Below are 72,089 nucleotides of genomic sequence, written 5' to 3'. Positions count from 1 at the left end.
TCCAGGCCTCTGCGGTCCTCCAGGGCTCCTCTGCGGTCCTCCAGGTTTCCTCTGCGGTCCTCCAGGCCTCTGTGGTCGTCCAGGCCTCCTCTGCGGTCGTCCAGGCCTCCTCTGCGGTCCTCCAGGCCTCCTCTGCGGTCCTCCAGGTCTCTTCTGCGGTCCTCCAGGTCTCTTCTGCGGTCCTCCAGGCCTCCTCTGCGGTCGTCCAAGTCGCTGACTTCGTCCAGTCCGCTGCTGCGGTCCCCCAGGCCTCCTCTACGGTCGTCCAGGTCTCCTCTGCGGTCGTCCAGGTCTCCTCTGCGGTCGTCCAGGCCTCCTCTGCGGTCGTCCAGGCCTCCTCTGCGGTCGTCCAGGCCTCCTCTGTGGTCGTCCATGCCGCTGACTTCGTCCAGTCCGCTGCGGTCCTCCAGGCCTCCTCTGCGGTCCTCCAGGCCTCCTCTGCGGTCCTCCAGGCCTCGGTCGTCCAGGCCGCTGACTTGAACCGCTTGGTGGTGTGTTGCAATTATGGTGCGGCAAACTCCAACTTGCCATTCTTCCCTCGTTTGTTCAATGACTTTCTTCATGGCTTCTACCATCTGTTCCTTTATGCCTTCTTTAAGGCCAGCCACATCGGTCTGCAGCTGATTGACCTGTCCACCAACTTCTGACTCCATATTGGTCACCTTACTGAGTAGCTCCTTTAGTAAAACAGGACAGGTACACTGGCAGTCCTGCACTTTGGTGTTCACATCTGTGAAATGCAACCTTCTTCGTGGTGAATGTGTCATGTCTTCTTGTCCAGGGGTGGCTACATGGTCCAAAAAAGAAGCTTCCTGATGCAGCGTGTTTGTCACGTCCTCTAGCACCGGTATTTCCAGATTCATTGGCTGAACACTGTGATCTGCAGGAGATGGAACAATTACATCATTTGCCACACCACATATCAGCTCCAACTTATTATTCTTTGCCTTGGCATTTTTTCGTGGTTTCACCACATTTTCTTTCTGAGCCGCCTTGGCAGTTTTCTTCTTCTTTTGTGGGACTACTGCAGCAAGTTTCGGTGCCACTGATGCGTGGGTTTTGGCACTCCCGTAAAATCTGGTAGTCTGCATTCTTTGTCTTTTGTCTAAAAATATAAAAACCACAATAAGAAAACATGTAAAGCACAGCATGCTAAAAATAGCAAACAACTGTACATTTTCAAATAAAGTGCACAACAGTAAAGTGCAAATACTGTACAGTATTATACTTTTTTCCCTGTGCCTCCCAACATGAACCTCTGCAGGAGGGACAGAATGCTCTGTTACGGACTTCAGTTTAAATATACAGTATGATTACCATCACCTGTGCGAACAACTATACTGTACAGTAGTTACTGTATTTGATAAGATAGGTGTTTCACCACAAGTGATAGCAATCATTCAGTACTACTGCACATAGTACACCGGGATAAGCGAGGTCTATGTACATTACGTTATACCGAGCTGGATCGCTTAGCAACCTGACAACATGGCCGCCGACCGTGAACTCCCAGCACGTGGCAGCGCTCGGATATGTAGTGAGATACAGTATGGCATACATTTCACACTCCAGGGGGCAATGCTGAAGGAGCGTCACAATCCCCTAGCTCAATTACATTGGGATAAGCGAGGTCTATGCACATTACGGTATACCGAGCTGGATCGCTTAGCAACCTGACAACATGGCCGCCGACCGTGAACTCCCAGCACGTGGCAGCGCTCGGATATGTAGTGAGATACAGTATGACATACATTTCACAGTTCAGGGGGCAATGCTGAAGGAGCGTCACAATCCCCCTAGCTTAATTACACCGGGATAAGCGAGGTCTATGCACATTACGGTATACCGAGCTGGATCGCTTAGCAACCTGACAACATGGCCGCCGACCGTGAACTCCCAGCACGTGGCAGCGCTCGGATATGTAGTGAGATACAGTATGGCATACATTTCACACTCCAGGGGGCAATGCTGAAGGAGCGTCACAATCCCCTAGCTCAATTACACTGGGATAAGCGAGGTCTATGCACATTACGGTATACCGAGCTGGATCGCTTAGCTACCTGACAACATGGCCGCCGACCGTGAACTCCCAGCACGTGGCAGCGCTCGGATATGTAGTGAGATACAGTATGGCATACATTTCACACTCCAGGGGGCAATGCTGAAGGAGCGTCACAATCCCCTAGCTCAATTACACCGGGATAAGCGAGGTCTATGCACATTACGGTATACCGAGCTGGATCGCTTAGCAACCTGACAAAATGGCCGCCGACCATGAACAGCTTATGCCATTTCTCATTCCATACCCAACTGCTGCCTGCCACGAGGTGGGGGTTCAGGAGGTGGGGGTTCATGGGTAGTGGTCGTTTTGACAGTGTGCTATGCGATTGAGTCCGGTGTACCGTAATACTGTATGCAATCCTACAGTAGCTTATCCCTATCTCCCCTGTGTATTTTTGGCTAGGGGATTGTGACGCTCCTTCAGCATTGCCCCATAACCTGCACAAGGGTTCAGGGGCGGCGGCCATTTTGCCAGTGTGCTACAGTATGTGATCGAGTCCGGTGTACCATAATATGCATACTGTGTATTTTAGCTAGGGGATTGTGACGCTCCTTCAGCATTGCCCCATAGTCTGTACAATCTGGACTATTACTTGCTCCGTAGCCTAGGGCCTCTGTGGGGCAAGGAGTCATAGGTGGTAGCCATTTCTATTCAGTCTGCCCAGCTACAGAATTGTATGTGTACTGTACGGAGCATAGAACCTTAACCTGCATAGAACCTGCACATTATGGTACACCGGACTCGATCGCATAGAACCGCTCATGCAGCTACTGTATGCCCTGGTTTACAGTATGTGAATAAAAAAAATAATAAAGTGTCTGAAAAAAACTAACATGCATTCGTACTTAAGGAATCGAACCCTGGACTCTGAGTATAGGAAGCGAAACACTTCACCACTTCGCCGCAGACAAATGTATAAATCCGTAGGTTTTGATTATGCTGTAATGGCTACGGGATTAGGACGATAACATACTGTACAAAATTCCTAATCTTGAGAGGCAATAGTGAACTTGTAACACACATCCATTTGCGACAGTGTACACTACTGGTTTTACAGTACTGTATGTTTTGTCTGCGGGACTTGGACGCTCACATACAGTATTCATAAAGTATTGTAGATGGATCATATACTGTATGCTGTACTATTTGCGTCGGTGTCGTATATACAGTATTGTATTAAATAATGCAGCGTAATGAGTACAGTATTTACTGTATGCAGCGTAATGAGACGCCTTAGTAAAGTAGTCCTTATTATGTATTTCAGTATTGTATTTTACGGGAGACCACACGCATGCGCAGTGGTGATTGTAAAAAGCGACATCTGGTGGCTGATCGCAGGTATTACACGTAAAGGTAACGCCAAACGTCAAATGTCTGTCTCCGTGCGATTAGATAGCCTCTCTGTGACTAGGCGCGCCTCGCTACGCCCCAGTACGCTGCGTATGGTCGAACGGGACAAACGCCGCAGCCACTCAAGATAAAGGTGGCTACATCTGTATACTGTGCGCCGGGATCCTGACAGCCGGCAAACTGAAGACCACCCTATTCCATTAGCTGTTGTGTACTGTATTCTATTTGTTTGTTTAGATGAGCAATATGGTGAGAGACTTCTGCACACCCTAATTTTAAACATAATAAGAGGTGCTACCATGCTGAGACTTCTAGTACCATACATGAAAAATAAAAATGCAGATACCCACTCTAAGCACTTAGAATACTGATAGTCAAAATAGTTTTGATAAACTCTTATGATTAACATAGATTATAAGAGAAGTTCTTAGCAGGGGTGCCGACAGTTCTGCTTGGCCATGGTAAAAGGAGAGGCATGGCCAGTGGCGAGGCGTGGCCAGACCCTTATTTAGAAAATGAAAAACTATATAGTTTGGGGGGAGCCAGTGTCTAATCCAGAGGGAGGCAGGGTGCAGGTTTGATTACACCTCCATACAGTGAGAAAGAGGACAAACTACCACCGCAGCTGCCTTTCTCCCCTAGCTCAGCACACAGCACAGAGCACCATGTGCTTGGGTAGGGAGAGAGGCTGCTGCAGTGACAGTTAGTTCTCTCTCTCCCTGCACGACTCTCTGCAGCATGGAAGGGGGTGTAGTGGGCCCTAGGCCCTTGTCTGGCACCTCCAACAGGCCCAGGCAGAGAGTACACATTTCCCCGCCCCTTTTGGCTCCACTGGTTCATAGCACATGTTTGATTAAAAATGCGGGTACAACTGCATTTTTTGGGACATGGTGACTCTTTTTCTAGCGTCTGTGTACATTCTCGGTATTGTCTGCCTAGAAAAGTGGAACCTAGATGGTATTTGGTACCGGGGACATACTACCTCAAGCAATTCTCTAAGTCCCTGTGAACTAACGGCGGATACCGGATGCACGTCTAACACCAACATAGTTGTCAAGGCCTGAGTTATCTGCTTTGCAACAGGATGACTGCTGTGATATTTCATCTTCCTCACAAAGGACTGTTGGACAGTAAATTGCTTACTGGAAGTAGTACAAGTGGTCTTCCGACTTCCCCTCTGGGATGACGATCGACTCCCAGCAGCAACAACAGCAGCGCCAGCAGCAGTAGGCGTTACACTCATGGATCCATCGGAGGAATCCCAGTTAGGAGAGGACTCATCAGACTTGCCAGTGACATGGCCTGCAGGACTATTGGTGTTCCTGTCTAAGGAGGAAATTGACATTGAGGGAGTTGGTGGTGTGGTTTGCAGGAGCTTGGGTACAAGAGGAAGAAGAGATTTAGTGGTCAGTGGACTGCTTCCGCTGTCACCCAAAGTTTTTGAACTTGTAAATGACTTCTGATAAATGCACTCCAGATGACGTATAAGGGAGGATGTTCCTAGGTGGATAACGTCCTTACCCCTACTTATTACAGCTTGACAATGGCAACACACGGCTTGACACCAGTTGTCCGCATTTCTGTTGAAATATTCCACACCGAAGAGGTGATTTTTTTTGTATTTTGACCAGGCATGTCAGTGGCCTTATTCATCCCACAGGTGTCTACCCGGGTGCCTGACTTAAACAAACCACCTCACCATCAGAATCCTCCTTGTCAATTTCCCCCTCAGCACCAGCAACATCCATATCCTCATCCTGGTGTACTTCAACAGTGACATCTTCAATTTGACTATCAGGAACTGGACTGTGGGTGCTCCATCCAGCACTTGCAGGGGGCATGCAAATAATGGAAGGAGCCACCTATTCCCGTCCAGTGTTGGGAAGGTCAGGCATCGCAACCGACACAATTGGACTCTCCTTGGGGATTTGTGATTTAGAAGAATACACAGTTCTTTTCTGTGCTTTCACCAACTTAACTATTTCCATTTTTCTAGCGGGAGGATGAGTGCTTCCATCCTCATGTGAAGCTGAACCACTAGCCATGAACATAGGCCAGGGCCTCAGCCGTTTCTTGCCACTCCGTGTTGTAAATGGCATATTAGCAAGTTTACGCTTCTCCTCAGATGCTTTTAATTTAGATTTTTGGGTAATTTTACTGAACTTTTGTTTTTTGGATTTTACATGCTCTCTACTATGACATTGGGCATCGGCCTTGGCAGATGATGTTGATGGCATTGAATCATCTCTGCCATGACTAGTGGCAGCAGCTTCAGCACTAGGTGAAAGTGGATCTTGATCTTTCCCTATTTTACCCTCCAAATTTTTGTTCTTCATTTTTTTAATGTGTGGAATCATATGCCAGTAATATATTTGGAATTAGACGGCAGTAATGTCTGGAATTAGATACCACTAGATAGATACCAGATACCACTGTGACTGGAATGATCATGACCTATGCACAGTGACAGGACACTACCACAGCACCCTACAGCAGCAAGATGCAGCACAAGACACTGGACTTTTAGTAATGTACTGTAGTATACTGGTCACCACAATGAAGCACAAGACATTGAGTAGTGATACTGAGCACTGATGAAGATACTAGAACTGACACTGGGCAGCGAGAACAGCACTGGACTATTGTACTATGGTATACTGGTCACCACAATGCAGCAGCAAGACAATGAGTAGTGATACTGAGCACTGATGAGTATACTAGAACTGACAGTGGGCAGCGAGAACAGCACTGGACTATTGTACTGAAGTATACTGGTCACCAGAATGCAGCAGCAAGACAATGAGCACTGATCCTGAGCACTGATGAGGATACTAGAACTGACACTGGGCAGCGAGAACAGCACTGGACTATTGTACTGTAGTATACTGGTCACCACAATGCAGCACTGATACTGAGCACAGATATTGAGCTGATATTGAGCTGATATTGAGCTTTCCACTCAGAGAACGTAGCCACGTCCTCTCCACTCAATCTACAATGCAAGAATGAAAATAGCGGCGACGCGCAGCTCTTTATATGGAATCCGAATCTCCCGCGAATACGACAGCGGGATGATGACGTTTTCCCCCGTTCAGGTTTTCCGAGTAAGGCGGGAAGAACCGAGGCTGCCTCGGACCCGTGTAAACCACGTGAAGTTCGGGGGCATCTCTAATATACAGGTACTGTAAACAACATAAATATACTTGTCGTTTAAATATATGGTGTGTACTACATACAATGGGGCAGATGTATTAACCTGGAGGAGGCATAAGGAAGTGATAAACCAGTGATATGTGCAAGGTGTTAAAGGCACCAGCCAATCAGTTCCAATATGTAAATTAACAGTTAGGATCTGATTGGCTGGTGCCTTTAGCACCTTACACATATCACTGGTTTATCACTTCCTTATGCCTTCTCCAGGTTAATACATCTGCCCCAATATCCTAAAACAATGACAAGAGTCCTGAAATAAATGAAAAGTTAAGTTAAACATTCTAAATCCATTCAAATACACCTGGAAGTAAAATAATCATAAATAAAAGTACACAATTGACAATTGATAAAGATGTGTAAACATATTTGTGCAGTTTTGGTTCCCATGGCACCTCCATTATTGAAATCTCTGCACTGATTAAAGGTTACCGCAGGGCATCATTTACTGGACAAAGTAGTATTACTGCCATTCCTCACATCATTTGGTATATCAACCTAAACATGAATAACAGATAAGACTGCAAAAAAAAAAGGCTGCTGTAAAAGACGCAGACATGACTGTGTTTGTGTCTTACACTAATGGACCGGACGATTTTCTAAAATCTTAGATGCCCACTTGCAGTGTCTTGAGATGGTGCACTTCCATCTAAGAGCACCTCTAGACACACCATCAGACACACCATAAACACTTGCCCTATGGCAGGTGCAGTTTCTGAATATGGTCTACCGGTGATAGGTTCAGCATCTTTGGATGCAGCTGTTTTCAGCAACATGCCTGTGACATAATTTACACTGAAACATATTCTAACAGGATTTCTAAACAGCACAGATAATTGAAATGCAGGGATAAGCTGGGCAGATCTTCCAAATAGTACAGAAAACTTGCACAGTGAAGAAATGCTGATATTTATCAGGTTTTGAGAAAATAACAGATTAGTAAACATGTGGAGTCATGCTAGCCTTCTTCTAGATATCTTCTAGGAAAATGAGCTCTGGTAAGCAGGGCCGGTTCTAAGACTTGTGGCGCCCCGGGCAAAATATGGGGGCGTGGCTTCAATTGGGGGCGTGATCACGACGCTGCAAGAAAATAAATAAATAAATAAAAAGAATACTTACCATCCCCGTTCCTGATCCAGACCCCCTCCGCCGGCGGCACCGCTCTTCTCCCCTCTCTCTTCTCTTCGATCTATGGGAGAGACGTTATTACGTCTCTCCCATAGAACAGCATAGACACTAGAGGTCAATTATGACCCCTAGTGTCTGTGCCACTATGCTGTGCGGTGCGCGATGACGTCATCGCGCATCGCACAGCAAAGGTCCTCTACACGAAGGGAAACTAGACTGTAGCGTCTAGTTTCCCTTCATGGAGAGGACCTTTGCTGTGCGGTGCGCGATGACGTCATCGCGCACCGCACAACTAAGGTCCTCTCAATGAAGGGAAACTAGACGCTACGCGTCTGGTTCCCTTCAAAGCGGGGTGGGCACAGCAGGGCACTGCGGGGGGCACAGTGGCGGATCTTGCCCTGGTGCGGCGCCCTCCGGATGGCGCCGGCGCCCTCCGGAAGGCGGCGCCCCGGGCAAAAGTACCGCTTGCCCGTGGCAAGAACCACCACTGGGTAAGCAGCCCAGACCAGGTATAGAAGTAACCGAAAGGACTAACAGAACTGAATACAACGTTCAAAATAGTGTCAAAGGGAAATTCCTAAAAACATGTTTCTGGGAAGTATCTGCAGTGTTGGAAAGCGTTACCAGTCCAGAGATGGCTGCTTATTAGGACTGCACCAGCACCCAGGAGGCATGTCACTGGGAGTGCACTTCACTTTTATAAGATGAGTTCAAGGAGTTCGCATTAGTCATACTAACCTTTTTGCTGAATGAAAAACATATACAGATGTGTCCACTTGCATCTAGCCTCCCTCCACATTAAACAGCCCTTATAGTCAAGTCATGCCGTGGCATGCTCGGTAGCGCATAGCACAGTGATCTCCAACCCATAGCTCGCGAGCTACCGGTAGCTCGCCGTAGTATTTTCGGTAGCTCACAGAGCGCACGGGCTTGGGCAGTTACTGGCACTCCTCCTCCTTTCATTTTTAATATGGTGCCGGCCGTCAGCCAATCAGAGCTCATGGATTGGCAGTGGCGGCACCTGATTGGCTGCCGGACAGCGAGTTTTGATTGGCTCACTTGCTGGCACCATATTTTAAATGCCTGCCACCGCCAGAGACTCTGTCACCCTCACCGCAACCACTCTCCAGACTTGACAGGAGAGGGGCGAGCTGCACTCTCCTCCCCTTCCGTCCCTCATACAGTAGTGGCAGCACTGGCGGTAGTAAAAGAAGCCAGCAAGGGTTAGCACTGTGTGGGGCACTGTATCGGACACTGCAGGGGGTGGGGGGGACATTTTATCTGGCGATGTGGGGGGCATTTTAAATGGCACTGTGGGGGGAATTGTATATGGCACTTCTGGGGGGCATTATTTGTGTATCTGGCACTGCTGGGAGGCATTATTTGTGTATCTGGCACTGTGGGGGGGGGCATTTTTTGAATATCTGGCACTGCTGAGGGGCATTATTTGTGTATCTGGCACTATGCGGGGGGCATTACTTGTAGTTGTGAGGCCACACCCACTTTTGTGAGGCCACACACACTTTCACAGGAACACACACGCATTGGGGGTAGCTCCTCCAGAGGTTTTTTTTTTTCCGAAAGTAGCTCACACCCCAATTAAGGTTGGAGACCACTGGCATAGCGCCTTTACATGCAACTTTTTCCATTAAAATGCATCTTATTCACAAAATGATGCCAATGGGATACACAAGCAGCTTATGCTGATTAAAATGACATGTGGCTTGCATATATTCTTTGTAGGACCGTGGCTGTATCTGCATACGAAATGCTACATTATAATATTTTCCTAGAAAAGTACTATTTTATATGCAGATACAGCCACAGACGCACACAGAATATAGTCATGCAGCAAATCAATTTAATCAGCAGTCTGCTTGTGCGTTCTATTTGCAGCTCACCCGCGCCAGGCATCTCCAGTTGCATCACGTATTGAGACAAGATTTATGAGGACACATCTGTATGTACGACAAACTATTTTTCCTGACCAGGATGGGACATTTAAATATCACTAAGGGAATGAAAGGAAAGTGTTATTCACTTTAACTAACAATTTCTAGTCCTTATAATACATAAAACTGACTGTCAATAGAGCAAAGAAGTTAACCAATTCATGTATCATGTTAGCATCAATTATTTTATAATTACTGGCCAGTGTTTTATATCACTAATTTACTTGTGTGTAGCCAGGTTATCTTATTATATATGGGTTGAATTCGGGTGACCGGTCACCATACCGAAGTTGCTTTTAGATGGCCGGTTTGGGAGGGGCGAGTATAACGAAGCACCTTGTGGGCTCGCTGCACTCACCACACAGCTGGCTTGGTGGCTCTCTGTGCTCACCACAGGTTCTATTCTCACTCTATGGGTGTCGTGGACACCCAGGAGTGAAATAGTACCTATTGGTCAGCATGGCGATCGGTGGGCTATTCAGCATTCGGGATCCCGGCATCGGTAATGTGACCGCATCCCTTATATATAAAGTATTGAATACTGTATAAACATATATTGAAAACATGTGAGGTAAAAGTTTATTTGTTTTGTATCCACTTAAAGTATTCCTGTGTAAATATGGTGTAACAAACTGAGGAAGTGTGTATTTGTACATACAGGTGTGATTTGTATAAGGAATATGATAATATATGTTTATGCTCAGCTAGCTATGGGGGCTTAAAGAAGCTTCTAGAGCAGGGGTAGCCAACCGTGGTCCTCGAGAGCTACCAACAGTTCACGTTTTCCAGGTCTCCTCACAGAAGTAATTAGCTCCAACTGTGGATCTTTTAAAATGTGTCAGTTAGTAATGACTACACCTGTGCACCTGCTAGGTGAGCTGGAAAATGTGAACTGCTGGTAGCTCTCAAGGACCAGGGTTGGCAGCCACTGTTCTAAAGCATCCATGCACACAGCTGATAGGGACCCTCACGTGACAGGTGACAGTTGGAGTAGGGACATGGTCAGCTCTTTAGTGAGGTGGTAAAGGAAAGAACTGGCTGTAAACATAGGCTGCAGCCAGTGTCTGACTGGGGCATGAAGGGCCCACTGGGAAAATGCAGTGGTAGAGGCCCATGCCTAAGGGTATGGCCAGGCAATAGTGGAGGTGTGGCCAACCACCACAGAGGCTTTGCTGGGCCAATCCGAGCCTGGCTGCAGCTGGAGGTGAAAGAGTTTTACAGAGTTTCACCTTTGGCAATGTGACCTGGCAAATGGCAGCGGCATTGGTGGATATTGCTTATCAGCAAGCTATGTTAGCTCCACACCTGCTGAATGTCTGTCTGTGTTTCACCCATTTTGGCAGCAGAGAGCCAGGGGCAGAAGCCAGGAAAGTGGCAACACCATACAGTGTCCCAGTGTAAGGGGCGGCGGGGGGGGGGGGGATTCAGCACGTAGGAGCAGGGAAAGAGCATGTGAAGCTGAAGTAGCTGCCAGACAATACAATACTAGAGAGGGGGCCATGCAATCAGCAGCATCTGTTTGGTGAGAGCAGACCAGGCAGCCTATAGAAGAGTCAACATCTGCTAAGATCAATATATACACAACATCCTATATAAAGTACGCAGAACAATGCATATTTTAGCCCAGTACCTATGCCTACCTTAGCACACAGAAGAAAGCATCAGACTTTTCAAATGCATAACTGGTGGATGGCACTAGAAGGCGGGTAACAGTACATTTCTGGACAAATAAATGTATATATGCATCATGTAGTGTGACTAGTATGATATTTATTATAAAGTGAGGAGTCCGGGGAGAGATTAATGTAAGTGAAATAATTATACTGTGACAGCCACTGGAAGTGATTTTAGTCATATAGACTCAGGGATACAGTACCAGAGATGATGGAGAAGTATCTACTGTAGCAGCTCAAGTTGACACAAAAGTAGCTGAACAGTGGAAAAAATATGATACAATCTTGCATGTCCAAATTACATCTTATTGACTATCACCACTAATTCAAAGCTACGACTTCAACTGTAAGGTGAAATATTATAACTTTATTTACCTAGTAGACCACCTAGTTGATATATAAAAGTGTGTAAGTGATATTTGTCTGACACCTAAGGAGTACTATTCATGCATATATATTTATTGGAGCAGCCTGTAAAGTTAAGGATTTTTATTTATATATATATATATATATATATATATACATACAGTGGGGCAAAAAAGTATTTGCACAGCCACCAATTGTGCAAGTTGACCCACTTAAAAAGATGAGAGAGGTCTGTAATTTCCATCATAGGTACACTTCAACTGTGAGAGACAGAATCTAAAAAAAAACCTTAGGAAATCATATTGTATGATTTTAAACAATTTATTTGTATATTCTTGCGGAAAATAAATATTTGGACAATCAAAAAGTTTAACTCAATACTTTGTAATATAACCTCGGTTGGCAATTACAGAGGTCAAACGTTTCCTGTAGTTCTTGACCAGTTTTGCACACACTGTAGCAGGTATTTTGGCCCACTCTTCCATGAAGATCTCTCTAGATCTGTCATGTTTTGGGCTGTCGCCGGGCAACATGGACTTTCAACTCCCTCCACAGATTTTCTATTGGGTTGAGGTCTGGAGACTGGCTAGGCCACTCCAGGACTTTGAAATGCTTCTTACGGAGCCACTCCTTGGTTGCCCGGGCTGTGTGTTTGGGGTCACTGTCATGCTGGAAGACCCAGCCACGTTTCATCTTTAATGCTCTTACTGAGGGAAGGAGGTTTTTGCCCAAAATCTCACGATACATGGCCCCATTCATCCTCTCCTTAATACGGATCAGTCGTCCTGTCCCCTTTGCAGAAAAGCAGCCCAAAAGCATGATGTTTCCACCCCCATGCTTCACAGTGGGTATGGTGTTCTTGGGATGCCATTCATCATTCTTCTCCCTCCAAACACGGCGAGTGGAGTTTATACCAAAAAGTTTGATTTTGCTCTCATCTGACCACATTACATTCTCCCAATCCTCCTCTGGATCATCCAGATGGTCACTGACAAACTTTAGACGGGCCTGGGCATGTGCAGGCTTAAGCAGAGGGACCTTTCGGGTGCTGCAGGATTTCAATCCAGTACGACGTAGTGTGTTACTAATGGTAACTTTGTGACTGTGGTCCCAGCTCTCTTGAGGTCATTGACCAGGTCCCCCCGTGTAATTCTGGGCTGATTCCTCACCGTTCTCAAGATCATTGATACCCCACGAGGTGAGATCTTGAAATGAGCCGTTGAGGGAGATTGTCAGTGATCTTGTATTTCTTCCATTTTTTAATAATTGCACCAACAGTTGATCTCTTCTCACCAAGCTGCTTGTCTATTGTCGAGTAGCTCATCCCAGTCTTGTGCAGCTCTACAATTTTGTCCCTGGTGTCCTTAGACAGCTCTTTGGTCTTGGCCATGGTGGAGAGGTAGCAGTCAAACTGTTTGAGGGTGTGGACAGGTGTCTTTTATACAGATAACCAGTTCAATACAGGTAACGAGTAGAGGATTGAAGAGCTTCTTAAAGAAGAAGTAACAGGTCTGTGAGAGCCAGAAATCTTGCTGCTTGGTAGGTGTCCAAATATTTATTTTCCATCAGAATATACAAGTAAATTGTTTAAAAATCATACAATGTGATTTCCTGGGTTTTTTTTTCAGATTATGTCTCTCACAGTTGAAGTGTACCTATGGTGGAAATTACAGACCTCTCTGATCTTTTTAAGTGGGTCAACTTGCACAATCGGTGGCTGTCCAAATCCTTTTTTGCTCCACTATATATATCTATATCTATATTTCCAAATAGACAGCACTCTCAGTAAATATAACACAAATGGTGCCTTCCGTTAGGGTCCTGTGCAGGGAACTCCAACTATAGCATACATACCGCGGCACTCCAATAAATCACGCTGACACCGGTGTCAGCGTGATTTATTGGAGTGCCGCCGTATGTATACTATATACATATATATATATATATATATATATATATATATATTACTGTATATATATATATATATATATATATATATAGTCTGGCAACAGTAAAGCTTCCGCTTTCATCTTTTGGAAAAGAACTGCAGGACTGAGATAGTTACTACTCTAACTTCAAGTCATATATTATTTAGTTATTGTCTATATATGATATCGAAGGGCTCCAATTGCACACAGCAAGACTAGGAGCACATGGGTCTATAGATTAAAAGACAAATTTTGAACAAGTTTTTTGTATGGCACGCATTTATCTTGTAATGTATAAATGTTTTCTCAGCTACTCCAATGTCCATGAAAGAGTATTAGACAAACTGCTTACGTTGCTGGTTACCTTGATATATCCTTGTACAGTATGTAAACTTGTTTATCTTAGAATTGCATAAAAGGTACATCAAAATTACTTACCTGGTACTTTACTGATGTTATTGAGAAGAGCTGGAGGACCTGAAAGAGAGGAAGGTAAACAGGTATAAAGTGTATTTTTAATATAAATTTATTTCTATATTTATTAAGGTGGGATTAGCACAGTACATCATAGTACATGAGTATTAATTTAAATTACATTTGATTTTATTTTATATTTGACCATTAAATATTGATTATTAGTGATTTATTTTCCTGGTTTGTTTTGTCCCTATAAGGGTTGACTATTCCCTGTAATTAAAAGCAGCAAGTAATCAAATTATTGCACTGATTAAAGATTAAGCACCAGGTGTTTCTTTGCTGATTCTAAATTCCTGAAAAGGCTAAACGAGGCTAAATGAGTCTACCTTATTTGGAACCTTGCAACATATTTTACTGTTCCACCTCTTCCTTGGCTTTATTTTTTTATTCACATTTGTAGCTGTATGTATTTATTTTCTGACTTTTTAGTGCCAATAGTGTAGTTAAATGGTTTTTATTATGTTTTAATAAATTAGTCATTATTTGTTTTAGGTACTGATTACTTCTAATGCATATTTGTATGTTACATATTGTGTAATTTAAAATAAAATACATTTCTTTCACACCTTAGTTATTATTAGAGATGAGCGGGTTCGGTTTCTCGGAAACCGAACCCCCCCGAACTTCAGCCTTTTTACACGGGTCCGAGGCAGACTCGGATCTTCCCGCCTTGCTCGGCTAACCCGAGCGCGCCCGAACGTCATCATCCCGCTGTCGGATTCTCGCGAGGCTCGTATTCTATCGCGAGACTCGGATTCTATATAAGGAGCCGCGCGTCGCCGCCATTTTCACACGTGCATTGAGATTGATAGGGAGAGGACGTGGCTGGCGTCCTCTCCGTTTAGAGTAGACTAGAGAGTAGGGAGTAGAGACACTTGATTTACTAATTTTGGGGAGCATATTAGGACGGAGTACTACTTGCTGATAGTGTGACCAGTGACCACCAGTTTAATTAATCCGTTCTCTGCCTGAAAAAAAACGATACACAGTGTGACACAGTCACATACCATATCTGTGCTCAGCCTCAGTGTGCCCTCAGTGTGCTGCATCATCTATGTAATACTGTATATCTGACTGTGCTGAGTGCTCAGTGCTCACACAGCTTAATTGTGGGGGAGACTGGGGAGCAGTTATAGCAGGAGTACATATTTTAACAGTGCACACTTTTGCTGCCAGAGTGCCACTGCCAGTGCCAGTGTGACTGACCAGTGACCACTACTACTTGCTGATAGTGTGACCAGTGACCACCAGTTTAATTAATCCGTTCTCTGCCTGAAAAAAAACGATACACAGTGTGACACAGTCACATACCATATCTGTGCTCAGCCTCAGTGTGCCCTCAGTGTGCTGCATCATCTATGTAATACTGTATATCTGACTGTGCTGAGTGCTCAGTGCTCACACAGCTTAATTGTGGGGTAGACTGGGGAGCAGTTATAGCAGGAGTACATATTTTAACAGTGCACACTTTTGCTGCCAGAGTGCCACTGCCAGTGCCAGTGTGACTGACCAGTGACCACTACTACTTGCTGATAGTGTGACCAGTGACCACCAGTTTAATTAATCCGTTCTCTGCCTGAAAAAAAACGATACACAGTGTGACACAGTCACATACCATATCTGTGCTCAGCCTCAGTGTGCCCTCAGTGTGCTGCATCATCTATGTAATACTGTATATCTGACTGTGCTGAGTGCTCACTGCTCACACAGCTTAATTGTGGGGGAGACTGGGGAGCAGTTATAGCAGGAGTACATATTTTAACAGTGCACACTTTTGCTGCCAGAGTGCCACTGCCAGTGCCAGTGTGACTGACCAGTGACCACTGACCTCCAGTATATTGTGATTGTCTGCCTGAAAAAGTTAAACACTCGTCGTGTGGTGTTTTTATTCTATAAACGCATTCTGCTGACAGTGTCCAGCAGGTCCGTCATTATATAATATATACCTGTCCGGCTGCAGTAGTGATATATATATATTTTTTATATCATTATCATCCAGTCTATATTAGCAGCAGACGCAGTACGGTAGTCCACGGCTGTAGCTACCTCTGTGTCGGCAGTCGCTCGTCCATCCATAATTGTATACCACCTACCCGTGGTGTTTTTTTTTTCTTCTATCTTCTTGATACTAGTAGCTTACTTTAGGAGTCTGCAGTGCTGAGCTGACAGTGTCCAGCAGGTCCGTCATTATATAATATATACCTGTCCGGCTGCAGTAGTGATATATATATATATTTTTTATATCATTATCATCCAGTCTATATTAGCAGCAGATGCAGTACGGTAGTCCACGGCTGTAGCTACCTCTGTGTCGGCAGTCGCTAGTCCATCCATAATTGTATACCACCTACCTGTGGTGTTTTTTTTTTCTATCTTCTTGATACTACTAGTAGCTTACTTTAGGAGTCTGCAGTGCTGAGCTGACAGTGTCCAGCAGGTCCGTCATTATATAATATATACCTGTCCTGCTGCAGTAGTGATATATATATATATATTTTTTATATCATTATCATCCAGTCTATATTAGCAGCAGACGCAGTACGGTAGTCCACGGCTGTAGCTACCTCTGTGTCGGCAGTCGCTCGTCCATCCATAATTGTATACCACCTACCTGTGGTTTTTTTTTTTTCTATCTTCTTGATACTAGTAGCTTACTTTAGGAGTCTGCAGTGCTGAGCTGACAGTGTCCAGCAGGTCCGTTATTATATAATATATACCTGTCCGGCTGCAGTAGTGATATATATATATATTTTTTATATCATTTTCATCCAGTCTATATTAGCAGCAGACGCAGTACGGTAGTCCACGGCTGTAGCTACCTCTGTGTCGGCAGTCGCTCGTCCATCCATAATTGTATACCACCTACCCGTGGTGTTTTTTTTTTTTCTATCTTCTTGATACTAGTAGCTTACTTTAGGAGTCTGCAGTGCTGAGCTGACAGTGTCCAGCAGGTCCGTCATTATATAATATATACCTGTCCGGCTGCAGTAGTGATATATATATATATATATTTTATATCATTATCATCCAGTCTATATTAGCAGCAGACGCAGTACGGTAGTCCACGGCTGTAGCTACCTCTGTGTCGGCAGTCGCTAGTCCATCCATAAATGTATACCACCTACCTGTGGTGTTTTTTTTTTTCTATCTTCTTGATACTACTAGTAGCTTACTTTAGGAGTCTGCAGTGCTGAGCTGACAGTGTCCAGCAGGTCCGTCATTATATAATATATACCTGTCCGGCTGCAGTAGTGATATATATATATATTTTTTATATCATTATCATCCAGTCTATATTAGCAGCAGACGCAGTACGGTAGTCCACGGCTGTAGCTACCTCTGTGTCGGCAGTTGCTCGTCCATCCATAATTGTATACCACCTACCTGTGGTGTTTTTTTTTTTTCTATCTTCTTGATACTAGTAGCTTACTTTAGGAGTCTGCAGTGCTGAGCAGACAGTGTCCAGCAGGTCCGTCATTATATAATATATACCTGTCCGGCTGCAGTAGTGATATATATATTTTTTATATCATTATCATCCAGTCTATATTAGCAGCAGACGCAGTATGGTAGTCCACGGCTGTAGCTACCTCTGTGTCGGCAGTCGCTCGTCCATCCATAATTGTATACCACCTACCCGTGGTGTTTTTTTTTTTTTTCTATCTTCTTGATACTAGTAGCTTACTTTAGGAGTCTGCAGTGCTGAGCTGACAGTGTCCAGCAGGTCCGTCATTATATAATATATACCTGTCCGGCTGCAGTAGTGATATATATATATATTTTTTATATCATTATCATCCAGTCTATATTAGCAGCAGACGCAGTACGGTAGTCCACGGCTGTAGCTACCTCTGTGTCGGCAGTCGCTAGTCCATCCATAAATGTATACCACCTACCTGTGGTGGTTTTTTTTTTCTATCTTCTTGATACTACTAGTAGCTTACTTTAGGAGTCTGCAGTGCTGAGCTGACAGTGTCCAGCAGGTCCGTCATTATATAATATATACCTGTCCGGCTGCAGTAGTGATATATATATATATATTTTTATATCATTATCATCCAGTCTATATTAGCAGCAGACGCAGTACGGTAGTCCATGGCTGTAGCTACCTCTGTGTCGGCAGTCGCTCGTCAATCCATAAGTATACTAGTATCCATCCATCTCCATTGTTTACCTGAGGTGCCTTTTAGTTGTGCCTATTAAAATATGGAGAACAAAAATGTTGAAGTTCCAAAAATAGGGAAAGATCAAGATCGACTTCCACCTCGTGCTGAAGCTGCTGCCACTAGTCATGGCCGAGACGATGAAATGCCAGCAACGTCGTCTGCCAAGGCCGATGCCCAATGTCATAGTACAGAGCATGTAAAATCCAAAACACCAAATATCAGTAAAAAAAGGACTAAAAAATCTAAAATAAAATTGTCGGAGGAGAAGCGTAAACTTGCCAATATGCCATTTACCACACGGAGTGGCAAGGAACGGCTGAGGCCCTGGCCTATGTTCATGGCTAGTGGTTCAGCTTCACATGAGGATGGAAACACTCAGCCTCTCGCTAGAAAAATGAAAAGACTCAAGCTGGCAAAAGCACAGCAAAGAACTGTGCGTTCTTCGAAATCACAAATCCACAAGGAGAGTCCAATTGTGTCGTTTGCGATGCCTGACCTTCCCAACACTGGACGTGAAGAGCATGCGCCTTCCACCATTTGCACGCCCCCTGCAAGTGCTGGAAGGAGCACCCGCAGTCCAGTTCCTGATAGTCAGATTGAAGATGTCAGTGTTGAAGTACACCAGGATGAGGAGGATATGGGTGTTGCTGGCGCTGGGGAGGAAATTGACCAGGAGGATTCTAATGGTGAGGTGGTTTGTTTAAGTCAGGCACCCGGGGAGACACCTGTTGTCCGTGGGAGGAATAGGGCCATTGACATGCCTGGTGAAAATACCCAAAAAATCAGCTCTTCGGTGTGGAAGTATTTCAACAGAAATGCGGACAACATTTGTCAAGCCGTGTGTTGCCTTTGTCAAGCTGTAATAAGTAGGGGTAAGGACGTTAACCACCTCGGAACATCCTCCCTTATACGTCACCTGCAGCGCATTCATCATAAGTCAGTGACAAGTTCAAAAACTTTGGGCGACAGCGGAAGCAGTCCACTGACCAGTAAATCCCTTCCTCTTGTAACCAAGCTCACGCAAACCACCCCACCAACTCCCTCAGTGTCAATTTCCTCCTTCCCCAGGAATGCCAATAGTCCTGCAGGCCATGTCACTGGCAATTATGACGAGTCCTCTCCTGCCTGGGAGTCCTCCGATGCATCCTTGCGTGTAACGCCTACTGCTGCTGGCGCTGCTGTTGTTGCTGCTGGGAGTCGATGGTCATCCCAGAGGGGAAGTCGTACTCGTAAGACCACTTTTACTACTTCCACCAAGCAATTGACTGTCCAACAGTCCTTTGCGAGGAAGATGAAATATCACAGCAGTCATCCTGCTGCAAAGCGGATAACTGAGGCCTTGGCATCCTGGGCGGTGAGAAACGTGGTTCCGGTATCCATCATTACTGCAGAGGCAACTAGAGACTTGTTGGAGGTACTGTGTCCCCGGTACCAAATACCATCTAGGTTCCATTTCTCTAGGCAGGCGTTACCGAAAATGTACACAGACCTCAGAAAAAGACTCACCAGTGTCCTAAAAAATGCAGTTGTACCCAATGTCCACTTAACCACGGACATGTGGACAAGTGGAGCAGGGAAGGCTCAGGACTATATGATTGTGACAGCCCACTGGGTAGATGTATGGACTCCCGCCACAAGAACAGCAGCGGCGGCACCAGTAGCAGCATCTCGCAAACGCCAACTCTTTCCTAGGCAGGCTACGCTTTGTATCACCGCTTTCCAGAATACGCACACAGCTAAAAACCTCTTACGGCAACTGAGGAAGATCATCGCAGAATGGCTTACCCCAATTGGACTCTCCTGTGGATTTGTGGCATCGGACAACGCCAGCAATATTGTGTGTGCATTAAATATGGGCAAATTCCAGCACGTCCCATGTTTTGCACATACCTTGAATTTGGTGGTGCAGAATTATTTAAAAAACGAGAGGGGCGTGCAAGAGATGCTGTCGGTGGCCAGAAGAATTGCGGGACACTTTCGGCGTACAGGCACCACGTACAGAAGACTGGAGCACCACCAAAAACGCCTGAACCTGCCCTGCCATCATCTGAAGCAAGAAGTGGTAATGAGGTGGAATTCAACCCTCTATATGCTTCAGAGGTTGGAGGAGCAGCAAAAGGCCATTCAAGCCTATACAACTGAGCACGATATAGGAGGTGGAATGCACCTGTCTCAAGCGCAGTGGAGAATGATTTCAACGTTGTGCAAGGTTCTGCAACCTTTTGAACTTGCCACACGTGAAGTCAGTTCAGACACTGCCAGCCTGAGTCAGGTCATTCCCCTCATCAGGCTTTTGCAGAAGAAGCTGGAGACATTGAAGGAGGAGCTAACACAGAGCGATTCCGCTAGGCATGTGGGACTTGTGGATGGAGCCCTTAATTCGCTTAACAAGGATTCACGGGTGGTCAATCTGTTGAAATCAGAGCACTACATTTTGGCCACCGTGCTCGATCCTAGATTTAAAACCTACCTTGGATCTCTCTTTCCGGCAGACACAAGTCTGCTGGGGTTCAAAGAACTGCTGGTGACAAAATTGTCAAGTCAAGCGGAATGCGACCTGTCAACATCTCCTCCTTCACATTCTCCCGCAACTGGGGGTGCGAGGAAAAGGCTCAGAATTCCGAGCCCACCCGCTGGCGGTGATGCAGGGCAGTCTGGAGCGACTGCTGATGCTGACATCTGGTCCGGACTGAAGGACCTGACAACGATTACGGACATGTCGTCTACTGTCACTGCATATGATTCTCTCCCCATTGAAAGAATGGTGGAGGATTATATGAGTGACCGCATCCAAGTAGGCAAGTCAGACAGTCCGTACTTATACTGGCAGGAAAAAGAGGCAATTTAGAGGCCCTTGCACAAACTGGCTTTATTCTACCTAAGTTGCCCTCCCACAAGTGTGTACTCCGAAAGAGTGTTTAGTGCCGCCGCTCACCTTGTCAGCAATCGGCGTACGAGGTTACATCCAGAAAATGTGGAGAAGATGATGTTCATTAAAATGAATTATAATCAATTCCTCCGTGGAGACATTGACCAGCAGCAATTGCCTCCACAAAGTACACAGGGAGCTGAGATGGTGGATTCCACTGGGGACGAATTGATAATCTGTGAGGAGGGGGATGTACACGGTGATATATCGGAGGATGATGATGAGGTGGACATCTTGCCTCTGTAGAGCCAGTTTGTGCAAGGAGAGATTAATTGCTTCTTTTTTGGTGGGGGTCCAAACCAACCCGTCATTTCAGTCACAGTCGTGTGGCAGACCCTGTCACTGAAATGATGGGTTGGTTAAAGTGTGCATGTCCTGTTTATACAACATAAGGGTGGGTGGGAGGGCCCAAGGACAATTCCATCTTGCACCTCTTTTTTCTTTCATTTTTCTTTGCGTCATGTGCTGTTTGGGGGGTGTTTTTTGGAAGGGCCATCGTGCGTGACACTGCAGTGCCACTCCTAGATGGGCCAGGTGTTTGTGTCGGCCACTAGGGTCGCTTAGCTTACTCACACAGCTACCTCATTGCACCTCTTTTTTTCTTTGCGTCATGTGCTGTTTGGGGAGTGTTTTTTGGAAGGGCCATCCTGCGTGACACTGCAGTGCCACTCCTAGATGGGCCAGGTGTTTGTGTCGGCCACTAGGGTCGCTTATCTTACTCACACAGCTACCTCATTGCGCCTCTTTTTTTCTTTGCGTCATGTGCTGTTTGGGGAGTGTTTTTTGGAAGGGCCATCCTGCGTGACACTGCAGTGACACTCCTAGATGGTCCAGGTGTTTGTGTCGGCCACTTGGGTCGCTTAGCTTAGCCATCCAGCGACCTCTGTGCAAATTTTAGGACTAAAAATAATATTGTGAGGTGTGAGGTGTTCAGAATAGACTGGAAATGAGTGGAAATTATGGTTATTGAGGTTAATAATACTTTGGGATCAAAATGACCCCCAAATTCTATGATTTAAGCTGTTTTTTAGGGTTTTTTGAAAAAAACACCCGAATCCAAAACACACCCGAATCCGACAAAAAAAATTCGGTGAGGTTTTGCCAAAACGCGTTCGAACCCAAAACACGGCCGCGGAACCGAACCCAAAACCAAAACACAAAACCCGAAAAATTTCCAGTGCTCATCACTAGTTATTATACATACTGTATTAGACAATTCTCCTTTCCTAGTGTGCACAGCTCATGTGAAGTGAGTAAAGAAGGAGTTTGTTCATTAGGGTATCTGGTTGATACTGTAGATCTGCAGTAAACTGACAGTCAATAGGTCGACACCATATGGTCAACATACATTAGATTGAGATGGTAAAAAGGTTAACATATAACAGGTAGACAGTAGTGCTTATGGTTGACAGGTATAATTGCTCGACGCACATATGGTCAACACAAGGCAACTAACAGTGCTAATGATATAACTAATGAATGACAAAGGACATCTTTATATAATACAAAATCAAAAATCTAGTGTACACCAATAGATTTTTTTCCCCAATAATGATACATATTTCTGCCCTAGGTTCCCCCCTGCCTCACCCACCCCCAATATTCGCATGCTGTGTGACACTGATGCATTTTAGTCAGCCTTGCGAGTTCATACAGTACAAAGACTATTGAGTAGAGTGGGGAAAGGTGGTCCCAAACTAACTAAGAACGTTGCCATCACCCAATTGTTTATCCTACCACTCTCTGTCCTATGTACACATACTCTGAGCCTAAGAGTTTGTACTCCAGGCCTCATAACATTACACACAACACATATGGTAACAATATAGTTTGGGGAGCTAGTCAGCTTTGGACTAAAATTCTAACTAATAACTTAAAAATAGTCTGTTTAATTTCTTATGCCATATTCCAATATACTATTAACAGAAATGTGAGAAAGTGTATTTTGCACCGGCGGTTGTTAGATGGTGCGTAACAGAGCAATTTAAGTGTTGCTCCATTTAGGCATGCACAGCGACAGTTGCTGACATTACTGTTATGTTGTTCCGTCATTTTGATGGTCTTGTAACTAGTCTAGTCATTAAAGTCAACAATTTGAACACAAAGTCTAGAAATTCAAATTGAAGCAGGAATATATAAATGTCCAACTGGATGCTATTACCAAGCATATCTCAGTTATAACTTAATAGAGTATCAGTATAGCAACTGAAACTATTTTCCAAGTACTAAGAAGGGATCAGGCCAAGTGAGTTGTTATGTATTAAAATATCAGTACAGTTAGAAAAAGAAAAACAGAACATGAGTAGAGCATTGTTTCTTATACTATTACCGGGGGCACAGACAGCTTTATTTAACACCAGAATATAATATCACCATCCTTTACACAGACATAAGGATAAGTGTGAGCACCTGCATATGCTAACAGTTTAATTAAGTGCAAAAGTGTATATGATCTAACCACATAGCTACATCAGAAATCCCCAACCATATAATCTATTATCTTACGTATCTTCTAAAAAAAAAGTAGATGCATGCCGTAAATATATATATACATATATATATATAAAATATATATATACTGTATATACAGTATATATATATATATGTGTGTGTATACACGAGTTGTTCCAATAATTGACACTATCTACTCCTAGACCTCCTAGGTAGGTACAGCTTTCCGCAACAGTTGGTTGCATTTTGCAACAACATTTAAGCCATAAATTCTGCTCCACCTGTGTAGGTAAGAATGTCAGTATATAAATATGTGTACAGATTGTGGATGTTTTAAAACAGCCTATAATTAATTGTTTTTAATTAAATGAAGTTTATATACTGTATGACACACATTTTCTAATGGTTTGAAAGACCAAAAACACATTAGGAATAGTAAATATTATTAATGGGCTTTCTGAATCTTATTGTAAAATTTAAATTGTACTTTAATGAAAAAAAAATACACAAATTGTATGGATCTGACATGATGTATTTTTGTGCTTAATCATTCAGCATATCATCAATACTTTCCCAAAAAATGTTATCAGACAGGCAAATGCCATAATCATGAGCAGAACCACTTACGGTATACGTGTAATAGAGCCATTGGTTCCTCATGTCTGGTTTATTTCTGTTGTGAGATGAGCTACAGACTTCATCCCCATGTACAGTATAATAGATGTTACAGAAATGTTTGATTCATACCTGGTACTGCGCTCTCCACACACAGGGGCACTGATTTCCAATACCTAGAATAAAAATAACATAGACATTTCCATTTTATATGTTTCTGTACCATTGGGGAGTTTATACTAAATGACCTAGCTCCAGAGAATATTATCATGTGGGAACCATTTATACACTACTGCTAATTATATAGTGGAAAGGTTTTACGTCTGAATCTCAAATGTCTTTGGTGTTTTTCCCAAACTCAGTGAAGAAATATGTGAAAAAAATATTGCATGTGTCCTTTATTGACCTTCATGATTTACTTTACCATGTATCTTGTCACTGATTCAAATTGTTGATTCCCGGATCCCAAGGGTCCTGCTTATATATAAAACACTCTTACATGGACCGGCACTCTCTCTCCATAACTTCAGTATGCTCCGGTGCCCTCAGGTAATGGAAGAAACAACGAAGAACAAATAGCAGCTGCACTCAGAGTCTTAATCAAGAAGTGGTGTATTCAAACATTTCACAGCATAATTCCAATGTTTTGGGGCCATCCCGACCCTTTGTCAAAGGGGATAACAAACATTAAAAACTATCTTGCCTATATACCCGGAGAATCCCGCCAGTGCTCAACGCTGCCAGGTGTCCGAATTTCTGGTCCCAGCTTCTGGCGCCTTCTATGAGTGTCATAGGCGCCAGGACATCATGGCAACCAGGACGCCCGGCGCTGCAACCATTTCATGCTGGAATAAGAAGTGACTAATTACAGATCCCAAAACTCCCGTCATGACCTCACATATTATGACTTAATTGAGTAGATATAAAAACAAAATATAGAAGTGCTATAATGACAACTGAATCAGAGGGATGAGTATGAAACAATGTATCCTTATGCTACTTCATGTAAATCACACCCTCATTAACCATATCCTGGGGATCAGCTCAAGTTACAACCAGTAATACTATATCATCTCTCACAATATCTTATCATATCTATCCACAATACAAATATCTGCTGACTGTGCGATCGTGCTCACATATTAAGTGGATATAAGTAACCCTACTGTGCCTGTGACTGCCTAAATGGAAAATAACCAGTATAGGCACTATAAAAAAAAATCTATCTGGTGAATCAATTCAATAATTGTATATATTGATAAATAGACCAAATAACCACTCTTTGACACAGTGTGTATCAATTATTGCACTGAATACAATTATTGAATTGTTTCACTGGATAATGCATGGAAGATGCTGGGTCCGTGACCAGGAACTCGGACACCTGTCAACATTGAGCACTGGCAGGCTTCTCGGGGTATATAGGTAAGATAGTTTTTTTTTGTTTGTTATCCACCTTGACAAAGGGGCGGGACAGCCCTGAAATATTGGAATTAAGCTGTGAAATGTTTGAATATACAACTTCTTGATTAAGACTCTGAGTGCTGCTGCCATTTGTTCTTTGTTAGTTTTCTAACTGATAGTTCTCACAAATTGTCCAAATGATGAATCAGTCCAATAGCAAGTTTGTTACACTCCCCCTTTGTAGGATTGGCTGCTTTTTCTACAATATAACTGGTTTTCTGTACCATCTAGTATAGTGTGTGTGGGTTAATGCCCATCACCATCAGAAACACAGAATGGTAAGTATACAGAAAATTAGAAGATACGGTAGCTTATCAGTAGTTCACTTTTCTCATCTCATAAAGTAATAACATCTTCTTAAAACCACATTAAGCCTTCATATATTTAAAAAAAGAAAAAAAGCTTATAGTGTAATACTGTTATCCAAGTGGTTAGTGGACGAGAGCCCCTAAAATGTACTGTATAACTATATAAACATCCCCCCAGTTCTCTTCACATTCCAACAAATTCCCCAACATACTGAGATTTACCCACATGTTGTTAGGCGCAGCGGTCCGTAGTCGGCCGCTGCACCTTCTCCCCTTTCTGCACGGCGCCTGGAAACGCTAGGGACGCCGTGCGCGCTGAGCCGCCGGGTCCCTAGCAACGCTAGGACGCCATGCGCGCTGAGCCGCCGGGTCCCTAGCAACGCCAGGACGCGTGCATGCCGAGCCGCCGGGTCCATAGCAACGGGGACGCCACAGGCGGACCGCGTTCCCCGTTGCTGGTGTTTTATTAGTATGCACTCACACATGTTCTCTGGTCGTGCAGCAAGGCAGCTGCACGACATTTTGGGTAATTAGGCTCTGGACTCTGATTGGAGGGTTCCCTGTTTTAAGCCTCCTCAGTGCCTCACACAGACGCCGGTGATAGCTTCCTGCATGCTGCTCACGTTTGTCTGTTCCTGGTCTGCTGTGCCCGGTCTTTCCAGTTCTCTGAGTTCCTGAGTCTTGGAGTAGCCGTCTTATCCTAAGGAGTTCTTCTGGTCCTCGTTTACCTGTGGCAGTCGATAGAGGATCTTGCTTGGTTTCGTGAGTGGCAGCTCCGCCGCGAGATGCGGCCTAAACCGCTTTATATTGTTTTCTGTTATTGGAGCATTTGCGAACAAGAAAAAATATATAGTATACTCTGCGCTATATAACCACTGTATCAGGTTGAACTATAGTGTGCAGTCTGTCATATAGAATAATTGACTCAGTAGAACTGTGAAGGTATAACAATAAATTCTTTATCTAATAATTAAAAAGCGGTATACATTTCATATAGAATAAGCAGCATGTATTAGGCAACAATTAATTTATAACCACAATTAGTATAGCATATAATGAGATAAGATATCTTTGTTATATTACTAAAAAATGAATGAAAGTACACTGGCGTCCCAGTGATTAATAAATGTCTCGTAAAAATAATCACGGCTTTATTTAGTAGTGAACTTTTGTATATATTGAGGTATAATTACCCGTGTGCCGATTTCTGTGAGTATGGATAAGCAGGATCCGTTAATATATGTGCACATAGATGGGTATGCAGTTAATTGAACTGATTGAAGCTGGTTTGGAAAAGGCCGTATATTTTTCACGGCTGAATCCCGGATAAAAATGGATCTTATTGACCTGTATGAAGATCTCCAAAGAACCCACCTACTCAAACCGGGTGTTAGACCTCACTGCGGAGGCCAGTAGCAGTCACTCGGTACAGGTGAGCGGAAAACTGGACGTCTGTGATAATGGTAATCTCCTCAAGCCGGGTGTTAGACCTCACTGCAGCGGCCAATATCACTCACTCGGTACGTATATTTGTGTATGTATATATTTACATGTCAGACAGACTTGCTTGTTACATCTAAAATTACCCAATGGTCTTTTTGGTAACCAAGAGGAATTTACAGTAAGGTCAAGTGGTTTTAAATAACTGGGAGCCAACATCTCCTTTAAGTTTGTATTTCTCCTAAAGATAACATTCGGTTTATCAGTTAAACATTTATTTAAAAAAGACAGGAATCATGGTAATTAAGTTTAAAGTGAGAAAAAATACTCATTATTGTATATAATTTGTTAGATTGACTCAGTAGATGTTCAATATAATATTAACTGTGTTGTATGATCAACTTTTAACTACAAAGAATAACTTTCTAGTATGTGCAGCATATAATCTAAATATTTCAGCCTATTAAATAGATCCAGCTGATGCAAGTAATTTCATTAGAAAGTGTTTAAATATGTGACTGAATAGAGGGGAGGTATTCATCCTGAGGAAGTCTCCAGTTGCCAAGGAGACGAAACGCGTTGACGCCCACTTTCCGAAGTTCAGCTGTTCGGCACTACCTGCTGACCTATCTTGCCAAACGGTCTCACAGCCAACGATCTTCACAGCTATATCCCATCACGGCTTGGTTACACGCCGGGCGCTCCGGCCAGCGGCTCTCGGCGAGGGCGCTGACATCCGTCCAGGTGCTGTGCTGCAGACGTCAGGTTCTCTGTCTACCCATACCGAGTGAGTGATATTGGCCGCTGCAGTGAGGTCTAACACCCGGCTTGAGGAGATTACCATTATCACAGACGTCCAGTTTTCCGCTCACCTGTACCGAGTGACTGCTACTGGCCTCCGCAGTGAGGTCTAACACCCGGTTTGAGTAGGTGGGTTCTTTGGAGATCTTCATACAGGTCAATAAGATCCATTTTTATCCGGGATTCAGCCGTGAAAAATATACGGCCTTTTCCAAACCAGCTTCAATCAGTTCAATTAACTGCATACCCATCTATGTGCACATATATTAACGGATCCTGCTTATCCATACTCACAGAAATCGGCACACGGGTAATTATACCTCAATATATACAAAAGTTCACTACTAAATAAAGCCGTGATTATTTTTACGAGACATTTATTAATCACTGGGACGCCAGTGTACTTTCATTCATTTTTTAGTAATATAACAAAGATATCTTATCTCATTATATGCTATACTAATTGTGGTTATAAATTAATTGTTGCCTAATACATGCTGCTTATTCTATATGAAATGTATACCGCTTTTTAATTATTAGATAAAGAATTTATTGTTATACCTTCACAGTTCTACTGAGTCAATTATTCTATATGACAGACTGCACACTATAGTTCAACCTGATACAGTGGTTATATAGCGCAGAGTATACTATATATTTTTTCTTGTTCTCCAATTAATTGGCAACCTAGCTAGTTGTCTTACTCAGCTGCTATTGATGCACTTTATGTAATTAATTACTAATTGCTATCAGCGCCGGAAGAAAAACAGATAAGGACAGGTGTCTTTTTCTGTTTATTCGTTTGTATTCTTCTTGTATATTGCTAATTTATGGCTGCTTTAAGTGTAATATATATTCTATCAATCAATATAAACTTACCATAATAAATAAAATATAAAGTATTTTGATTTTTGTGTGTGCAGTCTGACATGGCAGAATTTAGAAGTTATCATGACAGAAAAGGGAGGCGGGATTTATATTTGTCTACCTTTTCATATGAAGCTGAGAAAGTAAATACTCAAACAGATCCTGATATGAACAGACTCTTCTACCAATTAGAGGATCTCCTAAAAGATGAGATGCGCAATTGGTGGGACAGCGTGTCATTACAGAGATACATTGATGCCAAGATCATCCCAAGAGGATTGAGGGTTTATAAGCTCTTATCAATTAATGACAACCCTACCCTTCAGAAGCAATGGGATGAAGTCTTGGATCAATGTTCCCTTTCATTAATGAAACTCCTTGTCAAGTACAGAAATGAAAAGGTTGATAATACAGTAATTAAAATTGATAAGATCAAGGATGACTTACTTAGATTCAAAGTAAAACCTATCTTTAAAGAAAGAGATGAGCAAATTAATGATAGAGTAGAAAAATTTGAGAAAGATCTGTTATACATTAAGAAAAAGAAATGGTTTAGAGACCAAGATGATTACAAAATGAATAAAATTAGAACATACAACAAACAGAAAACTAAGCCAGAAAGAATAGATACTAATTCTCATAGTGAACATGCATCCAAATCTACATGGACTAGAACACATCCTAAACCAGAAATAGGTACATATTCTCCATAAAGAAATAGATCATACAGACAGTGCAACACTTTTAGGTCAGGAAATAGATATCACGGTGATTACCAGGATAGACATGCTTCTGATGGAATTCCAGGTACTCCTCCAGGGGATTTTCCCAGGCAGAATACTTATCACCACCCAAATCCGTACAAAATATTAACAAATCATACACCAAAAAGGGCAAGAGAAAACGAGGATGCAGAGGTGGAGGAAAGAGATCTCAGAAAAACAAAATACAGATAGACAGTAAAGAAATTCATAATCTTACATCCAAAAGTCTAACTAATGATCAGATATCACTTCTAAAAAAAGGTTTAAGCTTTGTTCCAAGTAAAGAACCCAATATCTTTGAGCTATTTGTCGACCTAAATAAATTCACGAGAGATCTTTGCAGAAAAAGATTCTTTGCTATCAAAGAACTAGAAAAAATACATCCCAATGAGGATCTTTCCCCTATTGTTTTAGATGAATCTGATATATCTAGTCTACTTACATTGGAGGAACTGCTTCAGGAGAATGTTGATGCTGACAATACTGAATTGATGTTATTTGATGCTACTAATTCAAACTCTGAAATATTACGTCCAAAATTCAAGAGGAAATCTAACTTTTTTCCCTTGAATCAAAAAAGTGCTGCCATTAGTGTTTTTTACAATAAAACATTAAAAGATTTCAAATCATTATGTACAAAAACAGATAGGAATAAGAGAAGGTCTACGGTTTATCACATGCAAAATCTCAATAAAAAAGAAAGAGAGGCTATAAAAATATTGAAAGATGATTCCTCAATAGTAATAAAACAAGCAGATAAAGGGGGAGGGATAGTTTTACAATCTAGGGAAGATTATGTAGCAGAAGCTCATAGACAATTAAAAGATTTAGACTACTATACACCTCTAAAATATAATCCCAGTAAACCCTTTCTGTCAGAACTAAAAAGTTTACTGCAATTGGCTAAAGAGGAAGCTGTGATATCAGAAGATGAGTATTATTTTTTGTTACCCACACACCCTATCACTCCAATTTTTTATCACTTACCTAAAATTCATAAAGATTTGTCACATCCACCTGGGAGACCTATTATTTCGGGAGTGGATTCACTTTCTTCTAATTTATCTCACTTTGTAGACTTTCATTTACAGAGTCACGTGGCCACTTTAAAATCCCATATTAAAGATACTTACCATATATTACAACAAACGGTAGGGAAAAATTGGACTGAAGGTTGGGGATTTCTAACCTTAGACGTCCAATCCCTTTATACCAATATACCACATATAAAAGGGATCGAATCTGCCAAATATTACTTGGATAAGGACCCCGATTTAAATTCAGGCCGACGTGATTTTGTTCTGGAAGCTATTCTATATATTTTGACACATAATTATTTTTTGTTTGAAGATTGTTATTATTTACAGCGTCTTGGAACGGCCATGGGGACCAGGTTTGCACCCAGCTTTGCCAACCTCTATATGGGCCGCTTTGAAGAAGATTACATCTGGAGCGGCCCATTTAGAGAGAACCTGGTCCTCTATGGCCGGTACATAGACGATTTATTTATTATTTGGAATGGGGGAGCACAATTAGCACAAGATTTCGTCACATTTTTAAATGATAATGACTATAATTTAAAGTTCACTCACAATTTTGATTTATTCACTACTCACTTTCTAGATATCACACTATCAATCAATAATAATAAAATCACCTCAACCAATTATGTTAAACCAGTAGGGGCAGGAAACTATCTTCACTATTCAAGTGGGCACTACAAACCTTGGATAAGAAATATTCCAAAGAATCAAATTATCAGAATAAGACGGAACTGCTCGGAAGACTCAGCTTTTCAATCACAGGTCGAAATCCTCTTACATCAATTTAAGGAGAGGGGTTATCCGTCACATATTATGGAGGAGTCTAAAAAGTTTGCCAACTCTCTTATAAGAAATAATGTAGATGTTGAGCCGACAAATAAAGTTTCTACAGTTACTATAGCAAAAAAAGAATCTAAGACCAAAAGCACATCCATAGTAGGCTCTTTGAAGTTTATTTCCAAGTTTAACAATAGATCTAAAGATATAAAAAAGATTGTCCTTGATAATTTCGAGTTGGTCAAACAAGATTCTATTTTAAATAAATGTTTAACTGATAAACCGAATGTTATCTTTAGGAGAAATACAAACTTAAAGGAGATGTTGGCTCCCAGTTATTTAAAACCACTTGACCTTACTGTAAATTCCTCTTGGTTACCAAAAAGACCATTGGGTAATTTTAGATGTAACAGCAAGTCTGTCTGACATGTAAATATATGTTAAATAAAACTACAAAAGTTAAATCTACAACTAATGGTAATACTTATTCAATTAAACAATTTATTAATTGTGATACAGAATATTGTGTATATCTGTTACAGTGTCCTTGCTCCCTCCAATATGTAGGGAGAACTACAAGGCCTTTGAAGTCTAGATTCAGGGAGCATAGATTAAATATCATTAAGAAACTACAAACTCATAGTGTATCTCGTCACTTTTCTAGGGTACACAATAGTGATCCATCTTCTCTTAGTATTGTTGGCTTGGAACAATTTTCTTGTACAAAAAGAGGGGGTGATAGGTTTAGAAAACTGTGCATCGGAGAATCCTCCTGGATTTTTAAGTAAGATAACTTACATCCGAATGGCCTTAACGAAGCCTTGGATTATTCGTGTTTAGAGTAATGTATTTTATTTTATTCTATTTCCCTTTCCTATTTCCTTATATTCTTATATTCTTAGATTCATATAAGCCTATATTTATACCTTTAGACTTATAAACTCTCTGGTATTCATAAATTATGTGGTGTGAAGTCCATCTATTAATAAAAACTGGCTTATTACAAAAAATAACGAAGAATAATAATTAATAAATAAAAGAAAATCTAAATTTAGTTTATTAATTTATAAGATTATTCTCTATCTGAATTTGCTTATCAAATGCGGAGTTTTTTTCTATTTGAGATTAGTAAAAGTAATCAACTCGAGATAGGTGTTTGAAACTCTATAATAATTGTATATATATATTTTTTGGTAGAACATCTGTACATAATTATATTATAAAGTTCTAAATATGATTATTCTATCTAGGAGTTTATAATATTTGGGGACTCTTGTTCACTAACAAGAGAAAGTCGTTTGGTTAATAATTTATATAAGATAGAAATATATGTCTAAAAGTGATGTTCGATTAATAGACAGGAATCATGGTAATTAAGTTTAAAGTGAGAAAAAATACTCATTATTGTATATAATTTGTTAGATTGACTCAGTAGATGTTCAATATAATATTAACTGTGTTGTATGATCAACTTTTAACTACAAAGAATAACTTTCTAGTATGTGCAGCATATAATCTAAATATTTCAGCCTATTAAATAGATCCAGCTGATGCAAGTAATTTCATTAGAAAGTGTTTAAATATGTGACTGAATAGAGGGGAGGTATTCGTCCTGAGGAAGTCTCCGGTTGCCAAGGAGACGAAACGCGTTGACGCCCACTTTCCGAAGTTCAGCTGTTCGGCACTACCTGCTGACCTATCTTGCCAAACGGTCTCACAGCCAACGATCTTCACAGCTATATCCCATCACGGCTTGGTTACACGCCGGGCGCTCCGGCCAGCGGCTCTCGGCGAGGGCGCTGACATCCGTCCAGGTGCTGTGCTGCAGACGTCAGGTTCTCTGTCTACCCATACCGAGTGAGTGATATTGGCCGCTGCAGTGAGGTCTAACACCCGGCTTGAGGAGATTACAATTATCACAGACGTCCAGTTTTCCGCTCACCTGTACCGAGTGACTGCTACTGGCCTCCGCAGTGAGGTCTAACACCCGGTTTGAGTAGGTGGGTTCTTTGGAGATCTTCATACAGGTCAATAAGATCCATTTTTATCCGGGATTCAGCCGTGAAAAATATACGGCCTTTTCCAAACCAGCTTCAATCAGTTCAATTAACTGCATACCCATCTATGTGCACATATATTAACGGATCCTGCTTATCCATACTCACAGAAATCGGCACACGGGTAATTATACCTCAATATATACAAAAGTTCACTACTAAATAAAGCTGTGATTATTTTTACGAGACATTTATTAATCACTGGGACGCCAGTGTACTTTCATTCATTTTTTAGTAATATAACAAAGATATCTTATCTCATTATATGCTATACTAATTGTGGTTATAAATTAATTGTTGCCTAATACATGCTGCTTATTCTATATGAAATGTATACCGCTTTTTAATTATTAGATAAAGAATTTATTGTTATACCTTCACAGTTCTACTGAGTCAATTATTCTATATGACAGACTGCACACTATAGTTCAACCTGATACAGTGGTTATATAGCGCAGAGTATACTATATATTTTTTCTTGTTCTCCAATTAATTGGCAACCTAGCTAGTTGTCTTACTCAGCTGCTATTGATGCACTTTATGTAATTAATTACTAATTGCTATCAGCGCCGGAAGAAAAACAGATAAGGACAGGTGTCTTTTTCTGTTTATTCGTTTGTATTCTTATTGGAGCATTTGCGGAGGTATCCGCTTCCACAGTCCTCTCCGGTACTCGGCGGTGCCGTGTAGGAGAATGGACAAGTGGAGTATTTTGTTGTTCTTTTCCCTGGTGGAAATCCGCGCATACTTTAGTTTCAGCTTTGTTAGTAGCCCCTGGCTTTGTTGTTCAGTTAGAGGGGCCCTTGTTATCACCCTGTCTCGGTTCACTCTTTGTCTCTCATTAAGACCTGAGGGGGCATCGAAGTTGGGCAGACGTAATCCACCCTTCAAACGCGGCTGCCATGGGCCCAAGCAACCATAGTCTCGCAAGAGTGTACTGACAGCACGGGCGAGACAACTGAGATAGGGTGCCAGGGGCTATTCCCTTTCCATTCCCCTTTCCCAGCATTACGTTCTGGTATTCAGGTCCTACCGTATAAGATCACCCCTGACCTGAGTATCAGAATCATAACATTATCACCGGCCAGAACTTAAAAAAAAAAAAAGTTTATTTTTTATTTTTTCCCATTCTGTTTTGGTGAGAGTAAAATCCGGCTTCATGAATCCGGCAGGGTTAGGACCAAATCCCGGTCAGCTTTTGGTTAACCAAATTCAAGAACTAACTCAGATGGTTCAGGACCTTTCTCTTCGGGTGAGATCGCAGGAAGATCTTTTGCGAGCCTCCCCGAGTGTGGTCCTAGAACCAAAGATGCATTTACCCGACCGTTTTTCGGATAACCGAAAAGATTTTTTTAATTTTAAGGAAGCTTGTAAGCTTTATTTTCGTTTAAGGCCTAAGTCCTCTGGTACTGAGTCTCAGCGGGTTGGGATTGTTATGTCATTGCTCCAGGGTGATCCACAGACCTGGGCGTTTGGGTTAAGAACGGAAGATCCTGCTTTGTTATCAGTAGACGCCTTTTTTAAATCGTTAGGCCTGTTGTATGATGACCCTGATAGAGAGGCGTCAGCTGAGAGTCACCTGCGTGCTCTTAAACAAGGTAAAAATCCAGCAGAGGTGTATTGTACCGAATTCCGCCGTTGGTCGAACGACTGTGGCTGGAATGACCCGGCCCTGCGCAGTCAGTTTCGTCTCGGTTTGTCAGAACTTATTAAAGACAGTCTCCTTCAGTACCCCGCTCCTGAGACTCTCGACAAACTCATGGAGCTTGCAATTAAAATAGATTGTCGTCTCCGAGAGCAGAGGGCTGAAAGAGGAACAACTTTTAGGCCTAGTCCTAGTGTTTATACCTTTCCTGAGGACGTCGAGGAGCCCATGCAGATGGGTCTCTCCCGGCTGTCCCCAGAGGAAAGAACCAGAAGATTAAGTTCTGGTCTCTGTTTGTACTGTGGTGGTAAGGGATATATTGCTCGCAACTGCCCAAACAAGTCGGGAAACGCTCTGACCAAGTGAATTGTGAGGGGGTTCACTTGGGTCTGCAGCTTATCTCCTCAAATGACTCTCTATTAGTTCCTGTTAAAATTTCCTTTGGCAGCCTCAGTTCATTAGTGTCGGCCTTCGTCGACAGTGGAGCTGCAGGAAATTTTATGGACTTAGCTTGGGCTAAGGCCTTAGGCATTCCACAGATTCCCTTGGATAGACGTATCACCATGCACGGGTTAGATGGGGGTCCACTTTCCAATGGGATAATTACTCACCGCACACCTCCAGTATTACTTACAGTAGGGGCCTTACATTCAGAAGATATATAATTCTACCTTACACATTGTCCGGCAGTCCCTGTAGTTTTAGGTCACCCTTGGCTTGCCTTTCATAATCCCACCATTGATTGGCGGTCTGGGGAGATTTCCCAATGGAGTCCTTTTTGTGTTAAGGAATGTACTTCTCATCCAGTCCGGGTTGCGGCAGTCGTCCCAGAACTTATTCCTGTGGAATATCAGGATTTTGCCGATGTGTTCTCCAAAGGCAATGCGGACATTCTGCCTCCCCATCGGTCCTATGACTGTGCAATCGAGTTAGTACCAGGTGCCACTTTACCTAAGGGGAAATTATATGCCCTGTCCGGACCAGAAACCACGGCCATGAATAATTACATTCAGGAAAGCCTTAAGAAAGGCTTAATTAGGCCTTCAAAATCTCCGTTGAGTGCAGGGTTTTTCTTTGTTGAGAAAAAAGATGGGTCGCTTAGACCATGCATTGACTTTAGGGCTCTGAATAAAATCTCTGTGAAGAACACCTATCCTTTGCCATTGATTTCAGTGCTTTTTGATCAGTTACGCTCTGCCGTGATCTTTTCAAAAATCGATCTGAGGGGAGCTTACAACCTCATCCGAATAAAATCTGGGGATGAGTGGAAGACGGCATTCAGCACTCAGTCGGGTCACTATGAATACCTGGTGATGCCGTTTGGCCTGTCAAATGCTCCGGCAGTTTTTCAAGACCTCATCAACGATGTTCTCCGTGACTTCCTTGGGAAGTTCGTGGTCGTTTATTTAGACGACATTTTGATATACTCTGAGTCTATAGAACAACATGTTACCCAGGTGCGTCTGGTTCTTCAAAAGCTACGAGAGAATCATTTATATGCTAAGCTTGAGAAGTGTGATTTTCACATCACAGAAGTGTCTTTCTTGGGGTACGTTATTTCTCCCCAGGGATTTTGAATGGAACCGAAAAAACTCCAGGCCATTCTTAATTGGGCGCAACACACTAATTTAAAAGCAATTCAGCGCTTTTTAGGGTTTGCAAATTATTACAAGCGGTTCATTCATACTTTTTCTGACCTGGTCGCTCCCATAGTAGCTTTGACTAAAAAAGGAGCGGATCCTTCCAATTGGTCGCCTGAAGCTGAGTTTGCCTTCCGGGCCTTGAAGCAGGCCTTTGTCTCGGCTCCTGTCCTCAGACATCCTAATCCGGAGCTTCCCTTTATTGTGGAGGTTGATGCCTCAGAGGTTGGAGTGGGGGCTATCCTTTCTCAGGAAGATCCGGAGTCTCAGGAACTACATCCTTGTGCCTTCATGTCCAGGAAATTCTCCTCCGCAGAATCCAACTATGACGTTGGTAATCGGGAATTACTGGCAGTAAAATGGGCTTTCGAGGAGTGGAGGCATTGGCTGAAGGGAGCTAGGCATACTATTACTGTATTTACTGACCATAAGAACCTGCAATATATTGAGTCAGCTAAACAGCTTAATTCTCGGCAGGCACGTTGGGCATTGTTCTTTACTCGTTTCAGGTTTATTATCACCTTCAGGCCTAGTTCCAAGAATACGAAAGCTGATGCCCTGTCACGTTGCTTTCTTCCAGTTCACAATAGCAATCCTGTTACTACCCCCATAGTTCAATCTTCAGTCATCCGGGCAGGCCTCACACAGGATTTATATACTCAGTTAAACAGTTAAACCAGCTTCAACATTAAGCTCCTAGGCTAACTCCTGCTGGTCGTCTTTTTGTCCCTGAATTTTTGAGAGGCACTGTTTTAACTGAGTTTCATGACAACAAAGTCTCGGGGCATCCAGGTATCACTAAGACCTTGGAGTTAGTCTCTCGCTCAGTGTGGTGGCCTAGTCTTTCTAAAGACGTTAAGGAATTTGTCCATTCCTGTCAGGTTTGTGCACAGCATAAGGTCCCTCGTTCGTTGCCTATCGGGCAACTCATGCCTTTAGCCGTTCCTCTCAGGCCATGGTCTCATATTTCCATGGATTTCGTGGTAGACCTTCCCCTTTCAGCCGGATTTCGAGTCATTTGGGTGGTGGTGGACCGTTTTAGTAAAATGGCTCATTTCATTGCTCTTCCCCGATTACCCTCTGCTCAAGGGTTGGCAGTTTTGTTCCTTCGCCATGTGTTCAGGCTCCATGGTTTGCCCACTGATATTGTCTCTGATCGGGGTCCGCAATTCATCGCACGATTCTGGAAACGTTTTTGTGCATCATTGAAGATGAGACTGTCTTTAACATCTGGTTACCATCCACAGTCTAATGGGCAAACTGAACGAGTCAACCAGTCATTAAAACAATACTTACGCTTGTATTCGGCCAAACTCCAGAATGATTGGTCCGAGTTTCTTCCTTTGGCCGAATTTGCTTATAATAACTCTTGTCATTCCTCCACCAAGGAGTCCCCATTCTTTTCAGTCTTTGGTTTTCATCCTAGAGCCAACTCTTTTTTCCATCATTCTCCAGTTTCCTCGTTGACCTTAACCTCCCACCTCAGAGCAATTTGGAGAAAAGTGCACCTTGCCCTCAGAAAAGCTGCCTTCCGAGAAAATACATTTTCTGATAGGCTCCGACGTCCTTGCACTTTTAAGGTGGGAGATAAGGTATGGTTGTCAACTCGCAACATCAAGCTCCGACAACCCTCGGCTAGACTGGGACCCAAATTTATTGGACCGTTTCTTATCATTAAGAAGGTCAACCCAGTTGCTTTTCGGCTACGCTTGCCAAGATCTCTCAGAATTGGAAATACTTTCCACTGTTCCCTGTTGAAACAATATGTTTCTTCCAGGAGATTTCCTTGGAAGACCTCCCAGGGTAGATCTCCAGTGGATGTTCAGGGGAAACAGGAGTTCTTGGTTGAGAAGGTTTTAGATTCAAAAGTTTCTCGGCGCCGACTTTATTTTTTGGTTCACTGGAAGGGCTATGGTCCGGAGGAAAGGTCTTGGGTCCTGGATGGGGATCTACATGCCCCTAGGCTCAAGAGATTATTTTTTCAGGAATTTCCTCAGAAACCTGGCTTTAGGGGTTCTTTAACCCCTCCTCAAGGGGGGGTACTGTTAGGCGCAGCGGTCCGTAGTCGGCCGCTGCACCTTCTCCCCTTTCTGCACGGCGCCTGGCAACGCTAGGGACGCCGTGCGCGCTGAGCCGCCGGGTCCCAAGCAACGCTAGTACGCCGTGCGTGCTGAGCCGCCGGGTCCCTAGCAATGCCAGGATGCGTGCGTGCCGAGCCACCGGGTCCATAGCAACGGGGACGCCACAGGCGGACCGCGTTCCCCGTTGCTGGTGTTTAATTAGTATGCACTCACACATGTTCTCTGGTCGTGCAGCAAGGCAGCTGCACGACATTTTGGGTAATTAGGCTCTGGACTCTGATTGGAGGGTTCCCTGTTTTAAGCCTCCTCAGTGCCTCACACAGACGCCGGTGATAGCTTCCTGCATGCTGCTCATGTTTGGTGAACGTCTGTTCCTGGTCTGCTGTGCCCGGTCTTTCCAGTTCTCTGAGTTCCTGAGTCTTGGAGTAGCCGTCTTATCCTAAGGAGTTCTTCTGGTCCTCGTTTACCTGTGGCAGTCGATAGAGGATCTTGCTTGGTTTCGTGAGTGGCGGCTCCGCCGCGAGTTGCGGCCTAAACCGCTTTATATTGTTTTCTGTTATTGGAGCATTTGCGGAGGTATCCGCTTCCACAGTCCTCTCCGGTACTCGGCGGTGCCGTGTAGGAGAGTGGACAAGTGGAGTATTTTGTTGTTCTTTTCCCTGGTGGAAATCCGCGCATACTTTAGTTTCAGCTTTGTTAGTAGCCCCTGGCTTTGTTGTTCAGTTAGAGGGCCCCTTGTTATCACCCTGTCTCGGTTCACTATTTGCAAAATATGATGGTGATGATACATACAAGCGCCCATACAGGGACTGTGGTGTGTTTCACAAGTCCTTCCTCAAGCAAATTTCAATGTCATGTAACATGGAAAGAAAGTGCATATAGTGATGTACAGTTTAAACAAAACTTGGGTTTATTGGGAAGTGATGAAAGCCCATTCATAAGGAGTGGATGATGTTACTTTCATCACGTCCTTTAATAGCCAATATAAGGATGTCGAAAAAATACTGAGCAAACATTGGGGGATATTAAAAAGAAATCCCATTGTAGGAGACACACTTCCCAATAAACCCAAGTGCATATATAGGAGAGCACCCAATTTAAGCAATGCCTTGGTTAGGGGTGCTTTGCCACCAGTAAGATCGCTACCAACCATTAAATCAAAAGGCTTTTTTAGGTGCGGCATGTGCCTTGGTTGCCGCAACATAAAGGGGGACGGAACCAATAAAACTAATGAAATTATCATTAACAAAAAGAAATTTAATGTTTCCGAATTTATAACCTGCAACACAAAAAACGTGGTATACGCCATAGAGTGCGCATGCGGGTTATTTTACATCGGAAGGACTTCAAGACCTTTGAAGGTGCGGATAGGCGAGCACCTACGTAATATAAGAAATGGCTTGAACACTCATGCCTTATCGGACCATTTTTCCAAATGTCATCATAAATCCATTTCTGCAATAAAAAGGTTCATAGGATTACAATGGGTTAAGGGGCATTGGAGACAAAGGGACCTGCCCGCCCAGCTGGCTAAGGCAGAAATTATACAAATTTATGAGTGTGGCACCCTACAACCGGGGGGATTGAACTTAGAATTTGAGTTAAAATGGTTCCTGTAGGGCATGTAGATTGGGACAGGTTTTTCTTATCACCTCTTTTATGGGAGAACAAAAAAATGCACTTTGGTGGTATTGCACTGGATAAGCACTTTTTGGTGGAATGAAAAGTCCTCTATCATATTGTGAATTAGAATGTTAATAAATGTGTTTTGTTATCTTCCCATGTTTATTTAAATCAATACTCCGAGGACAATCTGAGAGAGAGGGTGTAGAAACACTGTGAACCGTTGATATTGATGCAACTACTCCTGCTATCGAGTAAAAAATGTTACACCGGGTTGTCATGGATACGGACTCTCAATGCATATCCGGCTGAACAGAGCGCGATGGACACAGAGGAGAAGGAAGACACCGGAAGACAGAGGGAGGAAGTGACGGCTGGACGCGGAGAGGGCTCATGGGACTTGTAGGCAATTGCATGTATAGGAGCCACCTGCGCCCGCAGCACTTGGATTGGGAGACGTACATTCAAAAATGGGACAGAGAGGGAGAGTTCACTACACCGGATGCCTTGACAAAGACCCGTTAAGGGTAGAAATGCGTTGGCTGTTATATCCGAGGACAGAGAGCGGGGGAACCAGTGCGAGAGACCATCTATCCAGACGGTGGGACGACAGCCGCGGTTGCCGTGGAGTTCATATTCACATGCTTGTAGAACTGCCGCAAGACAGTTCTGACCTACCGCTGGTAATTACGCACTTGGGACTCCTTATCATCTATCACACACTGCTGTGTATATGTTTTTTAATAAGTGTTATGTGTTTGTACATTAAACTTTAAATTTGTTTAAACTGTACATCACTATATGCACTTTCTTTCCATGTTACATGACATTGAAATTTGCTTGAGGAAGGACTTGTGAAACACACCACAGTCCCTGTATGGGCGCTTGTATGTATCATCACCATCATATTTTGCAGTTTGCTTGAGAGTTTCTCTTGGTGGGGGTACTGGAGGGTTACCCCAGTGTGACGGATACATTGTCGAGCTGCCTAGTTTTGGGGCGCACCGTACTTGCTGTCTATCTTTTTCTCGGTTCACTCTTTGTCTCTCATTAAGACCTGAGGGGGCATCGGAGTTGGGCAGACGTAATCCGCCCTTCAAACGCGGCTGCCATGGGCCCAAGCAACCATAGTCTCGCAAGAGTGTACTGACAGCACGGGCGAGACAACGGAGATTGGGTGCCAGGGGCTATTCCCTTTCCATTCCCCTTTCCCAGCATTACGTTCTGGTATTCAGGTCCTACCGTATAAGATCACCCCTGACCTGAGTATCAGAATCATAACACATGTCATTAAACCTGACATGGCCTCATATGTTCCCACATACTACAAGACTTCCCCAAATGCCATTATGCCTCACCTCAAGCTCATTTATGACTATCAGTATCAGCCCATCCCACATGCTGTCAGACTTTACCACATGCCATCAAACCTCCTCACATTTCACTCACATGCCCAACTGTCCACCACATATGCTCCACTGATTCTTCACATTTCCCTCAAATCTCATGATATACCCCATATATCCTAACATGTTAATTAGACTTCCCTACATTCTATTCAAATGCCTTACAGACCTCCCAACTTGACCTTCACATGCCCATAAGATCTCTTCATATGCCTATTAGACATCCTTTACCTTTCTACTAGAACCTCAAACATGACTCTCACATGTGTGTCTTCCACACGTTCACCACTTACCTTTACAGATGGAAGCCAAAGACAATGAGAAATAAAGGAAGAAGGAAGAGTACACTGTACTTCCTCCTCCTCTGATTTGTTGCATGGCATGACCTCCCTGTAGTGTTCAGTGGAGGGGTCACAGAATATCAAAGTAAGATCTTCTTGGTCAATGTTATTCTCTGATTTATTTTACAGGAGTAATCTTAAAAGCAGCAAGCTGGGGACAAATCTGACAACTGTTAGAGCACCTTCAGCTGAGAGCCATATTTACAATTTCAAAGACCTGTGGTGTACAGTCTGCAGAAGAGCAGCAGGCTGTACACCACAGGTCTATACTAAAAAATACTAGCTTCCCTACAGGCAATGATATTACTAATTACATTACTCCAGGTGGATGTACAGATGGAAGCATGTTATCCTTTGAACAAATTTGCATGGTCAAAGAAACAAGAAACATGACAGGATATCATCTTTGCCCCTCCCTATCACATCTTAATACAGACGGATTAACACATTTCCTCCTGGTGCATAAGGCAACATGCTATATAAAAGCTGTGTGATACTATTTGGAAATATTTAAAACAGGAGGACAGACCTTCAGTCTAAGCTATGTGGACACAGACAGTGGCCAATATTTACTAAGAATTCGAGTTTGTCCGATTTGTTTTTTTTTTTTCTAAGTCCCAATTCGGGAATTCACTAAGCAGCAATCTCGGCAGTGTTTGGACTATTCGTAATGGTTTGATTTTCAAAGTTCCGAAATACGAATAAGTAGACCATCGGTCAAACGCAGCTGATATTTCATACAATACGGGCATTCACTATTCATTCGTATTTGGGTGTTAGTTTATGAGTGCTCAAGTGCGGGTCTGTTTTTTTTTCGAATTGTTAAAAAAAGCAGCAAAAAAATAGACCTGCTTTTTCCTGTCGAGTTTGGATAACCATGCACGGATCACTGAGATCTGTGCATGGTTATCTATGGGAAAGGGTCTGTTTAGTGTAGAAACTAGAAACTGAAATAAAAATTGCGTGGGGTCCCCCCTCCTAAGCATAACCAGCCTCGGGCTTCACTCCTGGCCCTTGGGTGGCTGGAGGGGGGGACCCCTTGATTTAAGGGGTTCCCAATCCTCCAGGGTACCCCGGCCAGGCGTGACTAGTTGGGTATGTAATGCCAGGGCCGCAGGGACCAGTATAAAAGTGTCCTCCGGCTGTGGCATTATGTACCTGGCTAGTGGAGCCCGGTGCTGGTTTCAAAAATATGGGGGACCCCTACGCTTTTTGTCCCCCGTATTTTTGGAACCAGGACCAGGAGCAGAGCCCGGTGCTGGTTGATTAAATATGGGGGAACCCCTGTAATTTTTTTCACCATATTTTTTCAACCAGGACCGGCTCAAAGAGCCCGAGGCTGGTTGTGCTTAGGAGGGGGGACCCCACGCAATTTTTTTCAGATTTTTTAAGACTTTAATCAACTTTTTAAGGTACACAATGAAGCCCTACACGGATCTCACAGATCCGGCCGGGATTCCTTGTGTTTTGTCAGGCAGTGTTTTACTCATCACTCCCGTAAAACACTGCCTGATATTACGAATCACATCGACATCGGAAAAAACGATTGTGCAAAACTCGGCAGATTAGTGAATGATCGTATCAGGATTCAAAAAGTTGCAGTAAAATGCACCCGATACCATTCGAGTTCAAACACCCTTCAAAACGGACAAAACACGAATCTTTGTAAATATACCCCAGTGTTTTTAATGATAACCAATCATTAAATTTGCTTATTTTGTGGTTGTAGTAGTTCATGTAATAGTATTGTTGTGGGGCAAATTTCTAAAAAAATATTTGCCCATATCCCCCGAAAACATACACTTTTGTGAGGACCTTGCATAAATTCAGTACAACCTAGATTTATGTATGGGAACCATAGTAGATATTGCAGTTATCTGCTGTTGTCCATTTTCAACTGCAAATCAACCCCATAAGTTCATATGGTCCTTTTAAAATGCCAAATTTGCCAAGCTATGGGCTACACTGCAACATTTTCTAGGAGAGGAATCCACAGAATCTTTCCATGTTAATGGATGCTTACACATGTGCTGTTAACAAACTGCACAAGCGCAGTAGTGCAGCCAGAGACTTGAACTTGGACATACTGTATAGTGATCTCATCAGCAATCATTTTATACTTTTATACATTATAGGAAAAGGCCTATTGGAAAGCCATGTACCTTAATGTGATGTATGGTACATTTAAGTGATAATTAATTTCTTATTACTGTGATAAGCATCTATTAGCAATCAAAATTCTTTGGACCAGTTCTCAATAATTAATAAATATGCTTGTGCAAAAATAAAAAATAAAAAATAAATGTTTTTATTTTTAACAATCACAGTTCTCCAGATTAATAGCAATCGATTAGCTTTTAAGGATATCTTCACTGTTTTTGAATCCACAAATTTATTTAACTCATACAGTACTGTATATCACCTGGGAAGCAAATGATTGAATTATTGTATAACATTCTTCTGGGTGATGTTAATAAGAATTTTATGAAAAGAGCACGATACTTTGAGATTATACATTTTACATCCTTCTCACCAATACAATTGTGTGAAGATTGGTATAAGATCTGTGTGGATTCTATGGTTTTTGCTTTCTTCTTTTATTGTAGAGTAAGAGATAACTATATATCTCTCAAATATGACCATGCATATTTATACTACAGATTAACACGACTGAATCTGACCAGAAGTGTGAACGTGGTGTGGTAGAAGATTCTTTTAATACAATTGTATGTGAACCCATACTTAGGCCCAAAATTATCAAGCCTTGGAGAGTGATAATTAGCACAGTGATAGAGTACCAGCCAACCAGCTCATTTTCATTTTTCAAACACAGCCTGTGACATGGAAGTTATGATCTGATTAGTTAGTACTTTATCATCGTGCTATTTATCACTCTTCAAGGCTTGATAAATGGGGGCCTTAATGATTTCACTATTGAGTTTAAAGCTGAAAAAAAGTGAACAAGATCTGTTTCATGAGCAAACATTCAATGCAAACAGGTTACCTGATAATGAATACTAGCATCTGATGAAATAGGGTTTGGGGATACACATTGAGCAAGGTGGTTGGAAGCACACTGATAAAGATTTACAATGTGCAACCCATTACAGATTAACAACTACAGATTTGCCTGATAACATATAGCAACAGAGAAGTATAGATTGATTTGAGGATTATTTAATTTAGATTTTGTGTTTGGTACTGAAATTCAAACCCCAATGTATTTCCTGACAAAACCTTATCAGTTAATGGTTTTGAAACAACTTAAAGATTCACAGTTACCAATGGCGGCCATAAATCTACTTGCTGGACTTGTCAAGTTTAAACCCAATGTCAGAGATAAATGAACCATTTGATTTGGATTTCTCTATGAGTCCAGCTCAAAGTGTGAGGAAACATTTGAAGATGGGGAGAAATTTTGGTTTATGGATAATTTTGCCACAATTACAGATGAAGATCAAATATGGACGGGATCCGGTCTTAAGATCAACACTGTCTAGGTTGACAATGTTTAGGTCAGCCACTATAGGTCGACAGTCACTAGGTCGACAGGGTTTGAAGGTCGACAGGGTTTCTAGGTCAATATGTGCTAGGTTGACAGGTCAAAAGGTTGACATGAGTTTTTCACATTTTTTTTCTTTTTTTGAACTTTTTCATGCTTAACGATCCACGTGGACTACGATTGGAATGGTAATCTTGCCCGAAGCATCCATTGGATAATGACAGAATTTGTGGGTAGAGGGGTACAGGGGATCATTGGCAAACATAGCCACATGAAGTAAATGAGGAAAAATGTAAACTTATAAAGAACACAGTGTAAAAAACACACCAGTATGTGAATATGTAAATATGTGGTTGAGGCTGGGAGACCAGCGCTTGGGATCCCAGAGGTCAGCATACTGACCCCGGGCTCCTGGCAGCAGAATGCCAGTCTGGGGGGGCGCGAGCGCAGCAAAGCCTCTTGAGGGCTCGCTGCGCTTACCACAGGTTCTATTCCCGCTCTATGGTTGTCCTGGGAGTGGGAATAATCCCTATGGGTCAGCATTCTGTCTGCCGGCATTTTGATTGCTCCTGATTCAGGCTTCAGCATCCCTTACCATGGTATGTAGATCTAAATTATTAACATCCAGCAAATAAGTGAAAAGAGTAATAAGGTTCATCACATAGGGAGGCAAAACCATATAGGTTGGGGGAAGGGGGGGTTAGTTATAAGGAGTAAGTACCTGGAGGGTCTACATTAGTTCTGGAGAGATGGGTGAGAGCAAATCACGATGGGCATATCAAGCAAAAAAGCCAGTAGAAAAATAAATGTTGAAAATATATGTACAAATTGGATGACCAGACTCCCATCTGAGAGAACCCAAGGAGAAAGGGTTGTGAAGGTATATAGTAACATAGTCCTCAGATATCCTCAGATTTATGATGATAAGGTGAGCTTCTCAGTCTCCTTCTGGAATGTTGAATTATCTGCCAAGAGGGGCAAGTCCCCAGTCTAGAAGGTAGATCCATTCAGGTGTTTTATCTGACAGAAAGCCCATGGTAGAGCAGAAGGAGGAAAGTTCAAATGGAACATAGAGGGACTGTATTTTACCAGAGAAGGTCACTTGGAGGTGAAAGGAGAAGCCCTAATAGTATTTCAGTTGACACTTGTGGCTCTACACTGTTGTAACATGTGCCAAGTGGCTCTACACTGTTGTAACATGTGCCAAGAGGGGCAAGTCTCCATTCTAGAAGGTAGATCCATTCAGGTGTTTTATCTGACAGAAAGCCCATGGTAGAGCAGAAGGAGGAAAGTTCAAATGGAACATAGAGGGACTGTATTTTACCAGAGAAGGTCACTTGGAGGTGAAAGGAGAAGCCCCAATAGTATTTCAGTTGACACTTGTGGCTCTACACTGTTGTAACATGTAAAGACAAAAAACAAATGGATGTACTTGACACCCAAATCCCAGGCGCAAAATTCTATGTTTAATTAATTCACTTGTATTAGGTAGACACTAGCTGCACAAACTAAGGCTTTGCAAGAGCCTAGAAAACAAACTAGAATACAATCGGATGTGTCTGTGCGCTTCAGTGACTCCAAATACAGTGATAAAAATGAGTGTTTGCCTTTACTAAAAAACCAAGAGACTTGTTATATTATATTCTTTTACTAGAAACAAATAGTGTTACACTTAAATAAATACACTTGTTAAAACACACAATAAAATGTATCAGCTCAATTGCTATTATATTTTAACCAGAATGCATTCCTTATTTAGTGAAGTATTATGATAAAAAACCACTTTAACTTAATTGATTAAACCCGTATTTCTTACAAAGGTATCCAATTAGTAAGAAACATTAATCAATTATTTCATTTGCCGTTATTGCCACATAATTCTCATCACTATATGCCAGTTTGTAAATATATAATTGATTAGATAAAAGTCTCCACTTAACCTGTCACTGGCGTCCCAGTGCAGGATTAGTCCTTCGTGATGTGTTTTGCCCGATCAAACAGGGTTAATAATTACCCTTTCCTGGAAATGTCCTCCGCTACAGCACTATAGCACAAGTGCAAGGATTGATTTTTAGGTAAATACCTTAGGGAGTTCCAGGCTGATGGGCAGCGTTTGTAAGCACACAATCAGCGATAGTGGAGGCTTTAACAAGCCGTCGGTGCTGCACCAAGCAGCGTCCAGGGAGCCACAGTAGCAGTGAGCCGTAGGTGTAAATGTCCTCGGTGTACAACACACACTGTGAGCGGCAGCCGAATGGCACGGATGGATGCGGCAGAGGTGAGCGGCAAGAGACCGGCACAGCTGAGAATGGCAGGAGCGGCCAAAGACACAGTCACACATGCAGCGGTTGAAAACGGGTGATGACGTCAACGCGTTTCGTCCCGTTAATTCTCGGGACTTCCTCAAGACTGGCTTCTCAATGGGGTGTTACCTTTTTATCTACCTCTTAATGAGAAGCTCAAATCACCTGTGTTTGTTCAATTGAAGTCTTAATTGAATAATACTCAAGAACGATTTCACTTTAGATCTATATGAAATGCTATGTTGTTTTGCTTCTCTAAATCACTTTGATAAAGCTGAATTTTTATCTTATATAAAATCCTTTAAGAGGTCTAAGAACACTGTACGCTATCTACGTAAGAAGTACCGTAAGGGTACGCAAGTTGCGTAGCGATCGCTCAGCCGTAGTCGAGACGCTCAAGCGTCACGTTCGCTTACGGCTTAGTGATCACAGGCAGGCACGCTATTGGCTGCCGACTAACGTAATGATTAGCTATAGCGTAGCGGACGCTCGGGACCACGAGGAGATCACCAGCGATGCAGACGCTCACAACGTTAAACCTTTATATCTATACCTTCAGCAATGAAATACACAGTAAACCTTAGTGTGGAGACAATGTGTAAGTGCAACCTTGTGTAACCTGATTACCTACAAAGCTGCTTGAGCGTCACCGACGCTCAGAGAATACTTAACACTATAAAGAATACACAGATACCTGGCTTAGGGTCCGAAACCTATTATATGTATTATGACTATTACTTGCAAAAAGAATCACAGTACAAAGCATACACTACAGTATAACATAAACCAACTAACCAGATAACTGCACAGGAAATATAATATAATACAATATACTTAAAGGGATATACGAGAGAGAGAGAGAGAAGAGAGAGAGAGAAGAGAGAGAGAGAAGATGGCTCACAGTAAGACAATATGATTACGGAGAAAACTTACGCACAAGGGGAAACGATCGCAAGCGCCTCTGGACATCCAGCTTCCCGATTATCAGCAATGAGAACCGTTTGAAGAGAAGTGTAAGCTGGATGCCACAGGCCCGTCTTTTATGCTCCACACACAATGCAATCTAATGGTCCCTACAATCTTATCGTCCATTGGACACAGGAATTCGGCTTCGCATTATAACAAAAGGTCATAGGTTGTTTCATACAGGTGGGCTGTGACTGTTTCCAACTGTTCAGGTGGGTGGGAAACTAGGTTTCCCGCCGCATGATTAAGTAAGAACAAATAATAGTAAATGAACATAAACTTCTTATGTTCATAACTATTCGCACGAGCGATTGATCCGCTCCAAACCAACACCGGAATATTGCTATTTAAATACTCTTCCGATGGGTACCAAACACTGCCGTATGACTCCTGTTAGACCCTTCGCACAATGCAAAGAGGGATTCCTCCGTTCAGGGACATTCTATATTAACCAAACTTTCAGAATCTATCAAAGGGACCATGATCTATAAACTACATTAATTGTGAAAATATGTAACGATTGGGTCGCACGCTACGACTACATACTCTTTACCGTAAATTAGTGATGAGCGAGGTTCGGTTAAAACCGAGTAAAACCGAATCCGCTCATCACTACCGTAAATACGCATACCGAGTGCGAGCGGGTGCACGCAACAACGGGTATGCGCTATCACGGGAAAGCGCACGCATGCGCAGCGCGGACCAGTGTGAGGTGCAAATATGGCAGCGTGTATAGGGATATTTTTCTGACTTTGACAACTTCATATACACAAAATTTAACATTAATAATATATGAAAAATATGAAACAGTTCTCTTGGTTTTGATGGAACAGTTCTAAATGAACAAGATGTACCCGTATTGTATAAGATATATTAAAAATATATATACTTAGATGCTAAAAATAAAAAATAAAAATAAAAATGAATACAAAAATATATATATATAAAAATATATATATATAAAAATATATACATATAGAAAATGTGTAATTAAATTTTTTATATTAGAATAAATATTATATATATCCATCGTGTCCATATAGATTTTTGATCTTCCTATTATTCTGTTTACTACAGAACCCCAATTTATGGTCCACTGTATTTAATTTCTCTTATCTGTTTGGTGGACCAATACTAATACTAATATTATATTTACTCTAGTATATATCTATACGTTCATTGTGGACTGTTTTACCCTAATCTATATTGCCCTATATAATCACTCTATTCTAATGACCATGAATTATCCACACCAGTCACACTCTAATTATCAGATTAATCTAATGGTGTATAATCAAGTGCTTCATTTAAACCATTTGGACTCAGAGTGTCCAACTTGATAATCCAGGATGACTCCCCCAGACAAACATGACGAAATCTATTCCCCCCTCGTTTTGTGTTGAGAAATTGTTCAACAACTGTTAAAGACAACCCCTTCGGATCACTGTTATGCATTCTTACAAAATGTCTAGACACACTATGCTTCAGGGATTTATTGATAATATTCCTTCGATGCTCTCTAAATCTAGATTTTATTGATCTTGTGGTTCTACCTACATATTGCAGTGAACATGGACACTGCAGTACGTATACACTATATGTTGATTCATAGCTTAAATATTGTTTTATGGGAAAACTCTTCCCATTTACACTAGATGTCACTGAAAGTGCTTTATTAGTAATATGATTACATGTCAAGCAAATAGGCTTATTACATTTGTAATTACCAATGGGTTTCGCTGGCAACCATGTGTTCACTGTAATTTTATCTAATCAATTATATATTTACAAACTGGCATATAGTGATGAGAATTATGTGGCAATAACGGCAAATTAAATAATTGATTAATGTTTCTTACTAATTGGATACCTTTGTAAGAAATACGGGTTTTATCAATTAAGTTAAAGTGGTTTTTTATCATAATACTTCACTAAATAAGGAATGCATTCTGGTTGAAATATAATAGCAATTGAGCTGGTACATTTTATTGTGTGTTTTAACAAGTGTATTTATTTAAGTGTAACACTATTTGTTTCTAGTAAAAGAATATAATTTAACAAGTCTCTTGGTTTTTTAGTAAATGCAAACACTCATTTTTATCACTGTATTTTAAGTCACTGAAGCGCACAGACACATCCGATTGTATCACTGTTGTAACATGTGCCAAGTGGCTCTACACTGTTGTAACATGTGCCAAGAGGGGCAAGTCTCCAGTCTAGAAGGTAGATCCATTCAGGTGTTTTATCTGACAGCAAGCGCATGGTAGAGCAGAAGGAGGAAAGCTCAAATGGAACATATAGGGACTGTATTTTACCAGAGAAGGTCACTTGGAGGTGAAAGGAGAAGCCCCAATAGTATTTCAGTTGACACTTGTGGCTCTACACTGTTGTAACATGTGCCAGGATAAGTAATGATAGACATGAATTGTGTCACCATTGGAGACTAACCCATGTAACTGTAGAACTTTTCTGCATTATCTCCTCCTTTTGAGAATAACAATGCAGAAGACAGATGACATTCCTAGGCTTTCACAAGGCAAGCAACCACATTTTCAGGTCAATGCGGTTCACTTGTCACACCTCATGTAGCAGGTGTACAACATAGAAGAGAAAAGCAATAGTGTGAACTTAGATAACTTAAAAACAAACATATATGTGACTTGTGCTATACCAGTTATAGTCCTCAGAGGGCACTAATGTAGTAAGATAAAAAGAAATGTTCAACATTGGCAATAGTGCATATATAATACAGGGCTCAACAGCACCAATAAAGTGGAAGAAGGTTCAATAGGCACAGTTGTGATTAAAACAGAAGAGGTGAGGTAACACCTTTGTGGACACAATAGCAGAGGGCTTCTATCACTGTAATATCCAGACTCTTGGTGTCTGCCCCTGGGGTATTGGATTGGGAGACTGCCCGTGCAGAGTGGTTTATCTGGGGCAACTGAGAGGGAGGAGAAGAGGCACTCACCACCTATGTTAGTAGCTCAGCAAGTCTCAGGGCTCTGCCTGATGCAGCAGGGTTTTAGTGAACACAGAGAGTAAACCCTGAACCAGAAAGTGCTGTGCAATAATTGCGGCTGCAGCAGCTTCCCCTACTACACTGCAGACAGTCTCCACAGTCACAACAGTGAGCTGGAGAAGGCCAGGAAACCCCGAAAGAATGTGGGGAAATGTATCAATTTAAAATACTGTATGATGTACCAAGCTACAAAGTATCATTGTGAAACATTATATGCACTGAAATAAAAACAAACATTGTTACTTTATCACAGACTGGTGTTAGTATGGGATGTAGTTGACGTCCCAATGGCTAGGATGCAGGTGGCCAGAAAACCAATGCCAGAATCCCAACACCACTCACAATCTCAACAGTCAGCATCCCAAATGTCAGTATGCCAAGGAGTGTTAGGGATAGGCTGGGGAGGTTTAGGATTAGGCACTAGGGGGAGGGTTAGGCTGTGGAAGGAGAAGGTTAGGTTTAGGCTGCAGGATGGGAGTGTTAGGGCTAGGCTGCAGAAGCAGGAGGCTCAAGTTATGGCTGCAGGCATAACCAGATTAAGGGGGGGAGGGGTGCAGGGCATACTGTACCCCGGGCCCCTCTTTGTCAGGGTCCTCCTGGCCAGAGCACACTGACATCACTAGCTTTCCCTCTTAAGCAGCAGCATATCTAGCAGCCAGAATGCGAGCAGGACAGTATGCAGTAAAGGCAGAGACACAGGATAATCATGTTTCATGAGCTACCAATAGAGCTTTCTGACCAGAGGAGAGATAGGAGGGTGGAGAGAGCTGTAAGTGATACATGGATCCCAGCTTCACCTCCTCCCTGTTTGTGTAAACTGTTATGCAACTAAACCATTTGGGTCTAGAGATAGACACACAGAGAGTCCTCCTGAGTTATGTCCAAGTGTGTAAGTAGTACAGATGCTGCTTCTATTCTTGCATGTGACAAGATAAATTATTTTATTTTTCTATGTGTATTTTAAGGTTAAGTTGTCTTTGTTACACTGCAGGAATTTTTTTTTAAAAATAGTTGTCTTTCAATTAGGCGGAGCTATAAACAGTACACAGCCATTATGAAACTATTCGTTTAAAGCTAATATACACCATTGGTTTAAATTTAATATACACAATCCATACCTCCCACTCATTGCAGGAGGGACAACATGCTCTCTACCTGGACTTCCTTCTTGATTTATATATGCAACCACTTGTGTTGAAATATCTTTCTTATCAATTAAATAGTTCAACACAGGTGACATCAATCATATATTAAGTGGGGAGTGCAGATAGAGAGCATTTTCTCCCTCCTGGAATGGGACATCTAGTGAGTTATGCACAATCTAATATACATCACCCACCTTCCACCAGGGGCCCCCCTGTCTTAAGTGCCCCGGGCACCCCCAAGTCTTAATCCGGCCCTGGCTGCAGGTAGGGAGGGTTAGGGTTAGAAGGAGGGCAAGAAAAGGGTTAGCATACAGTGCAGGGATTCTGATCATCGGTAGGCCACTGTTGTTATTCTTACCACTGGCATCCTCACTGTCAGGATCCTGTACAAAACCATTAATTTGTGTTACATATGTATTCACTAGAAGGGATGAGCCTGCCTTTATGATACATGAAATCTTGATGCAGACATTTTCAGCCTACTTTGTTATGCTTTCTATCTGGTACCTTTGCAGAGAAAACACCCAAGGAGAGTTTACAATAATAATCTTCTGATTTTCATCGGATTAATGTGGTTTGTGCTTACCGACATATATTGGATATTTTGATGTAATATGAATTATTGACTAGTAACATAGTAGCATAGTAACATAGTATCTGAGGTTGAAAAAAGACAATTGTCCATCGAGTTCAACCTATTTGTGGTCTCCTATGCATGATGATTTGACTAAAATTTCTGACTGATGCTGCTGTCAGCCATTGCATTTTATCCCTATTTATAGTAACTATAATGCATGACTGTGCACCATACCCCTGGATATCCTTATCCATTAGGAATTTATCTAACCCATTCTTAAAGGTGTTGACAGATTCCGCCATTACAACTCCCTCGGGCAGGGAATTCCAAACACGTATTGTCCTTACCGTGAAAAAGCCTTTACGCCGTATTGTGCGGAATCTCCTCTCCTCTAACCTGAGCAAGTGTCCACGAGTCCTCTGTGTTGATCTAACCAAAAACAGGTCCCGCGCAAGCTCTGTGTATTGTCCCCTTATATAATTGTAGATGTTGATCATATCCCCTCTTAGTCTCCGCTTTTCCAATGTAAACATGCCTAGTCTTTCAAGCCTTTCCTTGTATTCCATCGTCTCCATGCCCTTAATTAGTTTGGTCGCCCTCCTCTGTACCTTTTCAAGCTCCAGGATATCCTTTTTGTAGTACGGTGCCCAGAATTGTACACAGTATTCAAGGTGTGGCCTCACTAGTGATTTATATAACGGGAGTATAATACTCTCGTCCCTAGCATCAATACCCCGTTTTATGCATGCTAATATCTTATTAGCCTTCTTTGCTGCAGTCCTACTTTGGGTACTACTGCTTAGCTTGCTATCTATGAGGACACCCAAGTCCTTTTCCAGTACAGAATCCCCTAATTTTACCCCATTTAGTAGGTAGGTGTAATTTTTGTTCTTGTTACCACAGTGCATTACCTTACACTTGTCTGTGTTGAAGCGCATTCTCCATTTGGCTGCCCATGCTTCTAATTTAACTAAGTCGTTCTGAAGAGACTCGGCATCCTCCTCTGTATTTATAGCCTTACACAATTTGGTATCATCTTCAAAAATTGACACCATGCTCTCTAGACCTTCTGTTAGGTCGTTAATGAAAATATTGAACAATAGCGGTCCTAATACTGAGCCTTGCGGCACACCACTTAGCACTTCAGTCCAAGTTGAAAAAGATCCATTAACCACAACGCGCTGCTCCCTATTATCTAACCAGTTTTTGACCCAAGTGCATATTGTGCTTCCTAGCCATGATTCTTGTAGCTTGTAGATAAGTCTGATGTGTGGTACAGTATCGAACGCTTTGGCAAAGTCTAAAAAGATTACATCCACGTCTTTACCCTGATCTAGGTTTGCGCTTACTGTTTCATAAAAGCCAAGTAAGTTGGTTTGACAGGATCTGTCCTTCATAAACCCATGTTGATTCCTTTTAATGACCTTATTGACTTCAAGGAACTTCTGAATACTATCTCTTAGAATACCTTCCAATACTTTCCCCACTATAGATGTAAGACTAACTGGTCTATAATTACCTGGTTCAGCTTTACTTCCCTTTTTGAATATAGGCACTACTTCCGCTATACGCCAGTCTTTGGGAACCATACCTGATATAACTGAATCCTTAAAGATCAAAGATAGCGGTTTTGCCAGTTCAGAGTGAAGCTCCATTAGAACCCTTGGGTGAATACCATCGGGCCCTGGTGATTTATTAATCTTTAAATGTTTTAATCGGTCACAGACTACTTCCTCGCTTAAATAAGTACCTATCAGTGGGATATTCTCATTATTGAGATTGTGTGTCAGTCCCTGAAATGGGTCCTCTCTAGTGAATACTGTTGAAAAAAACTCATTTAGTGTGTCCGCTATGTCATTATCATTTTTGCTTAAGACTCCCAACTTGTCTTTTAAGGGGCCTATACTCTCCTTCTTTAATCTCTTGCTATTAATGTATTTAAATAATTTTTTGGGATTCGCTTTGCTTTCCTTTGCTACTAGTTTTTCAGTTTCTACTTTAGCCGCTCTTATTTCCTTTTTGCAAATTTTGTTACATTCCTTATAGTGCTGAAATGACTCTGCTTCCCCGTCAGATTTGTATTTTTTAAATGCTCACCTTTTCTTGCCCATAAGTTCCTTAATCTTTTTGTTAAGCCACATCGGTTTATGATTTTTATTCCTTTTTTTGCTACTCATAGGAATAAATTTGAGTGTATTTTTAGCTAGCAGGAATTTTAGTACCTCCCATTTCTCCGTAGTATTTTTCCCTAAAAACAAACCTTCCCATTCAATATCCCTGAAAAATACCCTCATCTTTTCAAAATTTGCTTTGCTAAAGTTTAGAGTCCTAGTTGAGCCAGTATAGGGCTGTTTATGGAAATTGATATTGAATGTGACCATATTGTGGTCGCTGTTTCCTATGGGTTCCCCTACTATAATACCTGATACCAAATCCCCATTGTTTGTTAATACCAGGTCAAAGATTGCATTGTACCTAGTTGGTTCCTCAATCAGTTGGACTAAGTAGTTATCATTAAGTGTGTTTAAAAACATATTTCCCCTAGCAGTATCACATGAATAGTTTTTCCAGTTTATCTCTGGATAGTTAAAATCTCCCATCACTACTATGTCTCCTACTCCTGCTGCTCTTTCAATTTGCTTTAGTAACAATTCCTCATCAGATGCGTTGATACCAGGCAGCCTATAGCATACACCCAATACTAACTTTTTTATTCCTTTTTCCCCGCATGCAATTTCTACCCATAATGTCTCAACAGTGTCTACAGTCCCCTCCTGAATATCTTCCCGTATATCAGGTTTTAAAAATGGCTTTACATAAAGACACACCCCTCCACCCTTTTTATTTAGTCTGTCTCTCCTAAACAGTGTATAGCCCTCCAGATTGACTGTCCAATCATGAGATTCATCCCACCAAGTTTCAGTAATGCCTATAATATCATACTGTTTGCTTGCTGCAAGTATTTCTAGTTCACCCTTTTTACCAGTAATGCTTCTGGCGTTTACATACGTACAACTAAGATAAGTATTTTCCCTTGCGTTAGGGACATCTTTCACCTTATGTAGCAATGATGACCTGTAATCGTCATTGGTTAGTGCTTTGGTAAAATCCCTTTTAGTACCCATGTTAGTAACCTTACCGCCTGCTCTTACCCTCCCCCCAACTTCTCCCCCATTTCGTTTACTACCGCCATCCCCACTATTCTCACTGCATGACCCGTAGTTTTTAGCTAAACCCTCCCCCCAGGCTCCTAGTTTAAAATCTCCTCCAACCTTCTAACCATCCTTCCCCCCCAGCACTGCTGCCTCCTCCTCATTCAGGTGCAATCCGTCACAACAAAAGAGATGGCGCCTGACTGAGAAGTCCGCCCAGTGTTCCAGGAACACAAACCCCTCTTTCCTGCACCAATCCCTAAGCCACACATTTACCTCCCTAATCTCCCTCTGCCTCCCTGGACTAGCGCGTGGCACGGGTAATAATTCCGAGAATATTACCTTAGATGTCCTTGCCTTCAGTTTCTTTCCTAAGTCCCTATAGTCTTTCTTAAGGACATCCCACCTTCCGCTAACTTTGTCATTGGTGCCAACGTGCACCAAGACCGCCGGGTCTTTCCCAGCCCCTCCCAACAATCTATCTACCCGGTCCGCGATGTGCCGTACTCGAGCACCCGGGAGACAACAGACTGTATGGCGATCACGGTCCCGGTAGCAGATTGCCCTATCTGCCTTCCTGATGATAGAATCCCCTACCACCACCATCTGACTAGGTACCTCTCTATCTTTTATCCCAACCGCGCCAGAGGGACCGCTCCTCTGGATGCTAGAGGGAGCAGTCTCCTCCGGCACCGTCATTTCTTCACTATCATCCTCCGATTCCTCGTCCAATCGGGCAAATTTGTTTGGGTTTGATAGTTCGGAGATGTCGAGCCTCCCCCTCTTTTTCTTCCTTCTAACTGTGACCCAACTGGCTACCTGATCATCATCCTCTTCTACCAGTGACGCCTCCCGCAACTCCTCCACCGTTCTGTCTAAACTACGCTCGAGATTGTGAATCTCCCTCAGTCGCGTAACTGTTTGCTCTAGATCAGTTACCTGGGCTTCCAGGGCAACAGTTCGCACACACCTCGTGCAGATGTAATCACACTGGGCCGGTAGCTCCAGGTGTGCATACATCTTGCACGACATGCACTGAGTGAGGTCCCCAATCACAGCCCCTCCCATATTGTTTGTAAGGTCTAACTCCCTGTTACTCTCAAAGAAAAAGCAGCAAAAATAAAAAGTAGAAGACAAGCAATCTCACTTATACAATAATTAAGCTGGCTTATACTTATCTATCTTTGTGCAGGTCTTGGTCCTTCACTTTTATGCAGCTGTAGTACTCTCTCCTGCGGCACCTATACTCCACTTAGCAGTTGCAGTTGTTCCAGCTCACTGCACCTCCTTTTCACTCGGCTTCCAGTTCCTGCAAAAAAAAATAAAAAAATGCCCCTCACACACGCACAATCACAGCCCCTCTGCTACTCCAAGTAAGAGACCCTCTCACTCACTCACAAGGTCAGCCCCTTGCAGCCTCACCAGAAGTTTAATGGTACTGCAAATGTGTGTTCCTGATTGTGTATTATAAAACTCACCCTTTTCTGTAGTCTAACTCACCTTTTTGCTGTTTAAAACTCACACTTAGAAATCCAAGCAGCACTTAAAAAAGACAAGCCTTTCCACAGAGCACGCTCCAAAGAGTCTAATCACTGCTTATATAGGCCCAGCCAGCTGCTTTGATCAGCCCCTCCTCCTCCTGATTACCCACACCTGAGTTAACCCCTCTGGCTTTTCACCTCACACTTTTTTTTTCCCCTCCAAAAAAACCCAGTACAGATATATTAAAACAAAAAGAAACAGTATAGATACAAACAATTAGATTCAGATTAACTTTCTCTCACAATATTACTAGCCCTATATGGATAGACAGAGATTAATCAGAGTTCACCTTTTTGCTGTTTAAAACTCACACTTAGAAATCCAAGCAGCACTTAAAAAAGACAAGCCTTTCCACAGAGCACGCTCCAAAGAGTCTAATCACTGCTTATATAGGCTCAGCCAGCTGCTTTGATCAGCCCCTCCTCCTCCTGATTACCCACACCTGAGTTAACCCCTCTGGCTTTTCACCTCACACTTTTTTTTTTCCCCTCCAAAAAAACCCAGTACAGATATATTAAAACAAAAAAGAAACAGTATAGATACAAACAATCAGATTCAGATTAACTTTCTCTCACAATATGTATTGACTATCCTATTTGATCAATAAAAATCTATCTAGTGTTTTGCCTCACAAAGCATTTGCTATTTAATATGAGTACATTTGTGAAAAGTGTATTAAACCATTGTTTTCACTCAGCATATTATATCCAAAATTTAGTTTTAGATATTCTCTTTCCAGGAAGGAAGTTTCAGGTCTATGACCACTTTTAAAGAAATATCAATAAAAGTTACATTTTAATACACATACTGTACATATTTCATACAAAGAATTCCACAGAGAAATGTTCATCTTTAATCCTTCAGTTTGGCAGTATACTATGTGTTCTAATTAACATTTATAATTAACCCAGGGGAGCACCACCAACAGTTATTATCACCCAGATGGGCTTAACCATATCATACCTACTGTATTTCCGCCCTCTAATGTTGGTTACATGATATTTTTGTTACATTATTGCCCCCTTTAGTCTGCGACGGCATAATTATTTATTTTATGCTAATGATACAGTATCTAAGGTAGGGACAAAGTACTGTACTGTATGTGTAAATATACTAAACATTCCATTGTAAGTGAGTAAAACGTTTCTGATGCCCAAAAAAAATGTTGTCCCCTTTTTTGCCTTTTCTTAGGTGCATGGTTTTTTTCTACTGGTACGGCTATTTTTTTTTTTTTTCAATGGAGGCATTTAATCTATATGTTCTGAATCCCTTGGATATAGAGTGGGGCCAGGTGAAACTAGTATAATTCAACCAACTAAATAACAGCTAAGCTATTGTGCATCTTCTGATCAACAACAGGTGAACTTATTGGCCCTCATTCCGAGTTGTTCGCTCGCAAGCTGCTTTTAGCAGCTTTGCACACGCTAAGCCGCCGCCTACTGGGAGTGAATCTTAGCTTATCAAAATTGCGAACGAAAGATTAGCAAAATAGCGAATAGACACTTCTTAGCAGTTTCTGAGTAGCTCCACACTTACTCGGCATCTGCGATCAGTTCAGTGCTTGTCGTTCCTGGTTTGACGTCACAAACACACCCAGCGTTCGCCCAGACACTCCTCCGTTTCTCCAGCCACTCCCGCGTTTTTACCAGAAACGGTAGCGTTTTTTTGCACACACCCATAAAACGGCCTGTTTCCGCCCAGAAACACCCACTTCCTGTCAATCACATTACGATCACCAGAACGAAGAAAAAACCTCGTAATGCCGTGAGTAAAATACCTAACTGCATAGCAAATTTACTTGGCGCAGTCGCACTGCGGGCATTGCGCATGCGCATTAGCGACTAATCGCTCCGTTGCGAGAAAAAAATACAGAGCGAACAACTCGGAATGACCCCCATTGTCATGTACTACTGGTTTTCTCTTTCTTTCTTTCTTTCTTTCTTTCTTTCTTTCTTTCTTTCTTTCGTCTAACATCTATCACAGACTACAGCCCATCATTCTTTTATTAGTGAAGTAAAAGTCCTCTGTGACCTTCCATCAATAGAAATATTTGTTTTCTCTTTTTTTTCCACATCAAATACATTGTAACAAATACTTTAAAAAAAGTTTAAACCTCACTCTCTTGCAGTATATTTATTGTATGCTACCAAATGATGTGAACACAGTACATTAATTATTCTTGGTAATGTACAGAATTTTTACAGCATAATAAAGCACAGATATAATTCAAGTATTCAAAGTTTTCAAAAGGTTAATTCATATTTCTCTACTGATTAGTCATGCTTGTTTGTCCATGTATTGCTCTTGTCATAGCTCTTCGGATGTCTTTATTCCGCAAACTGTACACTAGTGGGTTTATCATTGGAGGCAATGTAGCAAACATCACTGATAGTAGCTTGTCTTGTTCTTGAGAATATTGCAAGTACAAGATCATGGCTGAGCCATAGAACATCACAACAACTGTTAAATGGGAAATGCAGCTTGAGAATGCCTTGTGTCTCCCCACCAGGGATTTCATTTTTAGGATGGTAGAAATTATGCAGCCATAGGAAGTCAAGATCAATATTAGGGGACCAACCCCAATTAATATTGAATCTAACATAATACATTTCTTTAAGAATGTTGTATCACTGGAGGAGATGATAAGCAGGGCTTTCAGATCGCAGAAGAAATTGTTGACTTCATTGTAATGAGAGAAACGTAAGTCAATTGCAAGACAAGTAAATATTAAAGCATTGATGGCAGCCATAAACCATGCGGTAAATGCCAATAAGGCACAAACTTGTTTACTCAAAATGAGCGAGTAATGTAGAGGGAAGCATATTGCTACATAGCGGTCAAAGGCCATTGATGTTAATAGGAAACCCTCAATATCAGCAAAGAAAAGGAATAAATATAGCTGAACTAAGCATGCAGTGTAAGACATAACATGGTCACCAGTGTAAGTAATATACAATAACTTGGGGAGAGTTGTAGAGACATATAAGATGTCCAACACGGACAGATTACATAGGAAGAAGTACATGGATGTGTGTAGCTGGGATACAAGACACACCAGTACAATAATAATAAAGTTACTACTGAGAATTAACAGATAAATCCCTAAAACTGCTATCAAAAGCAATATTCTCCCATATTTGGATGTGGAAAATGCCAGGATGTGGAATTCAATATGCAAGGTGTCATTTAATAATATTCCATCCATTGTACAGTATGTCTTGATAGAAATGTCCTGGGTATAAATAAAAAGTAAAACAAAATGAATACTTCTCATTAATCTGCTCTCATCCCAAAAAAATCCATAATTCAGTATTGTGTTAATGTTACTCTCAGTGGTGGATCCTAATATTTTTGATGAGGGGGGTTGCTCATGCTGCCATCCAGATGGTCAGCAGTGCTGACCGTGCTGCAGCATCTTCCAGGTCCATTGCACATGAGCAACAGATCTACATGCACTAGGAACAGTGCATGCACTCAAAGACTGTCTGACTGGTGCATTCACACAAGCACTGTCTTCTAGGGACTACATCAATTGCAGCCCATAGAAGCTGTGTAGGGCATTAAGAAAGACAGGGGAGTGGCTTCCCACTGAAAGCACTTTCTGTTAATGGTAGCCCTGACAGGCAGTCCATGGAGGAGGAAACACCTCCCCCCCTAGACTGTCTGTCCTGTGTCTAACTAGAATAAATAGTGCTACCAAGGGAAGCTACTCACTGTTAGTGCAGCATGGACTCAAACTGGGTGGCTCACTGGGGGTGGCAGATTTTACTTGGGGGGCTGCTGCCCCAAGGTAAAACCCACCATTGGCTACTATGCTGTAGATAGCACCTTCACAGGTGTATATGCAATGGGTACCTACAGTATACAGTATGAAAGGCATAAATCATATTTAGAAGCATTAAGCAATATCTATGTAATATATGGCATAGAGTCAGGGCCGGATCTAGACTTTGTGGTGCCCCGGGTAAAACATTAGGGGTGTGGCTTCATGGAGAAGGGGCGTGGTTAGTTATTCCCCCTGTAGAGTTGTGCCCCCAGTAGAGTTGTCCCCCTAGTTGTGCCGTGCCCCCAGTACTGTGCCCCCTGTAGAGTTGTGTCCCCTAGTTGAGCCGCTTAAAAAATAAAAAAATAACTAAAAATAAATGAATACTTACAATCCCCGATCCTGCTTCCCGACCGCTGCTGCTCTCCGTCTCCGGCTTCCTCTGATTTATGGCGTCTCTCCCATAGCACCGCATAGACACTAGAGGTCAATTATGACCCCTAGTGTGTATGTGCTGCTCCAACAATGCAGTGCGGTGCGCGAAGACTTCATCGCGCACCGCACAGCACTGCATCTACCGAGCACTGGGGGGCACCAGTAACAGATCTTGGCACGGCAATGGCACCCTCCGGACGGCGGCGGCACCCCGGGCAAAAATTATGTGTGCTCGTAGCAAGATCCGCTACTGCATCGAGTGACAATAATGATGAGGGCCTGAGACCAAGTGTTTTAGTGGTCCTGCTCTACATATATGTTTAATATATGTGCCTACATGTCTGACTTCTTGCTGTCAGTAACACTCTGGTGACGCAGTTCAAGAACAGACAATGAATCCTTCTCCTACAGGAAAGTAGCTGAACAGGCTTTCACTAGAGAATCAGGGTAGGAATCATGTTTTTTTTTATTTGTGGTCAGAATCTGTTTCAGTTGATACACATGGGAACTAATTGTGTATAGAACATGACAAGAAATAAAAAGTCATACAGTGTATAAAATAGATGTGTGGTTGACTTTACTAGTGGTATTAGTGAACTGGCATAGTATAATATACTGGTAAGAGAAGATTGGGCTTATGCATTGAGAATTGTCCTTATGGTGGTGGAAATATAGCAAAGGAGAGGTTTAGAAAGAACTTGTTAGGCATCACATGACCATTGTAAGCACAATTGGGCACAAAGGGTGTGATTCGGACTGGACACATTTGTGAAAATGGATGCATTTTCTGATGTTGTACTGACTGAGCGTGCATCTGACTCACAAAGCATGGTGTGCGCATGCACTGCACAATGCATCCAAAGTCACAAGTAAAATAACTGCGTCCATGTAGCATCTTCTGCTGCTGAAAAGATGGAATGGGGCTAGAATGATGTAATAATCATAGAATCACAACAAAATTGGTTCAACCCCCTCTACACGTACTGTACTGCGGTTCCCACCATTATTCTCTCCTTTCTTCCTACTTCACTAGGAAGTGGGCGGGATTGTCATCCACTTTTCCGGGGACCTACTGTAAGAGACTAACCTCAAATTTGAGAGTCTCCCAGATGTAGAGTAGAGTAAGTAGGTAAGTATGATGTACCATCATAACCAAAAATACTGATGATCTTGCATTTTTTCCTAGTAATACAGAATGCCTTACTGAAAGGTAAAAAAATAAAGTTTTGCATCTGTATATGTGTTTATTTGGGTCATCTTATTGAACACAGAAATGCTTAAATGACCAGCCAAATGTATTTTCACCTTTTAGATGCAATTAGAAATAATTAGATTTCAAGCATGATATTCTCCTTCACTTTGGAACTGAAGTCACATGTGGTCAGCTTCAAGAACATACATTATAAAAATCATTCCATTCGTGTAATTAGTGAAAAGTACTCATTTCCTGATGTGTGCCATTGAGTCTAAGAAGATTTTAGTTATGTAAAAATATATAATGGACATCTGGTAGCCACCGGTAGCAGAGTATCCGGACTCTAGGTCAACAGCACTTAGGTCGACACCCATTAGGTCGACACCTAATGGTCAACAGTGACTAGGTTTATACCAGAAATAGGTCGACCCTGATATTAGGTCGACATAGAAAAAGGTCGACAAAGTTTTTTTTTTAATTTTTTTTTTTACTTTTTCATACTTTACGATCCACATGGACTATGATTGGGAATAGTAACCTGGGCTGAGTGCAGCAATGGTACACAGTGCACTAATTGGGATTCCCGGTCACTTTACGAAAAAAACAATACTAAAAAACATGAAAAACTAATTTCGACCTTTTTCCATGTTGACCTTGTTAATGTCAACTTAATGGCCGTGTCGACTTATTTCTGGTGTTGACCTAGTCACTGTTGACCAATAGGCTTCAACCTAATGCCTGTCGATCTAGACACTGTCGACCCTAGGTCCCATACCCTGGTAGCAGTCCCCTTTCCCCTTTAGAGCATGATGTACTCACCACTACTCAGTTGTCCTCTAGACATACAGTATGTACAAGGTACAGAGGTATGCTTTCTTACTGTTGCTTTAGTTATGCCAAATAGCCTTTCTTGGTGTGCCAGGTCCTATGGCACTCAGCTGCGCCCAGCATCTTCTTTGCTCAAACAGTGATTCTTATTTGCATCATTACAAAAACATAAAAGTGAGAAACTATATTGCTTGTGCACACTGATCAATTTGTTGGGGATGCAGTTAAGTTCCCAACAGTTGGGATCCCGGCGGTCGAAATACCAATGCCGGAATCCCGTCAGCAGACAAAAATGCCTGTGGTCAAAATACCGACCTCCGCACGGTATTCCCACTAGGGTGGTGGTTCACATCACCACCCGATGGGGGAATATAGAAGTGTGGCGAGCAAAGCTTGCCACCGAGCCTGAAGCACGGCAAGCGGATACGCTGCACTCAATATTGAGATTTTGACTGTCGGGATTCCGGCATCAGTATTTCGACCGCCAGGATCCCAACTGTCGGGAATTCATACTGAATCCATTTGGTGTACGACATTTGTAAATCTGTTTGCTACTGAGTCTAAATCTATGTAGAATGGGCCTTGATGTGAGTGGTCATGGCTTTTCCTCACACCGAGTTCTATTGTGCATCATCTGCACTTTGTAAAACAAATTCCTGAGTGGGTAAAGTCACAGGCTAGCATCACTGTTAAACTGTATTTTTTTGCTGCATCTGCAATGCGACTAATGGTGCGTACACACTGGCTGATATATTGGCCATTCTACTAAACAGCCGATATATCGCAGGTCCATTGGCCAGCATGTACAAGCGATATACCTGTGAACACCATCGTTCACAGACATATCACGGCAGCCCTGCAGCACAGCCAATGGCCAGTATATGTAACGACCGCCCGTACACTTGCTGTTGACGCTCGCAGTGTTTGACAGCACAACTGGATGAGCGCATGTAAATACCCACTCAGTTCGTGACGTCAGTCCCAATGGATTGGACACTCTGTATGCACAACACACTGCCTGGTCCTTCTGTAGATATGTCTGCAGATCAATTGATCTGCAGATATATCTGCAAGTGTGTACACAGCATTAAACATAACATTTTAAGAAAAATATGATAGGGGACAGTGGGGAAAGATGAGCCAGTTTTTACTTGAGATCGCCCTTTGGCTTGAAAAAATGAGACAGAAATACAATGAAAACTTCTACCTTTACTTAAGGATGTCTACTGTAATCGAACTGATAAGAATGCATCTATCACACAGGGCTGTGAAAAGGGTCTTGTTGCTCAATTTACCTCAGAGTAGAGATAAATTGAGCCATGTCAGTGGGTACATTTAGCCATCTGGGTGCAGGGCCGGTGCTAGGGTGTTCGGCGCCTTCCTGCAAACTATAAATTTGCGCCCTCCTACAAATGGGAGAGGCAGTGGGTGACACTTGTGGAGAAGCAGTAGGTTTCCAGAAGGGGCGAATCCAAAACAAAATGACAGGGGGGCACCATGTCAGAGGAAGGGGTATATGCGCACGCATTCCTGGTAAATTTTTTTAATAATATGGGATGTAGTTCTGTCACATTACCTCCCCCTACTTCCTGCCCCCTCTAGATCCTGACAGTCGGCATGTCAACTAGCAGGGACTATTGCCACTCGTGGGTGTCCACGACACCCATAGAGTGGGAATAGACCCTGTGTAGACCGCAGGTCACCACCGAGCCTGCATGAGGCTTGTCGAGCTAACCTCCTCCCCCCTGTGGCATTCCGCTGCCGGGATGCTGACCGCCGGGATACACGGCGCCGATTAACCAATACACACTCAAATATACAGATGTAGCAATGCTCATCTTACTGCGATGTGGCATGTTGTATCACAGCATGCTGCATGGCGTGCCATGGCAGCAAAGAGGAGCATGGCTACATCTGTACTATAGTAGTTTATTTGTATATATATATATATATATATATATATATATATATATATACACACTCACATAAAATAGAAATCTAAAATGATTATTAAAAGAAAATGATGCTCACATGACATGCCTCAGATGAATTATGCAGTGCTGTCTTGTGTCTGTTGGTCTGCGCCTCTTCTGATGGCAGCTGCCAGCCACAGAGGGGGGGAGGCAGAGGCACACATGAGGAGGTAGCAGAGGTACAGATGGGGAAAGGGGCAGCGTCACACATGAGGGGGGGGGGCAGAGGGACTAATGAACATGGTGGCAGAGGTACAGATGGCATAGGGAGCAGAGGCACGGATGGGGAATGTACTAAAGATAAATATATGAAAGTGAACAGAGGCACTGATGGGAAAGAGGATGGTGGATGCTAGAAACAAGTTGGAGAAAGGACCTCTGATGTCAGGGGGAGGGACTAGGCCAGCAGAATAGTACTTTCACTATCCATGCCACCAACTACTACCTTTAGTTACCCGATGGCGAGCGGAGCGAGCCAATGAGCCCTAAGCGTGGTGAGCGATACAAGCCAGCAAGGGTACATTTCGGGTATGGCTCCTCCCCCTGGTGGCATCAGAGGTCCTCTCTCCAACTTGATTTTAGCTATAACCAAAAGAGGACTGAGGCATAGAAGGGGGAGGGGCAGAAACATAGTTGATATAGGTGGGTTGGAGCAGAGCCACACATAGGGATATAGAGAAAGAGGCACACATGGGGAGGCTAGGAGCAGAGGCACACATACGGATATAGAGAAAGAGGCACACATGGGGAGGGTAGGAGCAAAGGTACATGGGAAAGAGGCACACATGGGGTGGGTAGAAGCAGAGGCACATGGGAAAGACGCACATATGGGCTGGGTAGGAGCAGAGGCACATGGGAAAGAGGCACACATGGGGTGGGTAGGAGCAGAGGCACATGGGAAAGAGGCACACATGGGGTGGGTAGGAGCAGAGGCACACATAGGGTGGGTAGGAGCAGAGGCACATTGGAAAGAGGCACACATGGGGTGGGTAAGAGCAGAGGCACATGGGAAACAGGCACACAAGGAGTGGGTAGGAGCAGCTGGGGAAGCTCTGGGAGCCTCTATCTAGCCCAGCTAGTGGAAGCAGGGGGAGGAGGAGAGCGGAGGAGCTGCAGGAGACTTGGTGGCAGGGCAACACATAAAGGAGTGAAGAGAGGAAGCTGAGGAGCTGCTGGGAGATTTAGGGAGTCCCCTGCCATCCACTTACCTATCTGGCTTGCTGGCAGGCAGAAATCCTGGATCTGTAGCAGTCAGACTAGCCCTGTGTAGCTCCACCCTCTTAGGCCCGTGTAGCTCCTCTCCCTCAGCATCACATAGACCCACCCCTTTTTCAGCCAAACACTGATGTGCCACTGTAACAGGGGAGGGGAGGAGGATTCATGCTACCAGCGCCGCTGCCTGTCAGTGTGATAGGTGCAGCAGCTGGCAGCAACAGTAAAGACAGGCGGTGCAGCAGGGATGCAAAGCAAGAAGAGCGCCTTTCCGCCCTGGCGCCTCCCTGCTTTGCATCCCTTTGCTGAGCGGGTAGCCCCGGGCCTGTCTGGGGAAAATTTACCAATTTACCAATTTACTTCCTTTTTCCAATAGTCTTATTTATTTTTTTAAAGGCAACTACTTTGTAAACAATTTAAAACCAACCAAATAAAGATTATTATTCAACAATGAAATAACTTTCATACTGTGTATCAGGAGGTATCCAATTGACCGCGGGTAATTGTATAGCCAGGGGTTATGCTATTAGCCCCAATGCTTCAGGCACCCAAAGCAAAATTCGTGATAAGCAGGCTGCCGAAGCCGCAATAACACATGGGATTGGTGATCGTGGGTCCGTTTTTGGACGATGAAAATGGCCTGTAATAGGATGCTGCGATAATGACCATCGATCATAAATCTCGATATCGGCCCATTTTCACCTGCTGAAAAGGCTTCACAGGTAGTTGGATCATCTGTTCAGCATTTCAGCAACTTTTGTAATTGGCAGTATGTAAATACAAGCAGAAAATAAATATGCCCATGCTCCGTTTTATACATACTGTATTCTACATGGTACCTGCTGAGTCAATATTTCTGTCATATACAGTATGTATACAAAACTGGAAAACTATTGTTGTCATTGCTGTTACGGCTGTATCTATACAGTATGCACATTTTCTTTTATCAACATATAAAGCACTTGGACACTAGGTTTCATGGTCCGTATATATACTGTAAGCTGATGGGATAGAGTGCTAACTCCAGACAATGCCTCCTCAAATGTCAAATTGATGTCTAACAGCTCTCTGTTACATATACCATAATTCAGATTCTTGAAGAAAACTGCACAAGGGAGGAAATCCCCATCAACCTCACTGCTTGTGGTAGCATCACCCTCTTCCTCTGCCTTTGGAGCATCAACCTCACCCATGAATGCCAAACATAGGTCATGACACTGCAGAAGCAATACTTCAACTCTTTAAAGGTTGCAAATGCACAGACATCACATAGTATAAACTATATAAGAGGTGACATTTATTTCATAACTTCTCTCACTGATTTCACACTGTGCACGTTATGATTATGTCTTTTATACAGTATTTATCATGATTTGTAATAAGGATGAAACTCTTACATATTAGATGTCAGATTAACCCCAAAGTGATCTTACCCTGCCCCTCTTAAATGGAGTGAGGGTAAAATATTATTTATTTTTCACTGTATTAATATGATATACACCATATGCTTTTCTTTTGTATTCTCAGTACCTCTTCTTTAGAACTTCATCTACGTACATCTAGCAAGTTAGCACTTCAATGACACTTGCAAGTAGGATGAATTTCTTACCTGCTAAATGTTGTACTAGTCATAGTTGCCCATCTCTGTTTGGTGAAGTTGTTCCTGAACCACTGTTCTTCCCCAGCTGTCACCATCACTACCATCATTGTGAATGAATGACTACAGATGAATAGAGAATGAGTCAAAATTAGGAAATCAGTGCCGGACTATTATTTTGATTGAACTGTCTGTTCCTGAAACTCGTTATTGTTTATTTGATTGACATTTTTCATCTTGGATAACATTAGACTTTATATACTGTAAATATTAAATATTTCTTGCTGCACTATCCTTTCTTACCTGAGTCTGTCATCACTGGTGGACTCTCAGGAGCTCATAATAAGTTGGTATTTAGTAAATGCTATGACATGTTTTCTTAATGTCACCATAGTTTAAATGTTGACATTGAACATATCGCATTTGCAGAATGTCTGCATGTTCACATCCTGAAATGTTGACATCCTGTGCAGAATGGCAGCGGAGTGTTAGGGTTGGGCTATGGAAGAAAAGGTTAGGGTTAGGCACTAGGGGGAGGAATATGGTTAAGGTTGGAAGTCTGCCATACTTACCACCTGAAGCTGTACAGGACACGCAAGAAGTCACCATGATGTCTCTACCAGACCCACCAGAAGACACCATTAGAGCTGTCAGGCCGACCCACAGTACCAGGTAAGTCATTACTAGACCACCAGTTATATTTTGTTGATATTCTAATTATGTCAACATTTAATTAGTATCGACATCATAAATGTAGATGTGGTCAATGTCAACGTGCAAAGCATATCAAAAAGTTGAATATACATATCACAAACATTTTTAGATTCTAATGTTTACATTATGAATGTTGACATGTTGAATGTCAAAAAGATATACCACATCTTTTGCCACCCTATCATCCTTAACATTTCTCTATCACCAGCAATTAATTGAACATTTTCATGACTAGCTCCATTATTTTTTATTCTCTGACATCCTCACCATCATCATTATTTAATATGCCTGTTGATAGTCCACATGCTCCTTGTTCCTCTAAACTAGTCTTTCTAACTTCCTCTCTCCACCTCTCATAGTGTCCTCTTCTCATCAGGCCACTGCCTTGGTCTTGTGTTCACTAGACAATGCTCAGTTTCTAAATTCATAAACACTCCTTTATCTTTCTCTGATCACAGCCTTATTACCTGCAAGCTCTCTTCCATTACATCAAGCTTAGTGCCACTAACATCTTCTGAGTCTTATTAATCTTGCAGAAATGTTAACTCTAATAATTTTCAACAACTTTTTACCTCTCTGTAACAACAACTCTAACCAATTTCTACATTCACTTTTCCTGAGATTGTGGTACCACACTCAAACCCAACTATATAGTAACTAGTAATATCCCTCGATGAATAAGACACCTACAAAAACTATCAAATAATGTAGAACATCAATGACATAAATCTCATACTCTGAGTGACTTTCTCACATATAAGACTATCTGCCACTCCTACATGGACATTGACAAACAAACAAACTTCTATTCTCTCATCTCTGCTAAAGTTTCTATCACCAAGCAACTTCTTAATACATCTAAATCAGTCTAGTGCCCAAGATTTTTCCTCCTATTTTAATGATAAAATTGATAAGATCCAAAATGAAATTGTATGCTCTTCCTCAACCTGAAACCTCAATTCCTCCCCTGAACCCACTGGTACCTTTTCTTCATTTGATCACACAAATGAAGATGAAATATGTACTGTACACTTTTCTCATCTTCTTACTCTACTCTCTAGTCTGGATTCTATACCCTCACAAATCAGTAGAGGTATGTCTCCTGTGATCATCTCAACCTCAACTAAAATCTGTAATCTCTCTTTCTTCCATCAAAATAGAATTAAGACCAAGACTCTCTTTCTCAGATAACCATCTCATTACCAGCCCCTCCAAACTTCTTGAAAGACATGACTACACCAGCCTCACATACTTTTTTGACTTGCACAACTTATTCGACCCACTTCAGTCAGAATTTCATTCTCAACAGACCACAGAGACAGCACTGACTAATGTAATGCTTGATTTGATCATTGTTAAAGCGTAATTACTGATGTCTTATTTTTCTGGATCTTATTGCTGTTGACCACTGCTTTCTCAGACAAATACTACAATCCCTAGGTCTTCAGGACACAGTCCTATACTGGTTCTCATTCTACTTATAAAATTGCTCTTTCAGTGTTTGTTGCTCTAAATTCTCCTCTTCTTTGATTCCTTTAGCAGTTGGAGAACCACAAGGCTCAGTCTTAGGTTCTCTGCTTTCCTGAATTTGTGCTAAAT

The sequence above is a fragment of the Pseudophryne corroboree genome, chromosome 6 (assembly GCF_028390025.1).
Source record: "Pseudophryne corroboree isolate aPseCor3 chromosome 6, aPseCor3.hap2, whole genome shotgun sequence".
Classification (NCBI taxonomy): domain Eukaryota; kingdom Metazoa; phylum Chordata; class Amphibia; order Anura; family Myobatrachidae; genus Pseudophryne; species Pseudophryne corroboree.
This window is presented reverse-complemented; position numbering follows the sequence as displayed.